The following is a 72,089-nucleotide window of genomic DNA, read 5'->3' as shown; positions in this document are numbered from 1 at the left end:
ATACCTTTGTTTTTGGACCGATTCTGTACAACAGAACAGCCGGGCCAGTGGCCTGCAAGTTCCAGGGTTTGAGAGGTTTGCCCTCCAGAAAGCCAGTGATGATTGGGTTTCTCACAGGACGTGGTACACTGTCCCTGAGCCTGCTCTAACTGTGAGTGTCACAACATTGTAAATCTTCTGGCAGTTCTGTCAGGGCCCATCGTTGGCATTTCTGTGACCAGCGAGGGCAAACATTTTTCCGTGTTCATTATCTGTCATTTCCCTGACTGTGCTGTCCCCTGCCTTGCTCACTGAGCTCTGAACCTTCCTGGTGGAACCAGGACGTTCACTCTCTATCCAGTGTGATTGCACATTCCCTCAGTGTACCCCTTGAGTACTTGCTTCAAAAATATGTTTTCTTCACATTCTTTGATTCTTTGTACATATAATCTAGATTTAACCTGGAGCTTTAAAAATGTTTTATTGTGGAAAACCTTTAACATACACAAATTAAACAGAAAAGTGTGATAGCCCCCCATGTCCCTATTATCCAGCTTCAACACATTAATATTCTGATATTCTTGTTTCCTCCATATTTCTACCCACTCCCTACCTTGCATTGATTAATTTTTAATTAATAGATTGTTTTTAGGAAAGTTTTAGTTGGACAGAGAAATTCAGCAGACAGTGCAAAGCGTTTCTCCCTCCTCCCCCACAGTTTCCCCTACTGTTAACATCTTGCATGACCACCTGTGTTAGTGCGGTTCATTCCTTACAAGTGAGGAGCTGATGCTGCTACAGTGTTCGTAACCAAGTCAGTGGTTTACATTAGGGTTCACTGTCTCACTGTCACGTACTTGGATTTTGACAAATGCATAATCTCATGTATCCACCATGACAGAGCCTACAGAAGAATTGGATTGCCCTAAATTCCCTGTGCTCTGCCTCTTCATCCCTTGCCTTCCAACTTCTGGCAACACTGATCTTTATACTGTTTCTATGGTTTTGCCTTGTCTAGAATGTCGTGTGATTGGAATATATGAAAACTATGGAACAGAGTATATAACCTTCTCCAGTTGGGTTCTTTCACTTAACAATATGTATTTAAAAGTCCACTATGTCTTTTTGTGCCTTGATAGCTAATTTCTTTTTTTTTCTTTTTGTATATTGAGTTAAAATATACATAACAAAAAGCGTGACATCTTAACCATTTTTAAGTGTATACTTCAGTGGCGTTAAATACATTTACGCTGTTGCACAGTCATCGCCACCATTCATCCCCATTACTCTTATAAATCTGAAACTCTATACCTATTAAAGAGTAAGTCTCCCTTCTCCCCTCCCCCAGCCCTTGGGAGCCATCATTCCTCTTTCCGTCTCTGTGATTTTGACTAATCTCAGTTCCTCGTGTTAGTGGAATCATACAGTATTTCTCTTTTTGTGACTGGCTTATTTCTATTAGCATAATGTCCCCAAGGTTAATACACATGTAGCATATTGCAGAATTTGCTTCCTTTGTAATGCTGAATAATATTCTGTTGTATGGATATACTACATTTTGTGTATCCATTCATGTGTCAGTGGACACTGGGGTTGTTTCCACGTTTTAGCTATTGTGAATAATACTGCTATAAACATGGGTGTACAAATCTCTCTTCAAGGCTCTGCTTTCAGATCTTTTGGGTGTATATCCAGAAGTGGAATTGCTGGATCATGTGATAATTCTATGTTCAATTTTTTGAGGAACATTCATACTGTTTTCCATAGCGGTTGCACCATTTTACATTCCTATCAACAGTGTACACGGATTCCCATTTCACTGCATCCTGTCCAACACATGTTGTTTTCTGTCTTTCCTGTAGTACTCATCTTAGTGGGTGTGAGGTGGTGTCTCATTGTGGTTTTGATTTGCATTTCCCTAATGATTAGTGGTGTTGAGCGTCTTTTCATGTGCTTATATGCCATTCATAAGTCTTTGGAGAACTGTCTCTTCAAGTCCTTTGCCTATATTTGAATTGGCTTGTTTTTTAGTTGTTCAGTTTTAAGACATCTCTGTATATTCCGGATACCAGTCTCTTGTCAGAAATATGATTTGCAAATATTTTCTCCCACTCTGTGGGTTGCCTTTTTACTCTATGCACAGTGCCTCTTGATGTACCAACTTATAAAATTTTCGTGGAGTCCAATTTGTCCGTTGTTTTTCTTTCATTACCTGTGCCTTTGGTGTCATATCCAAGAAATCATTTGCAAGTCCGGTGTCATAAAGATTTTGTCCTGTTTTCTTCTAAGAGTTTTCTTATTTTAGGTCTTACATTTATATCCTTGAGTTAATTTTTGTATATGGTGTTGGATGAAGGTCCAAGTTCATTCTTTTGCATGCAGATATCCAGTTTTCCCAGTACCATTTGTTGACAAGAAACCTTTCTCCATTGCACTATCTTGGCACCCTTGTCAAAAATCACTTGACCATATATGTGAGGGTTTGTTTCTGGGCTAGCTATTCTATGCCATTGGTCTCTATGTCTGCCTTTATGCCAATACCATACTGTTGATTACTGTGGCTTTGTAGTAAGTTTTGAAATCAGGAAGTGTGAGTCCTCCAGTTTTGTTCTTCTTTTTCAGGATTGTTTTGGCTATTCTGAGTCCCTTGAGATTCCATGTGAATTTTAGGACGGGTTTTTCTATTTCTGCAAAAAACATCATTAGGATTTGGATAGGGATTACATTGAATCGGTAGACTGCTTTGGGTAATATTGACACTTTAACAATACTAAACCTTCCAATCCATGAATATGGGATATCTGTCCATTTATGTATGTCTTCTTAAATTTCTTTCTGAAATGTTTCGTAGTTTTTATGGTGCAAGCCTTTCACCTCCTTGGTTAAGCTAATTCCTAAGCATGTTATTCTTTCTGATATAAATGAATTGTTTTTGTAATTTCCTTTTCAGAGAGCTCCCGGTTCATGTATAGAAATGCAACTAATTTTTGTGTATTGACTTTGTATCCTGCTACTTTTCTGAATTCTCTGTTAGATCAAACGCCTTTTTGTGGAGTCTTTCCGATTTTCTACATATGAGATGATATCATCGTCAAACAGAGACCGTTTTACTTCTTTCTTTCCAATTTGGATGACTTTTATTTATTTATTTTTATTGCCTCATGGTTCTGGCTTGAACTTCAGTACTGTGTTGAATAGAAGTGGTGAAAGTGGGCATCCTTGCCTTGTTCCTGATCTTAGCGCTTTCAGGAAAATCTTTCAGTCTTCCAACACTGAGTTTTGTGTTTGCTGTGTGTTTTTCCTCCTATTCCTTGTTTCTCTAGTGTTTTATCATGAAAGGGTGTTGAATTTTGTCAACAGGTTTTTGTCCATCAATCGTGATGGTCCTGTTTTTTCCCCTTCATTTTCTTGATGTTGCATATTACATTGATCGATTTTTGTGTGTTAATCTACCCTTGTATATCAGGAATAAATTTCACTTGGTGGTAGTGTATAATTCTTTTAATACGCTGTTGAATTCAATTTGTTAGTATTTTGTTGAGGATTTTTGTATCTATGTTCATCAGGGGTAATGGTCTGTAATTTTATTTTCTTTTAGTGTCCTTGTCTAGTGTCGGTATCAGGGTAATTCTGGCGTCGTAAAATGAGTTTGGAAGTATTCTCTCTTTTTCAATATTTGACAGAGTGTAAGAAGGCTTCTTTTTAAAACTTCTTTATATGTATGGTAGAATTCACCACTGCAGTCATATGGTCCTGGGTTTTAATTTGTTGAGAGATTTTTTTTTTATATTTCTTGAAATATTAGTGACATATAACACATGTAAGTTTTAGGTGTTCAAGATGATGATTTCTGAAAGAATTACCACAATACAGTGAGTTAGCACCTCCATTCCCTCACATAATTAACTTGTTTTTTCTAGCGATCACTTTTAAGATCTACTCTCTTAACAACTTTCAAGTCTATAATGTATTATTGTTAATTATGGTCACCATGTTGTACATTAGATCCCCAAAGCTTATTCATTTTACAGCTAGAAATTTGTGCACTTTGACTTACCTCTCCCCGTTTCCCCCAAGCCCAAGGTCCTGGCAAACACAATTCTAGCCTCTATTCCTTTGAGTTGGGCTTTTTTAGATTTCACATATGGGTGAGAATATATAGTATTTGTCTTTGTCTGTCTGACTTATATCACTTAGCGTAATGCCTCAAGTTCCATCTGTGTTGTTACAAAATGCAGGATTTCATTCTCTTGCATGGCTAAATAATATTCCATTATATATTTCATGTATATATACATATGTCTGACATTTTCTTTATCTATTTATCCATTGATGGACACATGGATTGTGTCCACGTCCTCAGTTTGTGATTAATGCTGAAATGAACATAGGGGTGCAGATATCTCTTCAGAATAGTGACTTCATTTCCTTTGCATATACAACCAGAAGGGGAATTGCTCATTTATATAGTATTTCTATTTTTATTTTTTGAGAAAATTCCAAATTTTTTCCATAGTGACTGTAGGAATTTACATTCATACCAACAGTGCACAGTGTTCTCTTTTCTACACAGCCTCATCAACACTTGTTGTCTGTTGTCTCTTTGAAAATAACCATTCTAGCAGATGTGAGGTGATATCTCATTGTAGTTTTGATTTTATTTCCCTGATGATGAGTGATTACGAGCATCTTCTCATGTACCTGTTAACCATTTTTATGTCTTCTTTGGAAAAGTATCTATTCAGGTCCTTTGACCATTTTCATATTGTTTTGTTGGTTTCTTTGCTGTTGAGTTGTAAGAGTTTCTTATATACTGTGGATATTAACCCCTTAATTTGCCAATTATTTTATTTGCTGTGCAGAAGATTTTTAGATTGATGTCATCCCACTTGTTAAGTTTTACATTTGTTGTTTGCACTTTTGATGTTATATCCAAGAAAATCATTGTCAAGATGAGTTTCTTGGGGCTGTTTTCTCTATATTTTCTTCTAGTTGTTTTATATTTAGTGTCTTGCATTTAGGTCTTTAATTCAATTTGGGATTACTTTTATTTATTTATTTTTTTAATTAATTAATTATTTATTTATTTATTTATTTTTCCCCCAAAGCCCCAGTAGATAGTTGTGTCATAGCTGCACAGAGAAATCCTTCTAGTTTCTGTATGTGGGACACAGCCTCAGCATGGCCAGAGAAGCGGTGCGTCAGTGCGGGCCAGGGATCCGAACCCGGGACGCCAGCAGCGGAGCTCATGCACTTAACCGCTAAGCCACGGGGCCGGCCCTGGGATTACTTTTAGAGTGTTGTAAAATAGGGGTCCAATTTCAGTTTTCTGCATGTGGTTATCCAGTTTTCCCAACACCATTTATTGTAGAAACTATCTGTTCCCCATGGAGTCTTCTTAGCTGACTCATCAACTTTTAGCAAAGTGTATGTGTGTGGTTTTATTTCTGGGCCTTTGATTCTGTTCTAATGCTCTATGTGTCTCTTTTTACACCTGTATCATTACCGTTTTTATTACTATAGATTTGTAATAAAATTTGAAATCAGGAATGTGATGCCTTCAGCTTTTTCTTTCTCAGGGTTGTTTTGGTTATTGGAGGTCTTTTGTGGATCCATATGAATATTAGGATTGTTTGTCCCATTTCTGTGAAAAATGTCATTGGAGTTTTACTAGGAATTGCAGTGAATCTTGAGATGGCATTGGATAGCATGGACATTTTAACAATATTAATTCTTCTGATCCATGAACATAAGATATCTTTTCATTTCTCTGTGTCTTTGATTTCTTTCATCAATGTCTTATAGTTGTCAGTGTCTAGATCTTTCACCTTCTTGGTTAAATTTATTTATGAGTATTTTACTGTTTTTGATGCTATTGTAAATAGGATTTTTTTCTTTATATCTTTTTTAGATAGTTCATTGTGAGTGTACAGAAAGGCAACAGATTTCTACATGTTGATTTTGTCTCCTGCAGCTTGAGTGAATTCGTTTATTAGTCCTAAAAGTTTGGGGGGGAGTCCTTACGTATTTCTCTATATAAAATCATATCATCTGCAAACAGAGACCACTTTGATTCTTCATTTCCAATTTAGATGTATTTTATTTCTTTTCGTTGCCAAATGTCTCTGGGTGAGACTTGCAGCAGTATGTTGAAGAGTGGTGTTGAGACTGGGCACCCTTGTCTTGTTCTTTGTCTTCGCAAGAAAGCTTTCAACCTTTCACTGTTCAATATGATGTTAGCTGTGGGTTTTGTCATGTAAACCTTTTATTATGTTCAGGTATGTTCTTTCTGTAACCCTTTATTAAGAATTTTTATCATGAATGGCTGTTGAATTTTGTCAAACTGCTTTTTCTGCATCGATTGAGATTATTTTGTGATTTTTATCTTTCATTCTATTAATGTGGTGTATCACATTCATTGATTTGCATCATGTTGAACTTGATCATGTTGTTTGATCCTTTTTTTGAGTTCAGATAGTTTTGTTATAATGTGTCTTGGAGAAGAAAGTTTTAGTTTGAAATTTTAGGTTGACAGATTGGCTTCAGGACCTTGGATGTGTAAATCTCTCTCCAGATTTGGGAAGGTGTCAGCTGCTATTTTGTTTAAGTAAACACTCTTTTCCTTTATCCCTGTCTTCTCCTCTGGTACTTTAATAATGCTTATCTATTTCTTTTCATGGTATCCCATAATTCACACTGCCTTTCCCCATTCCTATCCATTCCCATTTTTCTTTTTGCTTCTTTGACTGGATGATTACAAATGACACATCTCCTTGTTCACTAATTATTTCTTGTTATAGTTGACTCTGATCTAGAAGCTCTCTATTGAATTCTTCAGTTCACACATTGTGTTCTTCAACTCTAGGATTTCTGTTTGTTTTTCCTTAATGATTTCTGTTTCTATAGTGAATTTCTCACTTGTTCATGCACTGTTTCCTTATTTCATTTAGTAGTCTATCTATGTTTCCTTAGAGTTTTATGAATTTCTCAAAGAGGGTTGTTCTGAAGTCTTTGTCACATAGTTCCTATATCTCCAAAGCTTGGTCAGTCATTGAAGTTTTATTCTTTTTCTTTGGGGGTGTGATGGGTTTTTGATTATTCATGATCCTTGTGGCCTTCCATTGGTGTCTGCAAATTTGAGGAAGTAGGCACCTCTTCCACTCTTTACAGACTGGCTTTAGCAAACCAAAGCCTTCACAGTCATCCCATCTAGGGGTCCTGTGTAGGCCATCTGGTAGTGTCCAGGTGCAGGCTTGCTGCTGGAGTCCTTGGGCAGCCTGGTACTGGGGTGAGTGGAAAGCTTGGGTCTATGGTATTGTGTCTGGCCCTGGGCACAGCTGGGACCCTGAGTTCATGAGTAGCCCCACTGGAGCCTGGTTTGGCAGGTCCTCATTGAGAGCCTGTAGCCACAGGAGTCATCCAGGGCCATGAGAGTTCGCCAGTGCTGGGATGAGCTGAGAGCCTTGGTTCATGGGAGACTGCCAGGAGCCTGGCACCACGAGAGACAGCTTGTGCTGTGGTAGGCCAGATGTCTGGATTCCTGGGAGCCTGCTGGGATCCTGGGGCCACAGGAGCTGCCTGAGGCTGCAGAAGCCAGCAGGCACTGGGTCAAGATGGAAGCCTGGGTTCATGGGAACCTGCCGGTGCCTGGTGCCATGGGAGCTGCCTGGGGCCGCCTGAGTCAGCAAGCACCTGGGTAAACTGGGGGCCTGATTTTGTGGGAGCTTGCCAGCGGCCTGGTTCCATGAGAGATGTCTGTGGCTCCTGGAACTGGCAGGTGGTGTGGTGAGCCATGGGCCTGAGTTCCCCAGCAGCTCTTGTGGAGCCTGGTGCCATGGAGTCTACCTGGGGTTGCTGGAGCCAGCAAGTGCTGGAGTGACTTGGGGTCTTGGGGGTGTGGGAGCCTACTGGGTGCCCTGGTACAAAAGCTGCCTGTGGCTGAGTGTTGCCTGTGGCTGCCTGGAGTACGCAGGACCTTGGGTGAGCCAGCATCTGGATTCACCAGAGCCCACCAGGAGCCTGGTGCCAAGGACACCACTTGTGGTCACAAGAGCCACCTTGGGCTGTTGAAGATGGCAGCCCCTAGGCTGAGATGGGGCCCTGGGTTCCCAGGAGCCTGGTGGGAGCCTGGTGTCAAGGATGCTGCTTGGGGCCACCAGAGCTGGCATGCTCCAGGGTGAGCCAGGGGCCTGGATTTGCAGAAACTTACAGGGAGCTGGCTAGGTCCACGGGAGTCAGCCTGGCATTGGGGCAGGCTGGCTAAGGTCAGGCAGAGTGGAGAAGTCCCTTCTCGTTGGGAGGTATTTGATTACTGATTCAGTCTGCTTATTTGTTAGTGATCTGTTCAAGATTTCTATTTCTTCATGATTCAGCTTTCATAGGTTGTTTCTAGGAATTTATCTATTTTGTCTAGGTTACCCAATTTATGAGTGTACACTAGTTCAGAATAGTCTCTTCTGATCTTTTTCTTTCTGAAGCATCAGTTGTAATGCCTCCTTTTTCATTTCTGATTTAGTTTGAGTCATCTTTCTTTGTTTTCCTAGCTATTTTATCTAAGGGTTTCTCAATTTTATTTTTTCCAAAACTCTACTTTTACTTTTATTGATCTTCCATACTGTCTTTCAATTTTTTTCCACTCTGCTCTTGGTGACTTCCATCCTTCTGCTAACTTTGGGTTTCATTTTTTTCTTTTGTTAATGCTGCGTGTTGTAAGTCAGGTTGTTTTTTTGACATCTTTCTTCTCTTATAATGTACAAGTTTATCACTATAAACTGTCCTCTTACTACTACTTTTTCTGCTTCCTAGAAGTTTTGGTGTGTTTATTGTTTCTTTCTTTCTTTCTTTCTTTCTTTCTTTTTTTTTTTTTTGCTGAGGAAGATTGGCCCTGTGCTCACATCTGCCAATCCTCTTTTATTTTATTTTATTTTTTTTTTGCTGAGGAAGACTGGCCCTGGGCTAACATCCATGCCCCTCTTCCTCCACTTTATATGGGACGCTGCCACAGCATAGCTTGCCAAACGGTGCGTCTGTGCACACCCGGGATCTGAGCCGGCGAACCACGGGCCGCCACAGTGGAGCACACACACTTAACCACTTGCGCCACCGGACCGGCCGCTATTGTTTCTTTTTGTATGTTTTGAGCTATTTTCTAATTTCCCTTTTGATTTTTTCTTTGATCTACCTTTTTTTTGTGTGAGGAAGATCAGCCCTGAGCTAACATCCATGGCAATCCTCCTCTTTTTGCTGAGGAAGACCGGCCCAGAGCTATCATCCTTGCCCATCTTCCTCCACTTTATGTGAGATGCCACTACAACATGGCCTGACAAGCATGCATCGGTGCGTGCCCAGGATCCGAACCCGGGCCACCAGCAGCGAAGCACATGCACTTAACCACTACAGCACCTGTCAGCCCCCGATCTACTTTTAAGTTTAAGCGTTTTTGTTGAACTTCCACGTATTACGAATGTTCCAGTTTTCCTTCTGTTATTGACTTCTGGTTTCATGCCACTGTGTTTAGAAAAGTTACCTGGTATTATTTCAGTCTTCTTAATCTTGTTAAGACTTGTTTTGTGACCTAACACGTGATCTGTTCTGGAAAATAGTCTGTGTGCCCATGAGAAAAGTGTGCATTTTGTTGCTGTCCAGCAAAATGTTCTGTGTGTGTCTGATAGCTCCATTTAGTATTTAATGTTTTCATGTCTGCTATTTCCTGTTTTCTGTCTGGATATTCTATCCATTGTTAAATGTGGGTCTTTGATGTCTCCTACTATTTGCAACTTATATAAGTGAGAAGGCTCTTATTTTGAAAATATATAAAGATCTCTTAGAACTCAATTATAAAAGACAAGTCAATGAAACGGGGTAAGCAACTGGAATAGGAAATACATAGATGGCCAATAAGCACAAGATAGTTGCTCAGTATCATTAATTATTAGGAAAATGCAAATTCAAAGCACAATGTGATACTATTTCATGCTCAAAATGAAGGCTATATTCAACATAATGGAAAATAACAAGTGTTGGTAAAGATGTGGAGAAAGGGAAAACCACATACATTACTGGTGGGAAAGTAAAATGATGCAGCCACTGCAGAAAACAACTTGGCATTTTCTAAAATCTCAAACCTAGAATTACCATTGACCTGGAGAGGCCCATGGTAGATATGTCCAAAAGAGCAAACTTGCCCGTAGACATTCAAAGCAACAGTGTTCACAATGGTCCAAAAGTGAAACAAACCCAAATTTCTATCCAGTTATCACTGCATAAACCAAATGTGGCCTATTCATAATATAGGATATTATAAGCCAAAAAAAAGGAATTAAGTACTGCTACATACTAGGCCATGGGTGAACCTTGAAACATGTGTGCTCACTGAAGCCATCCACAAAGGCAATAGATAACTTGATGCCATTTGAATGAACTGTCCAGAATAGGGAAATCCATAAGGGGAGAAAACAGATGAGTTGTTTCCATGGGTTTGGGTTAGCAGAAAATAGAGTGTGAATGAGTATGGGTTTGTTTGGGGGCGTTGAAAATGTTCTGGAATTAAATAGTGGTGATAGCCACACGACATAATCATTGTGCTAAAAGCCACAGAAATGTATACTTTGAAATGCTTAAAACGGTGTATTCTACGTTAAGCAGATTTTCCACATAAAAATTTTGAATTTTTAAAGTTAATCAGGGTATTGGTTAATTTTAAGTTGGTTAATATATTTAATAAGTGTAATTAATGGAGTTATTAGGAGTATGGCAGGTTGTAGCCAAGAGAGTGAACATCCGACGAGGGCTATAGTAAGAAATCCTATGATTATACAAGCAACAATTTAAAATCCAGTCCATTTCCATTGTCCACAACATGGAGAGACCAGCCATGAAAATAGGTCAGTGATCTCGGGGGCCTTTGGTATCTATTCAAAGATTTGGGTAATATTATGCAATATTTTAACCTCTTGGGCCATTTGGTGGAGGTAGGTTTGAGCTTCTCTGTTGATGTACACTCAGCAAGTGGTTCTAGGAAAGGCACCAACCCCTCCTTCCTTGGCCAGTATAGACAGTCTAGGGCCAGGCCATTTTCTAAAACCATTTAGGCGAGAGACTCATGAGACTGTTGTTCAAGGGTTAGGATATGTTCTTATGGAGTTGTTGTCCATGTTGTTTTAAGGTTGTTGATACCTCTTAGTTGCCTCAGTTTCCTGATTTTGTGTGGGTAGGGCCACCACACCTGTGCCCAGTCCAGTCAGTCAATCCTAGTAGAACTGAACACCCAGTGCTATAGGACTGACATTGTTTCTATGGGTTGATGGTAGCTAGTCAGAGCAGGAAACTCAAAGGACCTGCGAAATGAGAGAAGCAGGCTGAGAGAGAGACAATAATGCATTACACAATATAGCCTGGAGAAAGCTGTTCACGGGGTTGGGGAAGAGAGAAGATCACTGGATGAGAGCCTTGTAATATCAGCCCACAGTAAAACCCAAAAGTGGATGCTCCTGGTGTGAAATATTCCTTAGATGTCTTGAGGTAAAACCAGTAATTTGCACCCATTCACTGGTTACCTGTGCTATATGATTTCAGAGGTTATGGTTAAAGTGTTTGTGGGCCAAGAGCTGTCTGGGCCTGGGCACAAAATCACCAAGGTGGCCTCAAAGGCTGCCCCAAAATGACCCCTCAAGGAGCAGTTGGGGCAGAAAGTGCGGGGATAATTTTGAAGGAAACCTGGGGCAAAGATGTTGTTGTTCGATGGAGTTGGCTACTAGTGAGTGTCTCCGCAGGGTAAGCCCTTCATCTGGGGTACAGTAGGTGATTGGAGGCCAAGTGACAGACCCTGCGACTCCTGATTCCCAGTGCACGGGCAGCCCTCTCAGCCCACTGGACATAAATGGTGATGGTGTTTGTGAAGCATCTTGATGGCTGTATGGAAGGTATAGGGGACGTGTGGTGGGAGATGCCATGATAGTGTCGGGAGGAGCTGTGTGTGAGATTACGGTGTTGAAGGGGAAGGATTGGAGGCAGGTGCAGTGGGTGTGTGACCAACAATGGTCAGTGAAAGGACAGCTGGGGTGTAACTGGGAAAATCAAGGACCAACAGAAGTCATGTGTTTAAAACAAGACACCAGGGCCTGCCCAGTGGCTTAGCGGTTAAGTGCGCATGCTCCGCTACTGGGGGCCCAGGGTCGGATCCTGGGTGCGCACTGACTGGCACACCCAGTCCTTGCAAATTTCCCACATGCATTTTACATGCATTTTCTCTTCTGTTGATGGTCGATGAGTTCTAAGGAAATGGTGAAGGCACAGTGAGGAGGAATTGTGGGTTTCTGCACGACTACCTCTAGGAGTGCCGCCCCCTCAACCTGAACAACCACCCGGCACTGCTAGAAATGAAAGACATCCCATCACCATGGATTGGAAGACTCCTTATTGTGACGATGTCAACATTATCCAAAGAGATCAACAAATCCAGTGCAGTCCTTACCAAAATCCCAAGGACGTTTTGTGCTGAAATAGAAAAAAACCCATCCTAAAATTCTTATGGAATCTCAAGTAAGCCCAGATACCAAAAATAATCTTGAAAGAAGGTACTAAGTTGGAGGACTGATTCTTCCTGATTGAAAACTTACTACAAATCTACAGTATCAAAACTGCATTGTCATAGCATAAAGACAGACATATTGACCAATGGAAACAGAATTGAGAGCCCAGAAATTAACCCTCACTCATGTGATCAAACGATGTTTGACAAGGGTGCCAAGATTATTCAAAGGGGAAAAGCCCTTTCAACAGGTTGTGCTGGAAAATGTGGATATCTACATGCAAAAGAATCAACTTGAACCCTTACCTAACACCATATACAAAGCTTAATTCCCAATAGATCAAAGACCTAAATATAAGAGCTAAAACTATAATACTCTTAGAAGAAAACATAAGACAAAACTTTACAAGATAGGATTTGGTAATGATTTCAAGGATATGACCCCCAAGGAGCAGCCAATAAAATAAGAAAATACACATGCTGGACTTCATGGATATTAAAAAGTTTTGTATCTCAAAAGACATTATCAACAGTAAAAGCACAACTCACAGGATGGGCGACCATATTTGCAAACCATGTGTCTGACAAGGGCTTAATATCCAGAATAGATAGAGAACTCCTAAACTCAACAACAAAAATCAAACAACCCAAATCAAATTTGAACAAAGTACATGAGTAGACGTTTCCTCAAAGAAGATCTACAAATAACCAATAAGCATATGAAAAGACGCTCATCATCAGTAATCATTAGGGAAATGCAAATCAGAAACACAGTGAGAGACCACCTCACATTCATCGATCAAAAAAAAAAAAAATGGCATCCAAAAAAAAAAGAAGAAGAAGAAGAAGAAAAAGAATAGAACCAGTGTTGGTCAAGATGTGGAGAAGTTGGAACCCTTGTGCACTGTCTTGGGAAGATAAAATATACAGTTGCTGTAGAAATCAGTATAGCAATTCCTAAAAAAAAATTAAAAATATAATTATATAGGACCCAGCAATTTCAATTCTGGGTATATACGCCCCAAAAGAGTTGAAAGCATATTCTTCAAAACATATTTCAACACCCATATTCATAGCATCAGTATTCATAATAGATAAAACATAGAAGCCACCCAAGTATCATAACCGAGGAAGGGCTCGCTGCCCAATGCACCCCTTAAGCCAACCATGAGATACCGCTCTTGTAGAAGGGAAAAAGCTTTATTACTAGGTTGGCCAGCAGGGAGACAGGAGCCAAAGGTTAAATCCTTCTCCCCAATGGGCAGTTGAAAGGGCTTTTTAAGGGCAAAGGAGTGGGTGTGGGAGGTTGGGGGCAGTCCTACGCATTTTGCGCAAGTAGATTTTCATGTTCTGTCATACATCCCACGTTCAAAAGGCAGTGTCCTTAACATGATTGACAGCTGAGTTCTTGGTCCCCTACGTCATCCTTCAGTCACTTGACTCAAACAGCAGTGATGGTTTGAGTCTTGCCAGCCGTCTTGTGGTCTCACTGGTTCAAACCAGTTGAAACTTGCTCAAGGAGGAAAAACGGGGTTTCTGAAAAAGAACTCATGGCCCAAGACTAGATCCTTAGTAAATATATGGAACGTGGCTTAAGAAAGTAGTCTCCAGGGGACCGTTGATAAAAGTCTGGTTGGGGCCCCATTTTATTTTGGGCTTGGTTTTGGGCCCGGCTAGGCTATCTGTCCAGGGATGTATGGATATGCAAAATGTGGTATATACATAAAATGGCATATTATTCATCCTTAACAAAGGAAGGAAAGTCTAAGATATGGCACACCATGGATGAACCTTCAGGATATTACTCTAAATGAAATAAGCCAGTCACAAAAATACAACCTTGTGTGATTTCCCTTCTATGAGGTTGCTGAAATCGTTAGATTCAGAGAGACAGAAAGTAGAATGGTGTTTGCCAGGGGCTGGGAGGAGGAGGAATGGGGGGTTATTCATGAATGGGTATAGAGTTTCAGTTTTGTAGGATGAAAAGACTTCTAAAGATGGATCGTGGTGATGATTGCACAGCAATATTAATGTCTTCAATACACTTAAAACATACTTAATGTATCTATGGGGCCTGATGACTTGTCCTGGCTGAGCACACGCTTGTGCTGTTGCACATCTTACCCCTCACTGTGCAGTTGGGAAACTAGCCCAGAAAGAGGCAAGTACTGGCCCAGACCACAGGAGGTAGTCCGGGTCCCAAAGACTAGACAGAGCTCCAGCTTCCTTGGCCAAGGCTCCGTCCCTTCCCTCAGGTCTCCTTTGGCAATGAGAGGCATTAAGATCTTAGAGGATTGCTGCCCACCCCTCTCCATATGAGATCATTTTCCTCTCCTCATCATAGCATGTGCATAGGCACCCCCACTCACACTGAATTCTCATGTGGGGGCCATGGAGGTGCAGTCAAGAAAGAGCTGACCCGGAGGAAGTGACAAGAGGCAGGAGGGAGAGAGATGGGAGGCAGCTCTCCCAGGGGACCATGGCATTCGTTCTCCTAGATACATGCCCAGAGATGGGCAGAGGAATCCCTAAGGTTCCTAGGTTTCTGCCTATCTGTCTGTTCCAGACCCATCCTTGGCCCAGCCTGGGGAGCACAGGACTGGGATCCTGCAGTCCACCTCTGTGGGCACCCAGAACTGTGATGAGTCCATCCTCCCCTTGTGTAGGCATTGGGAACAGGAGAGAATACCTCAGTGAGGGTCCTCCTGTATAAAATGGAGTGCATCCAGCAGGTGACTCCAAGTGTTCCATGCACTCGCAATGTGTCTGTTGGACTAGGTTCTCTGTTCATGACCTACTGTGCTCTGAAATGTTGAGAAAATGCTTTCCACCCACTTGAGATCATTTAGAACTGAGGAGACATGGGGGCATAGGTGGATGAGAACTGGGGATAAGGAAGAAGATGCCAGAGCACTAGACACCAAGTCTAGAGATGAGGGAGAAGACCAGTTCTTGTTGGATCCTCGGGGTCCTCATCTGGAGGCAGGGGGAGTCATTGTCCTGGTTGAGGTTGGATGCCTCAGGAATGAAGAAGACACCTGGTGGGGGACAGCAAGATGGGGGGAAAGGTAGGCTCCCAAGATTCACCCCACTCTCTCGAAGCCGACAGGTCCTGCTCCTTTACCTCTGGGACCCTGGAGAGCCTCTGCCTTGAGGACATCTGAAGAATGGTTCCTTTCTGTTTGGTGGAGTTTTGGTGAGGGCTGCAGTGCTCGTGCTGGCCACCAGGGGGCGGGCAGCCTCTTGTGTCAGTGGTGGCAAGTTAGATTTTGTTTTTATTTTTTTCAGTTGTATTGAGATATACTTGATATACAGCACTATGCAAGTTAACATTGCTGTGTGGTACATTTGAAAGTTGCTAAGAAAGTAGATCCTAAAACTTCTCATCACCAGGAAAAAATCTTTTTTGTTTGTTTGGTGATTGATGTTAACTAAACTTATTTTGGTAACCATTACATAATATACATATACATCAAGTCCTTTCCTTCTCCTGTAAACCCGGAATTTACACGGTGTCCACTGAACTTTTCTTGACCTCCTGGAGCAGAGAAGAGTCAAGCAGAGGTCTTTCTGGCTGTCCCTCTGCCTCAGAAACAACTTGTACCTCCTATTTCTAGTGTTCATCTCCACAATCACAGTTGGTCAGAAGCAGGGAGAGGGGTGCAAGATCTTCCCATGTACTCATTCAGCAGCTGTGCACTGAGCACTCACCCTGTGCCAGGTGCCCTGGTGGGCCAAAGTGCAGGATGAAAATGACCAAGTGGTCCCTGCCTGCCAGGAGCTCACAGCCTAGAGGGGAAATGGACAAAAGCAAAAACAGGAGCAAGAAAAGAGCAAGTGCTGTAGAGAAACACATCAGGGGGCTGTGGGGGAGGGCTGGGCATCACTGGGTAGGAGGGTCTGAAAGGCCTCACTGGGGTGACGTTTTCTGGGACCAGAATGACAAGAGGGAGCCAGCCCTTCAGGGGTCTGGGAGCAGTGTGTCAGGGAGATGGCACCGCTGGTCCTGAGTCTCACAGGCAGAAGTGAGTTTGGCCAGAGGAGGTTAGAAATGTGGCCAGTGCAGCTGGAGGGAGGCTGGGAGGAGAGAACAGGAGCTGGGGTGGAAGGTAGGGCCAGGGCCTGGTAGGCTGTGTCAGTTACCTTTCCCTCTCTGACTTCATTGCCCCTAACCTTGCATTTCAAAACTACAAATGTTGACTATCTCACAATTTGTGTGGATCAGCAATCAGGCACGTTTCAGCTTGGTGCCTCTGCCTCAGTGAGTTGAACAGGTTGGTGCTGTGGCCTCAACTGAGGCTCAACTGGGGGAGGACTAGCCCCAAAGTTCACTCTCAGACTTCAGGGTTCAGTTTGGACTGAGAGTTTAAGTTTCTTTCTGTCTGTCGGCCTGGGCACACCCGTGCTTTTCTCCTCTATAGGCCTCCACATTGGGCAGTCCCAAAACACTGGTATTTGATTCCTCAGTTACAAGGATTCGACAGAGAGAGAGAGAGAGAGATGAAACATGAAAGACGGAGTAAGAGGAAGTGAGAGACTTGTGTAGTTAAAATTTAGACAAGACATCCCATCACTTTGGCTGTTATTATGTTCAGAAGCCAGTTACTAACTACTTAGTGGTTCCACGGGGATGGCTATAACATGGGTGGGGCTTACTGGGTACCACTGTGGAGGCTGCCCACCTCATAGGCCAAGATGAGGCACTTGGGTCTCATTCTCCATAAAACAGTAAACAATTGAATGGTTTAATGCCACAGGGATGGCAGTAGCTAAATTTCCATTAGTTTCAACCCCCTCATGATGCTGACCTGAAAGTGAGGCCAAGTTGGGAGTGACTGTTCCAATATCACATTGCTAGAACCCAGGCCTGTTTTGAGTGGTGTTCTGTGCTACCTGTCACCCCTTCTTGTTATTCTTCCATCTCTAATTTTGTGCCTTATGTACATGTGACACCAGCCCACAGGGGTAATAGATATTATCTCATATACACCAGGTGAGGTCCCTAGGAAGTAGATTCTAGCCTGATCCCCCTGGTGTAGGTTTGGAGACTGGGGAGGACCTGAGAGGCACAGGGACTATCCCAGGATGAAGAACTGGTAAGTTAAAGGATGTCTGCATTCATCTCTGTCTCCTCAAAGCAAGGACCTGAGTTAGGTTTCTAGGGAGCTGGGGCTAGGGCTGTGTAGGCTCCTTGTGTACAGTTCAGGAAGTGACATGAGAGAGGAGGGTGAGCAGCCCGGGCTCAGGGGGCAGCTCTGGAGAAATCTGATTGAGGTAAGGGGTCCAGGTATAGGAATCTTGAAAAATGACCCCATCTCCTTGGCCCTAGGCCTCAACAGATCTTTGAACTCTGGTAACCAGGCACCCACAGTCCCCCATCCAGCTCACTTGACGGGAGACAGTCAAGAGGCAAAAATGTTTTGTTGTTGTAGCCCAACTTTTGCAGGATCTGGGCTCAAAAAAGCCCAGAAATAGAATCTTTTTGATTGTTGCCTACATTGGCTCAGCCCTCATCCCTGACACCTCTGGGTGTCTGACAGGAGGCAGTGAAGGGTAACATGGGCAGCCCAGGAAAGGTTAGTGCAGACCAGGACACAACGGTGATCCCACCTGATCAACCCCAAAATCCAGGCCCCTCATCGTGTGTTTGTGTGTGTTTGTGTGTCTGTGTGGTGTGGGAAAGGCAGGGTATGTGGGGCAGGCCATTCCTGGGCAGGAGCTGGTTGTTAGGTGTCGGAAGTCTGGTGGGTCTGTCATGTTCATACCCAGTCATGGCTGGCAGCATGAGAAGGTGAGCTGCTCAACTCGTATGTTATTGAGCCCTAGAGGTTTCATCTCCTTCCCTTCCTGACCAGAGTTCTTTGCCAGGATGCCCTCTGTGCCTGAACTGAGGAGCAGACTTTCTCTTGGGGGTTGACCACAGTGGCAGTGTGCAGGCAGCCCCTGATTCCCTCTGGCCCAGCTCCCAGGCAGTCTTTGCAGAACTCCACTCAGGAGGTCATCGAGTAGCTGCCCAAGGGTTTCAAGTCCACCAACTCACTAGACAAGGGGCAGGTGCATGAGGCCACCCACACCATCCAGTGCTGCTCTAAGATGAGAACAGGAGCAGAGGGCCTCCACACTCAGGACCTTGAGATGATGGGGTTGGACCAGAACTAGGGTGGGACCAGTCAGGGGCTGTCTCTTTTTCAAGCTAAAGGGGATGTACATGCAGGAAACCTTGCCTGATTCAGAGCTGAGCTGCTGTGACCCTCTTTCCTTTGACTGGTGTGAGCTTCTGGAGGCCACTGAGGCAGAGCCAGAGGGTAAGGGGGACTGCAGGCTAGGTATTCCTGGAAAGGAAGTGGGATCTTTCCTGTATTTAGAAGGACACATGGAAAGTCAGCTATGTGAGTGAACCTTTCTCTTTATCCCGCTCCAGCGCCAGGTGCAGAGCTTCAGCCAGCAGCAGAAGCAGAGCAGTGGGCAGTGGTGGAGGTAGAGCTGGCTCCAGCTCCGTTGACACCACCCTCTCTAGCACTGGAGCCAGTGTCCCCTCCATCAGCAGTGTTGGAGCTGGAGCAAGGGCCAACATCGGCTGCAGCAGGAGTGGGAGCTGCTGAGCTGGAGTCACCTGGACCATCATTTCTAGTGGGAAGTCCATCTCCACCTGTGGCTAAGAAGCATGAGAAGAAGCCTAACCTACGGCCTTCCCTCCTAAGCTGGTGGTGGAGCAGTTGACCGTGATGGATGCGGTGAGCAGCTGGGCTCTCAGGGTGGGTGGGGTAGGCCTTCACTCTGCCATCATTGCCCCAGACCTCATCCAGTCTCCTATGATCTGGGCCCGAATCCTGGCTCCACCCCTTACCAACCATACGACCTGGGCAACTTTCTGAACCCCCAAACATTTGCTGTCCACCTGCAGACCGTAGAGGTGGACACTAACAGGACCTGCTGCACAGAGTGGTTGTGCCGGCTACATGAGGTAGAAGAGACGGAAGGGTGAGCAGGGCCTGGCACATCAGTGGTGGAGGGGAACTCACTGTGTGCAGCCAGGTCCCTGGTGGCCCAACCTTCTGCTCAGGAGGCTCAACAGCCTCAGGACTTATTAGACACCTGATGTGTACTTCACTATGAGGGAGACAGACAAGGCCCGTGGTTGTAGCTGCCACAGGGGAATGTACATCAGAATGGGGAGTGGGACCAGAGGGGGGATCATGTTGTTGGAAGATGCCCCCTTGGGATGAGCCAAGCTGAGCCACCATCTGGAGCTTGGAGTTAGCCAGGACCTGATGGATGCAAATGTCCCTCTCCCTTCCCTGCCAGTATTGGGTCCTGGGTCATCTTCTGCTGGGTGCCTGCGGTGACAGAGAAGAAAAACCAGGGACTCGAACAAGGCTCAGGCCACATCATGAGCTTCCTGAGCTCCAGCTCTAAATTGTGACCCCTGTGTGGGACTTTGGGGGCTGCGGACACAGAGCTGGGGTGTGGCAATGCTGGGTGACACTCCCCCTGTTCCCCAGGAGCTCTTCCAGAAGGTGGTGCCCTCTCAGTGTCTGGGCTCCACCTGGGGCAAGAGGAACAAGCCCGGCAATGAGCACCTGGCACACACCGTCCGGGCCAATATCAACCACTTCAGAAGGGTGGCCAACCTCGTCATCACCACCTGCCTCGGGGTCCCGAGCATGATGTCCCAGGACAGGGTGAGGGTGGTGTAGCGCTGGATCCAGGTGGCCCAGGTGTGCTTTTGGAGGCCCAGTGGAGCCCCTCTCTGGAGCCTTAGGAACTGCCTCCACCTTTATCAGCTCCCAGGATTGCAGTGTGTGGTCTAAGCCCCTGCAAGTCCCTAGGTCCTTCCTGCCAGGAGCACGCTGATCTTGACTCCAGGTCCCAGTGTGGGGATGGTCACTTCCTACGTGGCTTCCTCCTTGGGTTGAGCTAAAATCCTCCTCCTTGTGAGTGTTACACTTTGGGTCCTAAATGTGCCCTTCTGGGGCTCCCTGAACATCTGTCTAATCCAGGAGGGGAGATTTAAATAGAAGGGGACTGAAGCTAGAGCAGGCAGGGCTCCTGCGCCCCACCTCACAGCTCATTCTCTTCCCTTCCCCAGGAGTTCGAGATCCTGAAGAACTTCTCCTCGCCCCGCACTGTCATCTCTGCTCTGCAGAAAACATCCATATGCCACTTGAAGAACACATGGGGGAAGTTTCCTGGTGGGTAGTACCCCTCTCCATAGGAGGACCAGGGTGGATGGGGGATCTCCTGAATATCTGCCATTGGCCCCTCAGTCAGGTGGGAACTCCTGGGAGGCAGCAAATGATGGGGACAGGGCCTGGGCCTCAGCGGTGGGTCTCTAAGTCTCCCGGGTTCCTTAGTGCGCCAGTTCTGCTTCAGGACTCGGTTTCCCTAAATGCCAGGTACTGGAGTGAGCCACATTGGAGATTTTCAAGTGTTTATAGCAACAGTACTCTATGCCCAGTTGAAACTCAAAGTGGTCAAAAGAGAGCTGCTCTGTATAGCTGGGGAATGGATACCCCAGTGACCAACAGGAGAGCCCCCTCCCAGTCCCACGAGACCTTAGCCCTCAGAGGAGCCCAGTGAGAGCACTCCTCCAGGCAGTTTGAATCTCTCAGGTTGTCAAAGAAAAGGATATGCACTTAGACCCCTCACATTATCCCTAAATTTATCCTTCCCTCTTCCCCTTCCCCTCAGGGAGAGCTCTGAAAAATTTAAGGAGAGCTATAGCCAAGACGTGTCCTTGAACAGAGAACTGCTGACCAAGGTAGAGTGGAGGCTGTGGGTCTGGAAAGAGAGGAGGGGCCAGGGGGGGAGGGGGACTGAGCAAGCTGTGGTTTTGATAATTTCTCACTTGCACTTTCTCTGAAACGTTCCCATCTATCTTGTCCAGATTAACAAGCAGAGGGATCTGTTCTGCCCATGGGCAGGTGGGGTGCCATCTTTGGGCAGGAGGCCTTGGTCATGGGACACAGTGGTGTTCGCTGGGCTGTTCCAGGACGAGTTGCCGAGCTGGCGCCGTCAGCAGGTCTCTGGCTTCCACTCACGTCCATCCTGCTGGATATAGCTTCTTCCAGGCTGTTGGGTGGTTGGGTGGGTTTATCCCTCAGCCTAAACCTGTCCTCAAGAAGCCAGGCCCCTGCTGCTCCTTCTATCTTCACCATGTCTCCAAGGGGAGGGCACACTGCCTGCCCCAGGGACGGGCACAGCAGGGGATTCCCCTGGCCCAGGTGGACAAACAGGCTGCTCATCCTTGGATCTGAACAGCTGGACCAGAGACAGATGTGTGTGCATTGTGGGACTCCCCACTGGACCCCTAGAGCAGTCACTCGAGTCAACCACAGGAGTCTCACCTGAGTGCCTGGTTGGCAATGATATAGGCCCCAGGTGGCTTATGAGTAGCGTCTAGGCAACTGGTGGATTCTTAGTGGATCCTGCTGAAAGGACATTAGGAGCTTCATGTAAATGGGGAAGCAAAGCATCCTGTCACCCCCTTCCCTGTTGATCAGAGGTGGCACCTTGTGGGTCCAGTTCCTGAGTGGATAAAGAAAGAGTTCAGTGCAGGTGAATATCCTGAGTGGTTCTTTGGAGAGGAGAAGGGTTTGGCATTGCCTCTGTCCGGCATGGGGGCCAGACACTCCATGGGACTGGGACAGGCAGGAGCCACTCAACAACCAGACTCCCAAGACACCCCATCCTCTCCATCCACGGCTCGGCCCAGGGCCAAGCTTTGAGAGCTCAGGGGACAGCACTGTTGTAAGTGGTGGGGCTGGGGGTTAGGGAAGGATGTTGGAACAGGGCCTCTGGCTGAGAGGGGCAAGCGGCCTCTCCTCTGTTGGCCCCTCAGCAACTCACTGCCCCTGTTTGGGCCTCTGTCTCCCCATCAGGGACATGGAGGTATGGTGATTGTGTGGTGATTGTGTGGTGCAGGCCTCACATGGGGGTGATGATGTAAGAGGGAGGAAAAGAATGTGGGAGCTTTCTGCCTGCTCCACCCGGAGGGGTGAGTGCCAGAACAATGATGACAGTCATGCGACAGTGAGTCCTCAGGAGAACCTGTGGGGTAGCTGGAGTTCTCACGCTTCCTAGATGAGGAAACAGGCTCGGGGAGGCCAGGCCAAAAGCCCGAGCTCACACCCAGAGTGAGAGTTGGAGCTGAGCTTGTTCTGGAATCACAAGACCTTGCAGGGTGGAGTGGCATTGGTTCCAGTTCACTCGAGTCAGGTGTTCAGGGTCAAAGGCCAGTGGTGCTGGAGAGAAATGGGGTGAGGGGAGTATGGTCTCGCTGACACTGTCCTCGACTCTGGCAGGACTGGCCCTCCACGTTTACCCCCCGGAGAGCAACCCCCAGAGAGTGCAGGAGAAGCAGCAGCAGCAGCAGGTGAGTGTGCCTGTGGGGGAGGGGCTCTGCCTTCCCAGCCGGAGGCCTCAAATCAAGAGAGGAGGTCCCTTCCTCCTGGTGCCACAGTGTCTGAATCCCCCAGTAGAAGTGACCAGGAGAGGGGCCTGGAAGAGCTGGTGCAGGATGGATTATTGTGGGGAGGGCCAGGGACCGCATACCCTGTGATTTGCCAGAAGCCGGCCCTGGGAGGTGAGGAGGAGGAGTGTGGTGTTCTTGGGGTGTGAAGGGAGGAAGAATTGAGGGGAGGCTGCTAAGGGTCCTAGGCTGCTCCCTGTGGGAACCCTGGGGTGGGCCAGGAGGCTGAGGGTGAGGACTTTTCAGGGGAGGGTCTGCAGGGGGCCGACAAGAGAGCAAGGGCTCATCCCACCCGCACTCCGATGTCACAGGGTGTTGTCCCCTATCTTGACACTTTCCTCAGTGACCTGCAGATGCTGCACCTGGAGATGGGTGATTATCTCGAAGTGGATGAATCTGAGGACCAGGCAGGAAGGACCAGGATCCTGAGCCTGGGGATGCGTGAGCCCCCGAACTGAGCTCTGAGCTCTCAGCACTTGGCACATCTCTCATGAGAGCCTCACAGCCGCCCCTGGGAGCTGGGGCATCAGGCCCATCTTAGGGATGAGTGAACAGAGGCTCCGCCTGAAACATCCATTCTCGTTCCTCAGGCTGGGGAAGCTCAGAGCTGCCTGATGGCACAGCTGCGTGAGGTTTTATCTGAGCTGGACTCTGCCTGTCCCTCCCATGCTGCCCGTGGAGGGAGAGAGAAGTTGGAACCCCCAAGTCAGGCAGCACATAAGTGGCTGAGCAGTCCCCTCTGCCTGAGGCCTCAGCCTCCAAGTCTGTCATCAGAGAGGGTTGTGCTGCCAGGTCCCTCAGCCTCCCCCCATGTCCTACTAGTCTGGAGCCCAGAGCCCATCCTAGGTCCAAGTCCTGTTTTCTCTGCATGCCCCGCCCCCTCTGGGGACCTGGCAGTAGTGCCACATGAGAAGGGCAGGGCATAGGGGGCTAGTCAGGCTAGGGGGCTCTGTCTGATGGACTCTGGCTGTCTGCCTTCCAGGGGAATGAGATCAACCTTGAGAAGAGGACTGAGGAGCAGCTGTGGCACTCCCTGCAGGGGAGGGGAAGGAGGTGGAAATCAGAAACCCTCTGGGGAGAACAGTTTCTGGCTCCACCCCTTGTATCTTACATTGAGTGGAAGATTTTGGTAGAAGTCGAGACCCATCCAGTTGGCGCGTGGGTTGAGGGGAGGATGGCATCAAGGATATCTTCCTGGAGGAGGGGCTGATTATTCCCATTCTGAGAACAGGTAGATCCTGGATGGAACTGGAGGGAAGGAGCGTTCCCAGGACTGGTCCCCTGCCCCAGTCCTCACCCCCCACAAGGCCCCTGCAGCATCCCCCACCCAGGCCCTGTCTGCATCCTCTCCTTCCCTCTGGTCCCAGGAATACCGAGTCATGAGGGAGATCCTGCTGCTCCAGGTCGCTGCAAAGAATTATAACAAGACCCCAAGGAGTGATTTGGGGCCTGGTTCCAGGACATGGAGCTGCTCAACGAGAATGAGTGAGGCCGGGCAGGAGTTGGGTGAGGGCAGGGGTGGATTCTCCCTGTTGGCCAGTCCAGAGAGCCTGTCTCAGTGGCCCCCTGGTCAGCCCCAGGCCTTATGGCATGACGACCTCTGGGACACCCAGACCCCAACTGCTGAGGTTTCTTTTGACCAAATTTTAGGAACTTTTAGTTTTCTAGTTGAATCTCTGGAATTGCATCAGCTCTAAGTGGGGAAACCGATGTAAAAAGATCAAAACATGCATGTGGAGAGGACAAGGCCCGAGGAAGATCATTTGAAAATGGACTAAAGGCAGGCAGGACTTTCCCTCCTGAGACCCCTCTAGGGGCTCCATGTTCACCCCTGACCTAGATTTGAATTCTGCTGGGATCCCTGTACAGGACTCTGAATTCCTTTTCCTGCTTGATTTGTATCCAGGAGGAACGATTTCTGATGCAGCTTTTAAGGCTACTGTTGGGCCTTGTTACACAAACATGACTGCTCCCTGTGAACTAGGATTTTCAGCACCCCTGCCTTCCTTATGCAATTCCCTTTAGGGCAGAAATTCCCTAGAAGGCCCCCAGTCTCCTCCCTGGCTTGGCCTGATGGATCCCGAGTGAGCTCTGCTTTGCCAGGATGAGGGACCATAATCCTGGCCAGTCAGTGACCCTACATTGTCCCTTGCTGTCCAAGGTGAATTCTGAGCTCGTGTCCTTCTGAGGTCCAAGGTCTTGGGCACTCCTCCAGTTTACACACTCAGTGTTGGTGTTCTGAACTCGTCCAAATGGGGTAATTGGGCCCAAGTCATTAAAGTGTGTCACCCCTGAGTGGTTGTGTTTTTTTCCCTAGTCTTGTGCTGTGGTTACATTACAACCAGCTGCTGGGGTGTGAACCCTGTTTGGAGCTTTGAAATATGAGGCGTGACAGGGGTGTTGGGAGGTCCAGCGGGGAATGCCACGGAACTGATGATCCATGGTCGTGCATGAACACAGCCTTACCAATTAAAATACTGAAATGTTCCCCATCTGGTGGTGAATAGACACTGCTCTGATCTCACACCAAGAACCCGACCCATGACTAGCAGCTTTCAAAGGGTTACCAAGTGGCATTTTGAACCTCTTCCCTTGTGAACACCCTGTAAGACAAGGGCCAGATGAATCGCTTGGCACTTGTGTGTTATTGCCTCCTTTCTGATGGCTGCAAGTGTCACCGAGACAAACAGGCTGGACTCTGCCAGGGAAGCCTTCTCAGGACAGCCAGAAGCTGAGGATGAATTCTGGTTCCCGGCATCCCAGGCCCTTCCTGACATGGCACAGCCACCCAGGAAAGTGATTTGGTAATGGAAAGACTGGGAAGGTCGTACTTTCCCTCCAAAGAGAAAGAAAAGTGCCAACAGTGAAAGCTTGATCCCTCAAATAGACAAAGAAATCCCAACAAGCAGTGGATTCTTGTCAGATTACTGATGCTGAAAAGGCCTCTTTTGATAATAGCACAATCCCCCAGCTGCCATGTCCATCTTCATGAATCAAATTTCCAACACATATGGATCTAAAAAACTGAGGGAAATCTGGTATTTCCTTAGATGCAACACTGCATTAGCATGCAACAAAGAACATAAAAATGGAGACCTAGAAGTAAGTACCTAATTTGAGTACATAGGCATCAAAGTGCTTTTGAAACAATATTTTGGAATCTATTGGAATATTACACAAAAAGAATAATCCACTTTTAGTACGTTTTACTGTGACTGTGAGGGGAAAAACTGAATCATCCCGTGACGTTGGTAACTCGCTGCTGACTTGAAAGTAAAAATAAATGATGTACATAGTAAAAGAAAATGAGAGAACAGCATGAAAAAAGAAGATCTTTCTCTCTTCACCTGAAACTCAACCTCTCACCTCAGAAAGAAACCGCTGTCTATATTTTCTATGTCACACAGCAGAGTTTAATAAAAGAAACGTATTGGTATGTTTTAAAGTTTCAAGAGCTCAAAGCAAGGAAGCATTAGGGACGCACCCATGAGACCTCACTGAGGTGCCTGCTCCATTTCATCTGCTGTCAGGACGTCCTTCTTGGCCCTTCGTTTTCTCTGCCTCGCTAGCAAGTCTGTCCGCCATCAGTGCTGCCACCAGTCTCTCTCTTGTGCTCCTCACTGCCCTTTCCTCCTTCCTGATACCTTCCACAGTCACCAGAAATTGTTGGCAGTGAAGCTGTGGAATGCCCAGATCAGCTCCTGGAATCATCTCTGTCAAATCTGAAGACCGGCAGGAGTGGGCATGGGACCTGGAGTGCAGACCACCTGCGAGCACACCTGGCAGGGATTCACCTGTGTGACTAGGTGCAAGTTTTTGCAACGCTTTGGCAAGATTGAAAGGACTTACCAGTTGTCCTGCACTGCTGCAGGCCTGGAGTCCTTGCGGTCTCTCGGGCCAGCAGACCTTGTGGGGCTGGTCCAAAGTGTCCTCCCAGAGACCCGTCACTGCTAGGATGGGATGGGATTCTAGTAACCCATCCCTTGACTATGTCACTGGACATCCTAAAAGGGATGGAGGTGCTTAAACCAGGCTTTGGTTTGGACTGGTTCCCACAGTCACGCTGCTTCCTCTGTGAAGACATGACTATCATCCTTCTTTTCCTCTTACCCTACAAAAATAAATCATGAAATTGGGTCAAATGACAAAGGAAGCCTGCCATTTTAGGACAATTATCATGGCTGTTTTGTACTTCCACCCTCCCTCTATCCTCTGGGGATCTGACCTGTGTCCTGGGATGTCATCAGGCAGATTTGCATCAAGAAAAGAGAGCTCCAGGTCAAAACTCAAGGCTACTCCAGATCATTTCTCTCCCTCCATCCTGTTAACACCCCCTCCTTGTTTGAGTGTGTTTCTATTCCTTTCTTGTCCTTGTCACTCTCAACTGTACAAGTCCTGGCACTCACTCTCAGGACAGTCGGTCCCCAATCTTTTACTAAATCCCAAATCCCACCATTTCTGTGTTTTCTGACTACTCATTTGCTTAATCCATTGACCACTCGGTGTTCATAGAAGTCAAATCAATAGTGACATTGTCAACCAGCCCTTGTTAGCGACTTACTCCCACATCCCAGATGTTCACATAATCCAAATGGTTATGTTCAAAGTAAATAATTCAGAAAACATATTCACTCACCACAAATTCCTGATATCTAATACTTTTATTCAAACACTCATACAGTGGATACCTGTCCCTCAAGATCAGAAGTAATGCCAGGTCACCGATCCTCACCTTAATTTCCTCCTACACCTATCAATCCTGGATTCCATGGACTATGAACTCAATAATTTCCTTGGAATAATAAAAAATTCCTTACCACTTAGTTATGTTGTAAACCTCCAAACCCAGAAGACCCCGATTATCTGCCATGCCGCAGCTACTGCTGGTCTTATAACAAGCTGAAGAAAAAGCAGGAAACATGATCTTTTGGTACCACTGTAATTACAAAACCATCTGCATCAACTGGGAAGCACTCATAATGCCTGAAAATTTTGTTCTCTTTTTTTGTGTTGGGTCAATAACAAAAAGAAAACTCAATTAAAAAATGGACAAGGGACCAGAATAGACTTTTTCCAAAGAAGACATACAAGTGGCCAATAGGTGTATGAAAAGGTGTTTGGCATCACTAATCAGGGAATGCAAATCAAAACCACAATGAGCTATCACTTCACACCTGTTAAGATGGCGATTATCAAAAAAACTAAAGGTGGCAAATGTTGGTGAGGATGTGGAGAAAAGAAACCCTTGTGGGAATGTAAACTAGTACAGCCATTATGGAAAACAGTATGGAGCTTCCTCCAAAAATGAAAACTAACATATGATCCAGCAATCCCACTTCTAGTATATACCCACAGCAATTGAAATCAGGGTCTCAGCGAGATACCTGCTCTCTAATGTTCATTGCAGCTAATTTACAATAGCCAAGACACTGAAGTAACCTAAATGTCACTGACGGATGAAAGGATAAAGAAATGGAATATTAGTCAACCTTGAAAAAAAGCAATTCCTGCCATTTTTGACAACATGGATGGACCTGGTAGACATTATGCTAAGTGAAATAAGGCAGACAGAGAAAGGCAAATACTTATATGTGGAATCTAAAATAGTTAAACGCATACAAGCAGAGATTAGAATGGTGGTTTCCAGGGGATGGGAGGATGGAGAATTTGGGATCTGACGGTCAAAGGATACAAAGTTTCAGTTATCAAGATAAATAAGTTCTGGAGGTGTAGGCTACGGCATAGTGCCTACAGGTAACAAGACTGTACTGCATACATCACATTTGCTAATACAGTAGATATTAAGAGTTCTTACCACAGAATAATAGTAATAAAGGAGGTGAGAGAAAACTTTGGGAATTGATGGATATGTTTGTGGCCTTGATGGTGGTGACAGTCTCAAGGGTGTATACTTATGTCCAAATTCATCAAGCTGTATATGAAAAAGTATGACATCATCGTTGATTCTTCTGCATCTTGAAATATGCCAAGTTCTCATCACATGAGAAAATTTTGTAACTATATATGGGGACAGATGTTAACTGGACTTATTGTGCTGATCATTTCAACATATATTCAAACATTGAATCATTAAGTTGTACCTCTGAAACTAATATAATGTTGTATGTCAACTTTACCTCAATTAAAAAAACACAACAGACAAAATGATTTGAATATTGTAAATGAGTTCAGTGAATCCCTGAAACTGCCCCATTCCCATATGGGAGTTACAGGAAGCAGAGAGGATGAAGTAAGATGGAAGAAAGTTGTACAAAACACTATTCAAATTAAAATCATTTGAGTTGCTATCAGCTCCTTGTGGCAGAGTTCTGTGAGCCCTGATCTTCTTTCACATTTATCTTGGAAAAGTATACTTTCAGACACAACACATGAAAGTTCATCATTTGCTCTATTACGAAAATCTCAACTTAATAAATAAAACCAAAAGCATCCCTTATGTATGAATAAAGTTAATGAACTTTACAGAGAAAAGAGCATATTTGCACAATCTCAATAAAGGAAACAGAAGAACTGAATGATGATCGAGTCTCAGTCAAGCTTATCTTTGAAAGCCAGTGAAACCAGGATATCTTTTCAAGGATGTGTGTAGAGCTGTCAGCCTTGGAAGATAGAAATAGTGGCCTCCTCTGGAACAAAGGGCAAGCTTGCTTACTGCCCATTATAATAGAAATAACACCCCTCCCTGGCGCAAAGGTCAGCAGACTTCCTGTCCATTATCAAAGATTTGAGTTCCTTAAGCTCTGAGCTCTTGCAACCCTCTGCATGTCAGCTGGCTCACTGTGTATCACCCTGTAGGAAGTGGGATTTAGTGAACCAGTGCAAATGCTGATACTCGGGCCACTGTTATTGCTGTGTCGTTAAGTCCTTTGTCTCTGACCCATGGGTCTAGTTTCTTTTGCCAGTATCTATAAGACCATGGTAGGCTGACTTATTAGCTTGCAGGTAAGGTAAAATATCATACCTTTCACGGTTCCTGACAAGCCCTTAATGTAACCAGTACTCTTAGGAACAGAGAGCTATCCAGAACAATATGTATGGATATTCTTCATCGAAGACTTCATGCAACCAAAACTTTAATAAGTCTCTCTGATCTCTTTTATTTCTACCCCAAGTAGAAGGAGAGGCACCAAACTATTACAGACCTAGGGCTTGTGCAAGCCACCTGGAGACCTAGTGACCAGAAACTTCCCATGGGGAGCAAAGACAGATGGGCATATTTCCAAAATGGACCCATATGCCTCCTTATCATCCAAAAGACAGTACATTATCTTAATTTACGATGATTTCATTCATTAAAATCTTGTGATGGGCCAAAGATACATATCTAAGAGGAGTGAGACACATGGCAGTTGTAAGCAGATTAACACATTTGGTGAATATCAAACTCTGAACTAAACTTAGTGTTCTAATCAATTATAAGGTACGACAAATTTAATTGGTCAATTAAATGATATTTAATGGTATGCCTGATTATTACTCTGCAATAATGAACAAGAAACTCATGTAAATAACTATAATTGGTCTTACTTTAAAATATAATAGTCAAGACTGTTTGAGATAAGCTGGAGAGAAGGAAGGGGGGAAATAGATAAAAGTTAACTGCTCTGAAACCACTCTCAAGACCCCTGGATCTACATGTAACCCAGGAGATCGAGGCAGATGGCTGTGTGCCTAGATCCTCCTGCACTGTGGTTCTCAGGGATGTCACGGGGGTGAAGCAGCTTCCTGAATCGTGTTTACACATCCATGTGTACAATACCCCTGACCATGGGGATGAAACACCATTCAATCATCCCTTACACCCCTCTAATTAACAATTAGATTTCAGAATCGTTGTATCATTACATGATAATTTATTCTTCAAACCTGTAGGATGCCGAGCTAAAAGAAAATCAAATTTCAATGGCTTCTTTTCTTTGAAGGACCAAGATGTTCTTTCACACTTGGAATCCGGATTAGAGGATAAATCCATCAAATCAATGGAAACAAGTTAAGAAATGGACAGAGGGATATTTCATTCATATATACACAGTTTGCACTGTGGCAAAAATAGAGTTATATTTTAAAAAATTAGAATTTTTTGAAATTTTAGAGATTTTAAAGACTTTGTTCTGCTTATACTCCCTTTGGTTTACCAAATCAAACTCACTCTTTAATGGGCATCTAGCATTGAGTGCTAATAACAGCAGCTTTTTTAAATTCTTATTTTTCCCAGGTCAAACACCAAGGGTAGAGGTCTTCAAGAGATCAAGTCTAATCTACCTACGGGTGTGGCAGGCTTACCTATGGATGTTCAAGCCAGACATTGCCAGAAGAACTACATCTCTTCACCCATAGGTGAGTTTTTACTAGTAATCACAGAAACTTAAGGATATCAAAGGAAATTTTTTATTAAGAACCCAAGTTATAGATTCCTCTCTTAGGTTCATTACTTTGAATTTTTGACTCAAATCATATCTATCAATTGGACCATGTTCAATTCTATGATCTTTAGAAGATGCAGCCTACAGCTGAAGAGAAACAGATACAACACCAATATCTTATCCTCTCTAGCCAAACTGAGAGCCCCTGGAGTCTGCAGTTTTCAAAAAAAGAAGAAGTCATCCGTCTTTGGAAGAGAGACAGTAGAGGCTACTCAAACATTCAACTTTAAATTGTTAACATGACTTGTTAGAATGTGATGGAGCACACCTTCTAAGTTTCATGATTTTTCTCCACAATATTGAGATGGATGACCTTGAAGTCCAGTTTCCCCATAAATGTATTTATTCAATGATAAAATTAATTTCCCTATAATTACCATGAAAATCTTATGTCATAGTGTCTGACTAAAAGGAAACAAAGCAAATTGAGCAGTTGAATAGCAGTGTAATTAATTCCACACAAGGATCTTACGGCAGCATTATGTATAATAGTGAAACTGGATGTAATCCCATTTCTATCAAAGAAGAAGTAAACAGATTATGGTATTCCTGTTCTTTGGAATACCTCTAAAACATCTAACATGGTAAGTTAGAATGATGTGCACTGATAAGGGGAGACGTCTTTGATATATGATTTGGGAAACAGCAAATAGCAAAACGATGTAGTTATGTAATTTATGTTAAAAAACTTTATGTGTATTTATAAATTCATAGGAAATTTCCAGAAGAATAAACCCCACCCTGTTAACAGTAGTGGCTTCTGAATAGGGGAGTGAGCTTTCAGGGAAGGGGATGAAAGGGGTGGGTTTCACTTTATACAGATCTGTGTACTGTGACTTTTTTTACAATATGTATTTCTTTCATAATTAGAAAAATGAATGATGTGACCATTTGGTGCAGGACAACAGCATTATGTTCACCAGTCTCTGTACTGTATGTTACTGCACAGCACGGACTGTAGGAAAAAGCCCAGAGGAGCAATGAAGACAAAGAAGACACGACACCTGCAAAAAGTCAGTGAAGTATTTCTACACAACAAACCTTCCAGGTGAGTGACGGTCAGTATCTTCCACTGCTCCAGCTCTCGCAAGAAACCTAGTACCTTCCCAGGGTAAGCTGGAGGACCACGGCCCACTAGTCCACTCCCCGCCCAGGGCCTGTTTGTGCAGGGTGACTGCCATCAAGCAGACAATGGACTCAAGTTGGGGCCTGTGTCTTTGGGGAGGCTGGTAGAGAGGCACAAAGTTTAACACCAGCTAAGGGCACACACCTGAGTGGTGGAGTTCCAGGTGGAGACTCAAAATGTACCAAGACACTGCATGAAGGAAGCTACTCCACCTCCCTGAGCCTCAGTGTCCCCCCCTGTAAAATGGGAATCACAGGCCTACTTCACAGAGCTGTTGGGGAAGATACATAAAAGTGCCTGTGACAGTCAGTGTCCACATTATTAACAAAGTCGTCTCCAACTTCAGAATAATCGATGAAAAGAGTAATGTTGATGAGACCAAAGACGAGATACCCAGCTTCATAACAGCCCCAGCAGCATGAGAATGAGAGGAGCTCCGAGTAAGCAGGGTTCTTCACAGCTCCACTGGAGAGGATGAACATGGGCTACACCAGGATAAGCGGCTGTTGTACAGTGACTCGTGTAGTGAGGGTGGGTCCCTAAAGACACTGTGAAATACAGTTACACACAGTGGCTCCTAGGAAACAACTAAAAGCAATCAACGCAGCAGATAGGAATAGGAAGGGGGCGAGCAGAGGAGGGTCAGTGGCACAAAATCTGAAGGAAGACACTGAACCACAAGAGCCCAGCTCTGTCAACAGCTGCTGTGGTTGCACCAGGAGATCAAACGTCTGAGACAGCCATTGTGGGGACTGCTGGGAGCACAGTGGTCACTGCGGTCACACCCCAACAGCAGTGCATCGGAGCACACACACCCTGAGATTTTCCTCTCCATTAATCCTTGTTTTAAGATGATGAGGGCCGGCCCCGTGGCTTAGCAGTTAAGTGCTCGCGCTCCTCTGCTGGTGGCCCAGGTTCGGATCCTGGGCGCGCACCAACACACTGCTTCTCCAGCCATCCTGAGGCCGCGTCCCACATACAGCAACTAGAAGGATGTGCAGCTATGACATACAACTATCCACTGGGGCTTTGGGGGGAAAATAAATAAATAAATAAAATCTTTTAAAAAAAAAAGGGCCAGCCCCGTGGCTTAGCGGTTGGGTGCGCGCACTCTGCTGCTGGCAGCCCAGGTTCGGATCCCGGGCACGCACCACTTCTCCAGCCATGCTGAGGCCGCGTCCCACATACAGCAGCTAGAAGGATGTGCAGCTATGACAGACAACTATCTACTGGGGCTTTGGGGGGCAAAAAATAAATAAATAAAATCTAAAAAAATAAAATAAAATAGGATGATGAATATCCTCATGTTACAATGTCTCTTTCCAACCCTTGTGGACGAGTGTAATCAGAACCCCCTGAAGAAGGCACAGGCCAGAATAGGATGGAACACTGGGGGCTGAGGGAGTGGCGCTGCACCTGACCACACAGACTATCACCCGGGCCTATTGAACACGAGAGAAGAACCCAAGGATGTAGTCTAATGAGAATTCCCCGTCTTGCCACATTCAGAGACACTACAGAGTTTCTCTTCCGTTCTTTACAAAAATGTCAAGGAATTCATGCGTCATTAATTCATAAAGAGGCAAATTCTTGACAAAGTGACAGAGTCCAGATTCCATGACCAGGTTTTTCAGTTGTTTTGATAATATCCCACATTCAGGAATCAGAAATGTAACCTATTGGGATGTGTAATATAAACAAGGACTTTTTTTGATGTAGATCAACGCCCAGATTTTTAGAGATGACATAAATCATGAAAGCTGCTAACCATTCCTCCACAGGTTTCAATAAGACTTTTAAGTTAATTTACCAATCTCAGGAAAAAAGAATTTGGCAATTCAAGTTTTTGTTTCTGCATTCAAGCGTACAGTACAGGCAAGAGAATGAGCAGAAAAAAATTAACAAGAAGGTCTTGTGCCTGCCCGGTGGCTTAGCGGTTAAGTGTGCACGCTCTGCTATTGGTGGCCCGGGTTCGGATCCCGGCACACACCGATGCACCGCTTGTCTGGCCATGCTGAGGCCACGTCCCACATACAGCAACTAGAAGGATGTGCAACTATGACATACAACTATCTACTGGGGCTTTGGGGGAAAAAAAGGAGGAGGATTGGCAATAGATGTTAGCTCAGAGCCGGTCTTCCTCAGCAAAAAGAGGAAGATTAGCATGGATGTTAACTCAGGGCTGGTCTTCCTCAAAACACAAAAGAAAAAAACAAGGTCTTGGTTGCATTTCATCTTTTGCAAATAAGCAGGATATTTTATGCTCTGTTCCTTTCACTACTCTAAACAATTTTTAAAGAATATGGTACATCTGACTATCCCTGGGTGTGTTTACCCTGGAACCTTGCCAGAATCCAAAGCAGAGATGTTAAAGCTGATGGGTTTCAAATGCTGCCCAAGTGCTGTCTACCTTGAACATCCCTCTCCCAAAGCTGGACCACCAGTCTCTTCCTGAGGGATCAGAGTCGTCACCTGTGTCCCTGAGAGACTGGCCACTCAGGCCTGAGCTGAGATTAGGCTATCAATCTAAATGGCAAAATGCTTAAGCTATTTTCATCTTAAGGATGCTGTTTCAGAGGCCCCTGCACTGGAAGGTGTTGGTGAAAATGTTCTATTAGATACTTGCCTGGGAATTGGGTTGTTCTCCGATGCTCTTGGCGGATCCTGGGGAAACCAATGATTAACCTCATGGGTGCCTCAACTTCCAAATCTGCGAAAAAGTCAAGCAACAGCCACTGTTACCACCCTGCAAAGCTCTTAAGTTGTGCTTGCAAGAGGGGCCACAAGGGCGAATTTCTCCCAAAAGCTGATGAAATGATGGCACTTTGGCTGCAGAAGGCAGAGGGCAGCAGGCAGAGGAAAGTTTCTGGGATGTCAAACTAGTTCCCATAAGCACTTTAGAGAAGCACCTGGCCCTGGACTAGGTAGGAGGCTGTGGAAAGACCCACAGACATGCAGGTGGGAGGAGGAATCAAGCAACGGAGGGAGGCGGTGTGGAATAGACGTGAGTCCGGCTTCAATTTTGGACAAAAGCAGTTGCACGATGCAGGCCCGCGGCTGCCCATGCAGCCGCCACACCCTCCTAACTCCTTGGTCCTTCTCGTCCCATCACATCCCTCTGAGACTCAGTCCACGTGGAGCAGGTGCAGGACCACAGTGCAGAGCACACCTCCTTGCTCCTCCCCTCAGGACTAGGCACTGCCCCGTGCCCAGAGCATCCCGGGAGTTGTAGTCCTGTAGTCCTGCAAGCTCCCAGCCGGGAGCGGTTGAGAAAAGCTCCCAGCATGCACTGCTAGGGGCCCCAACTCCCTCCTTGTCCCTCCACCCCTGGGCCCCACTCCTCTCCTTGTCCACCCCACCCTCTATCATGCCTCTTCTCTCTACAATGCCCACCCTCCATGCCCTGCCCACCGCCTGGAGTATGCGCAACGTGGTTGGCCTGCATCCCTTGAGGCCGGTACTCAGGTAGGGGTGGGGCTCACCAGCCTGGCTGTTGCTGAGGATGCTTGCAGCCCTCCTTGAAGCTCCCTGGCCAGTATTTGAAATGTAAATTCAATATCTAAAATGGAAATACCAGGTGACTGGGATCCTGGAATTTGCCTTTTCAAGGCCACTTGTCCTACTATCCCCTCCATCCCTCCAGGCTGCCATGATCCTCCCTCTGGACCCTGTGGTCAGGGTCGCTGCAGAGATCCTCCCTTTGGACCCCGCCTGCCTGAAGGGCCCATACCTTGGTCAGGCATCTTAGAAGGACTGCCGTGAGCCATGTCATAAAAAGGAGAAAACATCACATTGGACAGCCCCAATTCCTGCATATACAGACGGGAAACTTAGGTGCACTGGTAAGTGACTCCTAAGCCACTTCAGGGGACCACACGCACGCCCCTTCTCCAACGCTGCACACAGGCTTGTTCACTGGACTTCCTTATCCCAGTGTGGACCTCGTGGCCTCATTAACACAGGCAACAGCACTGAAACTTCCCGTTGGTCCTTCCCACAATGTCAGGGAAGTTTTTGTAGGAAGGTAATATTCAATTTCTGCTCTACTATAGGGCTGGCTCCTTGGCAACCAGTTTTAATATCCCTTTTTAAATATAACCTCAGAATCACAAAATAATTAAGCAAAATAATTTGTTGCTGTTGGGGGTTATGGTGATAACTCTCTGAAGTTATTTTTCCATTTAGCTACTCTGACTCCAAATACTACAGCACCACATGCTTCTCAGACTGGTGGATGCACAGCTCCACTCCTTTGCAGAGAGGATGCATAACAGCAGAATATCCGTGGCCCGACTTTCTGGAGCATCAGTATTACTACAAGATTTAGAAAAAGCAAAGTTAGGTCATTTCCAAGGTAAGGAATTAAAAACTTAAAACTAAGATGAGGTGGGAAAGTCATATACCATTAATAGTTGTCAGTAATCTGTGCCTGAAATGTCAGACTGTCTCTGAGACCCTATTTCCCATTGTTTTAAATAGAAAAAATTAGAAGGCATAGCAAATCTATCGAAAAATCCTACCAATTTCCTAAGTCACGATATGACACTTAGACATAAGTTATGAACATCATTGCTCCTTGTTTTCTTCCTCATTCAACCCAGTCCCACAGGTCTTGAGTGATTGCTGTGAACACTGCACTGTGCTAGATGTCAAGGCCTTGGTGAGCATCATTATGGGGGTGGACGTTGATGGAAAAAGATTGCATCATAAAAACTCAAAGCCATGCCACTTGCCAAATTGAGGCAAAAATGGAAAGACCTAGAGCGCCAAGGAAGGGTGAGGGCATTAATAGATACTTGGGAGTATTAAAATCCATCTAATGGTGTCATGAGTGAATGTGTTCCACTTTAAAACAAAACTCAGCTGTTGTTCTCAGATATTGAGTTTATCTTTGTGCAAATATGCAGGATTTAAAGTGTTTATTGATGTATAACGTTCATACAGAAATATATGCAGAGGTCATCCGTGTAAACCTCAAAAAATTATTACAAAGTCAACACACTTGTGTGACCAAGAACTAGCACCAGCTTCATTCAGGCCCCGACAATCCCTTTCTCCCTCCTTCCTCCCCAAAGGTAACCAATATCTTACCAGCAAACACTGTATATCGAGTTTGTCTTCTTATACAAGTGTTTTATTACGGGAAAATTTAAACAATATACAAAATAAACAAAATAGCATAGTAGGCCCATCACCCAACTTCAACAACTATTAATCATCTGCCATTTTTGTTTTATCCAGACTCCATCCCATTCTCACCTCAGTTTATTATTCTTTTAGTCCTTTTTGTGTGTGTGGGGAGGTAAGATGTACACACACTGAAAGGCACAAATCTCAATCGTACAGTTTTAGCAAATAAACATGCCCATATAACCTTCACCCCTTTAAGAATAATGTATTTCCTTCACCCCCAGAAAACTCCTTCCTGTTCCTTCCCAGGCAATTTTTTCCTTCCCCCGAGGCAACCACTGTTCTGTTTTTTTCACCATAGGTTCATCTTGGCAGAAATCAGCCCACATGTATTGTTTTCTGTCTAGCTTGCATCCCTCGGCACGAGGTAGATGAGATTCACCCAGCACGTGTGTGTCAGCGTTTGCTCCTCAGCACGGCTGAGGGCGTTCTGCTCTGTGGATGCCCCGAAGTGGGCTCGTCTTCCTCCTGGGGACGTGCAGATCATCTCCTGTGAACATTCTTGTACAAACCCTTTTTGTATGCTGTTTAATTCCTTTATTAGCATTTAAGTGACACACCTTTGCAGTTTTTAGTGGTTGATACAGATTACAATATGCATCTTTAACATATCACAGCCTACCTAGACTCAATAGTGCACCAGTTTAATCAATGTAAAATATGGGAGCCTTGCTACAGAACAGTTCCATTTACCTCTGTCTGTCCTTTGTGCTATGTTGTCATAAATTTTACATCTACCCATGTTATAAATCCCACAATACAGTGTTATGATTTTTCTTTTAATAGTCATAGGTCTTTTAAAGAAATTAAGAGAAAAATGTTAAGTATTGGGAGGGAAATGCTTCGAGGATCTGCAAATGTACTGTTTCTTCTCTAAGTTTCACTCACAGTTTTTGCATTCATCAGTCAGTCTTGCCCACAGTAATTATTACTGTGGTGTTCTAGTGGCGATTTTCTATTTCATGCTATCCAGCCGCGTTTATGATTTGGAATTCTGTGAGGAAGATTCCCCCCTCCCTCTCCCTGCCTTCTTCCTGTCTTTCTCTCTTTCTTCTCCCCCCCTTTTTTCTTTCTTCCTTTCTTATTTAATCTTCTTTATATCAGTATAGACTCATGGATATTTATTTTATTCTCTGGGTAATAATCCAATGCTACCATTATTTATTTTGTTGCTCCCAGTTTTCCAGCTTGAGCCGTTGAGAAGTCTTTAAGATTGATTCCTTTTGGTTTTTTTTTTAAAGATTTTATTTATTTAGTTTTTCCCCACAAATCCCCAGTAGATAGTTGTATGTCATAGCTGCACATCTTTCTAGTTGCTGTATGTGGGACGTGGCCTCAGCATGGCCAGAGAAGTGGTGCGCGCCCGGGACCAAACCCAGGCTGCCAGCAGCGGAGCACGCTCACTTAACCACTAAGCCACAGGGCCAGCCCAGATTGATTCCTTTTGACACATCTCATCATTTTCTGTGTTTTTTTTTGAAAGCACTTTCCTACTTTCTGGCACTACAAGAAGCTCCAGGCTCATATTGTATTTCCCATCCCCAGATTTGAATTAGCCATTTCTCCAAGAAAACCTGGTTCTTTTTGTTGAAGAATGATATTTAGAAACCAAAATGTGGGAGCCAGGTGTGACCATTGATACGAGGGTGTCACTGCTTCTAGACCCTCTCAGCAGAGCTTGGAAATGTATGTATGAATGTAAACTCAGGTATACACATCTACCTATCGATATATCAATCTATCAATCTATCTATCTATCTGGATAGATATATTAAAAGAGACATGTATTCATACTGATACTTCCAACTCCAATCCAGCACCACAGAGTTTATTCCAGCATTCTCCTTTTGTTTATTTGTAACTTCTTTCACCAACAGTGAGAAACTTAACTCCAGTTATCTACAACATATTTACTAATGTGTCAACTAGTTTCAGAATCGCTAATCCATACCCTTATGAAAAACAAATTTACCACCTAGAGTACAGTGTTTTTGTACAGTACTTTAGTTTTACAGTATCCCATCAAAACACTGTCTTCCAAAGTTACTTCAGTCAGGACCTTTCATCCCCACCCCTTCTGTGTGGTTATGTCACATGCTTGTAATACAGTGAGGTACATTTGTCACTGCATTCCATCTGAGTTCCCCAGCATCCTGATTGATTTTTAAAATTTGCAGAGTAAAATTCACTCTATGCAGTGTACAGTTGTATGGGTTTTGACAACTTTACGGTCATGTATCCACGTCCACGGTACCACACAGAGCTGTTTCTTTCACTCCCAAAATTCTCTCATACTGTCTCTTTGTAGTCAACCCCTTCCCCCACTCCATTCCTTGGCAACCACTGATCATTTTCCATCCCTGTAATGCTGTCTTTTCTAGAAAGTCATGTAAATGGAATCATATACTATATAGCCTTTTGAATCTGGCTTCCTTCACTTAGAGATATGCATCCAAGATTAATCCTTGTTGTTGTGTGAATCAAGAGTTTATCCTTTTTATTGCCAGTTAGTATTCTAATGTACTGATGCACCACAGTTTCTTTCTCCATTCACCTGATGAAGGACATTTAGTTTGTTGCCGGCTTTTCACAATTATGAATAAAATGGCTATGAAGATTCATGCAAAGAGTTTTGTTTAAACATTAGTTTTCAATTTGCTTCAGTAAATCTCTAGGAGTGGGATATCTGAGTCATATAATAAGTGTATGTTTAACTTTATAAGAACCTGTTAAGTGTTTTCCGAATGCAACTATCATGTAGCATTCCCAGTTCTAGTTGCTCCTAGTCCTCACCAGCACTCTGTAGTTGCAAATTTATTTTTTATTTTAGCCACCTAATAGGTGTGTGGTATCTTATTGTGGCTTCTGCTTCCTTTTTGAAAGTGAGTTCTGCTAAATATAAAATCCTGTGTTGACTTTTGGGTTTTCTTTCTGCACTTGAGAGATGTCATTTTGTTGTTGATTTGTCTCTTTTGTTTTTGATAATATATCATCCATCATTCACATTATTTCTCCCTGTATGTAATGTCTTCCCCTGTACATATGTATTTCCCTGACTGCTTTCAAGATTTTCTTTTTATCTTTGGATTTTAGCAGCTTGACTATCATGTGCCCAGGTATGGTTTTATTTTGTATTTTATTTTGTGTGTTTCCTGACTTTCTTGGATCTAAAATTTTAGATTTTTCACCAAATTTTGGAAGTTTTATGCTATTACTCATTGATTTGCCTTTCTGCTTCATTTAATTTTTTGTCTCTCCCCTCTCTGATGAGGACTCACTCATCTCACAGGTCTTAAGGCTGTCTTCATTTTTCTCAAAACTTTTATGTTCTTTTCTTCAGACTGGATAATTTCTATTGCTCTATATTCGTGTTTCTTCTACTGTTTCTAATCTACTAGTAAACTCAAAAATATTTTCTGTATTTCATCTTCCTATTTGGTTCTTTTTTGTAATTTCCATTTCTCTGCTGAATTTCTACATCTGTTCATTCATTATGAGAATATTTTTCTTTACCACCATGATCATCTTTATAAAAGCTGTTTTCTCATCCTTGTCTGCTAATTGCAACACCTTGGGAATAGTTTCTACTGCCCACTTTGGTCGTATATGGATTATATTTTCCTATTTCTTCAAATCTCATGATTTTTAAAATTATGTACTAGAAGCCATGGATGATAGTTATAGAGACTCTGGATTCTATTGTATCCCTGTGAAGAGTGTTGTTATTTTTCTAGCAGAGAGTTAACTTGGCTGGACTGAAACTCCAATCCTATCTCCTTTACAATGGGCATAGCTGAAATCCTCATTCAGTTCTTTCATCTTCCAACTGCTGTTTTTACACTACGCCCTCTGGGGCCTACCCTGCAGGTGTGTTGTTCAAAGATCTGCCAATTTGCTGTGTGTGGGGGGGGCAGACTTTCATACATATTTTAAGATTTTCCTCTTTGTGGTTCCCTCCCTTCCAGAATTTCTCCCCTAACTTTCCGGCTACTCTGTCAGCCCCAAAATACATCCTCTAACATTACAAGTAATACTATAGTTTTTCCCGTCTGGGCCATGTACAGATTTTGGAATGCTTTGAGGCAAAAAACTCAAGCTTGCAAATATCTCCTGGTAAAATTCCCATGATTCAAGGGAAGACTCCCCTTCAGTTCTGCTTGCCTTTGGAAGAGATTTATGCATACATACATATACACATTTATTATATGTGTATTACATATAGATACATGATTCTATATAAATATATATAATATTTCATGCAGATTTTATCATTGTTATCTGTGAGAGTGTTAGTTCAACAAGCTACTCCACTAGTACTGGAAGCTAGACCTCGGTTTTGTTTCTTTTTTGCATTTTATATAAATGGAATTATAAAATATATAGCCTTTTGAATATAATTTCTTTTATTCAGCATTATGGTTGTGATATTCATCCATGCTATTGCATGTAGCTAGTGTTAGTTCATTTGTTGAAAATAATTAATGTTGTTAGATGGTCATAAAATATGCATAACATGAAATTGACCACTTTATCCATTTTTAAGTGTACAGTTCAGTGACATTCAGTACATTCACATAACTGTGTAGTGATAACCTCTAACCATCCACAGATCTATTTCCACCTTGCACTGAAACTCTGTGCCCATTAAGCAACAACTCCCTGTTGTCCCTCCCTCTTGACCCTGGGAACCACCATTCTCCTTTCTATTCCTATGAATTTGACTACTCTAAGTACCTTATATGAGTGGAATCATGCAATATTTTTCCTTTTGTGTCTGGCTTTATTTCACTTAGCATAAAGTCCTCAAGGTTCATCCATGTCATAACATGTGTCAGAATTCCATCCTTTTTAAGGGTGAATGGTATTCCACTGTGTTTTACACAACAATTTTTGTCAACTCATCCATTTATGGACACCTGGCCTGCTTCCAGCTTCTGCTTATTTTGAATAATGCTGTTAAGACCACGGGTGTACGTATATGTCTTTATATATGCGTTCAGTTCTTTTGGGTTTATACCCATATATGGTGTTCTGAGATTCATTTTTTCACATGTGGGAGGGTTCCCCACACCTCCAACAAGCAATTCTGGGAATGCCAGATGGTTGTAAGATAATTCAACTCAATTTGATGCTGTCAACCCAGAGATACATCAGATTCCACAGTTTAAGGGCTCAGTCCTATAAGACTGCACACCCACCCAACCTCACCTCTACTTCAGATGCCAGTTACAAGCCCAGGCTGTTACCTGTACTTCTGACTGAGTGACTGTAAACCAGAGATTCCCACAACATCCTCCTTGGGTTTGATTAATTTGCTAGAGTGGCTCACAAAACTCAGAGAAACATTTACTAGATCACCAGTTTATTATAAAAGGATATAACTCAAGAACAGCCTGATGGAAGTGGTACATAGGAAAAGGTATGGAGAAGGGGCACAGAGCTTTCATGCCATCTCCAGGTGCACCACTCTCCAAGCACTCCTTGTCATTGCCAATCTGGAAGCTCTCTGAAACTCATTCTATTGGGATTTTTATGGAGGCTCCCTCACGTAGGCATGATCAATTATTAACTCAGTTTCTAGCCTCTCTCCCCTCTCTGGAGGATAAGGGATAGGACTAAAAATTCCAAGCTTCTAATCGGGACTTGGTCTTTCTGGTGACCAGCCCCCATCCAGGAGCCATCCAGGAGCCCACCCAGAGTTGCCTCAATAGAACAAATGATTCTCCTAGTGTTCTTATCACTTAGGAAATTACAAGGGTTTTAGGAGCTCTGTGTCAGGGATGGGGTCAAAGACAAATATTAGAACAAGAGATGCTCCTAGTGTTCTTATCATTTAGGAAATTACAAGGATTTTAGGAGCTCTGTGCCAGGAACTGGAGACAGAGATCCATAAATATATTTTCTGTTATTTCAGAACCCATAGGTAGAATTTCTAGATCATATGGTAATTCTATTTTTCATTTTTGAAGGAATTGCCATACTGTTTTCCACAGTTTTATATTCTCACCATCCAAGCACAAGGGTTCCAATTTTTCAAAATCCTTGCCAACACTTGTTATTTTCTGATTTTGTGATAATAAAACTATTCTAATGTGTGTGAAGAGGTATCTCAATGTGGTTTTATTTTGCATTTTCTTGATACTTAGTGATGTTGAGCATCTTTTCACGTGTTTACTGGCCATTTTATGTCTTTGGAGAAATGTCTATTCAAGTCCTTTGTGCATTTTTAAATTGGATTGTTTTTTTATTGTTGAGTTGTGGGAGTTCTTTATATATTTTAGATATTAATCCCTTATCAGATATGTGATTTGCAAATATTTTCAACCATTCTGTGGGTTGCCTTTTTACTTTGTTAATAGTATCTTGTGATACAGGAAACTTTTGCATTTTGATGAAGTCCAATTTGTTGTTTTTTTTTTGTTGCTTATGTCTTTGGTGTCAGATGAAAGAAATCATTGTTGGCAATGGCATTTGGACCCAATGACATGCAGCTTTTACCCTGTGTTTTCTTCTAAGGATTTTATAGCTTCAGCTCTAATATTAGATCTTTGATCCATTTTGAGTTAATTTTTGTATACGGTGTAAGGTAAGGGTCCAATCTCATTCTTTTGCATGTGGTCATCTAGTTTTCCCATCACTATTTGTTGAAAAACTTATCCTTTCTCCAATGAATGGTCTTTGCACCCTTGTCAAAAATCATTTGACCATATATGCAAAGGTTTATTTCTGGGCTCTCTATACTATTTCATTAGTATATTGTGTGTATTTATGCCAGTACCACACTGTTTTGATTACTTTGTAGTAAGTTTTGAAATCAGGAAGTGTGACTTCTCTAAATTGTTCTTCTTTTTCTACATTCTTTTTGCTATTTAGGGTCCCTTGAGAGTCCATATGAATTTTAGGATAGATTTTTCTATTTGTGCAAAAAACATCATTGGAATTTTTACCTCCTTGAGTAAGTTGATTCTTAAGTATTTTTCTCTTTTTGATGATATTGTAAATAAAAATGTAAAGTTTTTAAATTTCTTTTTCAGATTACTTATTATTAATGTATAGAAGAACAACTAATTTTTTCATGTTGATTTTGTGTTCCACTACTCTGCAGAATTTATCAGTTCTAAAATTTTTTTCGTGGAATTTTTAGGGGTTTCAACATATAAGATATTATTTGTAAACAAATATAATATTACTTCTTCCTTTCCAATTTGGATGCTATTGCTTTCTTTTTCTTGCCTAATTGCTTTGGCTAGAACATCTAATACCATGTTGAATAGAAATGGTGACAGTGGGCATTCTTGCCTTTTTCCTGATCTTAGAAGAAAAGCTTTCAGTCTTTCTCCCTTGAATACGATGTTCTCTGTGTATTTCTATATGTGGCTTTTATTATGTTGAAGTAGCTTCCTTTTACTCTAAGAGTTTTCTAGTGTTTTTAACATGAAAACATGTTTAGTTTTGTCAAGTCTTTTTCTGCATCCATTGAGATGATCCTGTGTTTTTTTCCCTCATTCTGTTAATGTGCTTTATTACATTGATTCATTTTCATATATTGAAACATCCTTGTATTCCAGAAATAAATCCCACTTAAAATGATGTATAATCCTTTTAATATGCTGCTGAATCTGGTTAGTTATTATTTTATTGAGGATTTTTGTATCAATATTCCTCAAAGATACTGACTTGTAGTTTTCTTTTCTCTTAGTGTCTTTGGCTTTCATATCAGGGTAGTGCTAACTCCATAGGATGACTTTAGAAGTATTCTCTCCTCTTCAACTTTTTGAAAGAGTTTGAAAAGAATTGGTGGTAGTTAATTAAAAAAAGGCTTTGGGCACACAAATAAATTCAGCATAAAATAAATACAAATAAATATTTTTTTTAAATGTGAAAAAGACTTTTTCTTAAAAAAAAAATAAAAATTAAGCAAGTACATCCCTTATCACTTTATTTCTAAAAGGGTTTTTTAACCTAATAATAAGCAGAAACAAACTTCTCAAAGAAATTTGCTCTCTTCCTATAAGGAGGAAGATACTAAACTTATTAGGCTTATTCAGTATGTTAAATTACATAGAAAACATTGTCAGACAAGTGAAGATAAAACCTTCTTAGGTGGTATTATGTGGGCAAATGTTATTGATATAGGTGTTTTAAAATTGTGTAACATTACTGAAATTCTGATCTGTCCTGATTATCAGTCATAATTCTGGTTATTATTATTTTAAAGTGTTGTATGTCACAAAATTAACCAAATTTCTTTGTCAGTTGCCATTTTGAGGTCTTGTTGTTTACAGACTCATTTCTTTGCTCTAATGTTTTTGCAAAATATGTTTCAACTTCAGAAAAATTCTTGGAAAGGACTCTGACATTTACACTGAAGTACAGGCTTCTGATAAACTTTCTGATCATAAAACTAAACTTGGTAAGAAATTACAGAAATCTGATGGAGAGACTGATAACTTCATGAAGCTGCTAACAAAAAGATTGAGATCAAGAATGGATTACACGGGACTGAATAAACTGATAAGGATGCTTATAATTTTTATGATTTTTCATTTGAAGTATTGCTGAATTTTTAATGTTTTGTTTTTTCAGATTTAAGGAAAACTTTTTCTTGTTTCTCCTGAGCTAGCTATGACTTATAACAATTTGGTAAATGATATTTTTGTAAGTAAAATGGAAATATTTATCTTTTTCTCTCTACCTGATCCCTCCAGGATTTGGAAACTCTTAGTAAGTGAGTATTGTTGTTTTCATGGCAATATGGTTATTTGCATAAGTTCAATGAGAATCTGTTCTCCTTATAACAGGACACAATTGGAAACTCTTGTTATATTACCAAGGTTGTGACTGGAACATCATATTTGCGATATAACCATATAGCTTTTGAGGAATGAAGATTGGACTTTATGGAATAAAGACACGTGGAAATATTGGCCTGGTACCTTATGTTCCAAGCAGCACTTACCAGGATAAGTAAAGAATGTTACTTGTCTGGCAGGTACAAGGAACCTTGAAATATTTGGAGGGAACTTCGGAAGAGAGGAATTCACCCAAATCTGTAGGTATTGCAGGCAAAGTCTGATGACAAAATCCTTGGCTTGGCTTTCCTGGCCTCGAGAGGCTTTTGAAGTTCAATGTGAGATTCCTTACAAAAAGTTCCAGCAAAGCAGATTTAAAAGAGCCTATGTGATCAATTGCTATTCTTGCTGTACTTATGTAAATAATTGGTCCAACTCTATTGAAACTAGACTTATTTTGCAAACTAGTTAGTTTTAATTTGGCTATCTTTGATAAAAATGAGGGTGATTTTTGAGAAAAAAATTATATTTCAGTAAAAACTATAGTATACATTTCCGGATATTAGATCCTAGTTTTGTTAATTGTCTTTTGAGGTTTTTGTTTTATATCTGTTGACTGGACTGGATCCTGATTTCTTCTAGTTTCCTAAAATATCTGGCTACAGATGTCCAAACTAACGTTTTTGATTTTTTCCATCATTTTCATTTGAAATCACTAAAAACTGAACCTGCCCTTTTTCCTGAAGCCTTACAAACTAAAGCTGATGGACTTGATACAAACTTAAGAGATTACTTGATGACATCATCAGAGACATTTTAAACTGCAAAAGATGCTTTGACGCTGACTCTGAAATTCTTCTTCACTGGCTGTCCTCTGAACTCAGAAACTGCTTTACGACTTGCTCTAACCATTAACCTTGTTTTTCTTTTGTTTCCATAGAAATGCTTCTATTAAATACTTGATTGCTTGCTTCCACAATATAGGTGTAACCTTGAGAGCCCACCTGCATCACCACCTTCCAAAATGAACTTAATTGAACTGATCTATTATCAGGACTAAGAAATGTGTTCAGTGAGATGAAACAATCTACCAACTCAGCTTCTGGACTATGAAACTTCTTTAAGTTTCAAAAGGACTGTGAAACTTTTAATTTCAAAGGCGGGACTGTGGGAGATCAAGATTTGGCCACCTTGAAATCTATCTCTTTACCTTGGTTGTTTTCTCTAGGGACATTTGACCTCCCCCACTAACTGCCTAAAGAATTTGACATGGTGGCTCCTTCCTAGAACAGATCTATCATAACTGCTATAAAGATAATGTAGGATAGAGGTTACAATAGAAAAGGCACCAACAAGCCCATCTTATCGGGAGTTCTGTCTCTCTGGCCACATTCTCTGGATGGCCCTGCGAGGAGTTGCCAGACAATCATTTACAAGGGAAGTCTCCATTTGTAAAGGTATCTCCCTCTCTGTATTGGGAAGAGAGGGGGATGAGCTCATTTCTAGTGACTTATCAATGTGGAAGGTGAGGCCTTGAGCTACATAATAAACCTTACTCTTGTTTATTGTGCTTTAGTGGTAATCTCCTGTAACTGACTCCCCCCACCCCCAAAATCCTCCTTTGTCATTGGCTGAAAATGGTATTTAAGACGAGAATTTCTGCTATTGTGTTGAGAAACGCAGTGTCCCTGCTTTCTCCCATGTATACATGTTATTAAACTTGGTATTATTTTCTCCTGCTAACCTGTCTTGTTGATTATTTGGCCAGCCAGAAGAACCTTAAGGGAAAGGGCAGAGAGAGATTCTCCCTCTTCCCCCGACATCTCCAAGCGTCTGCCAGGCATTCTGTGGTCAGTGGGAAGCTCTCAAGTTGGCAGCCTGTCCTCTTGTGTCCTTTGCTGGTGCTTAATCTTCCATCTCTTCAAGGTACAACTAGACAGAGGCTCAAAGAACTTGACATTGGAGAAATGTACTTTACATTCTCTTTCGACTTCTACACTTTTCCAAAAGACTCTCAGCATTTCCAGTAATTGTGCAGCAGTTTACCCAACACTAAGATTCTCACTATAAAAATTAAAATAAATAAATTTTGAAAAGGAAAAAAGTGATCTTTGCAATTTGTACAGAATCTGTATAATGGGTGCATCCTTATAAATGGAGGAAAAATAACAAATTTAACTATTTTGATTAGTTAACACAGTAAGTAATATACTTTATATATTACTGATTTTGAGATTATTTGTATTTAAGAATACTGCTTCAAATCCCTAAATTATTGTAAGTGGTAGAGTCTGCCATTATATACAACAAGTCAGCCAAAACTCCTCCATTCCTGTATAATCCTATATGTGGGTAGTAATGGTTAGTTCTTATAGATTGTTTGAACACCTGCATATCACGGAATACAAGTGGCCATTAAAAATTAAAATGTTCACCAAATACAAGATTATCTGATTCCCAGAAAAAGAAAACAATATTGTAACATTAAGGCTAAAACTATCAAAAAGGAAGCCAAGATACACTCAAGTAAAGCTTTTGCTGAAAAGTTAATTGGCTCATCTTTGAAACTTGATCATGTTTATTATGTAAGCAAGATACTTTCAGAGCCTAAAATATAGAGAGTGCTTATTGGTAAGTTAACATTGTGATCATTTATTTTGTAAATGTTAATATGAGAGACGTAATTCATTTTCTACTATATTCAGATTTTCAAGTTCTGCTAAATCTAAGGCCACATTACTGGCAAGTTGGGATACCTCTAGACATTTGAAAAATATGAGTCCTACACAGAAGCTTATACATTCTCTATTCATCAGGTTCTAAATTCTAAAACATTCTAAGGTTTTGGATCAAACCAATGGCATTCCACATTTACAGTAAGTTTGCACGTGCAATACATGATCCTATAGGAAGAGACATCCAGATTTTAAATAAAGGAGATTGTGCACAAAAATAAAATATATTTTCACGTCTGAAACGGGATTACAAGAAAGAAGGGACTCTCAGAATATGTGCTAAGTGGTAAATAAGTTACCAAAGGGTCTCTAAAAGAGAACATATTGTGGAAAAAAGAGCTTAAACGCAGAGAGCTAAAATGGCATCTCTGGAATCCTTACGGTGAAACAGACACTGAACTACTTTTGCCTGAAATTTAAAATGCATCTTATCCTCTAAACAAATACCACGTCCCTGCCATGCAGCTTACCGGGGCACGGTGACGTGTTTGAATCATTTTCTAATTCATTGGCTCTTAAACTTGATGGGCACCAGAAGCACCTGGAGGCCTTGTTGAAACCCAGATTGCCAGGCCCCACCCCAGAGTTTCCAGTTCTGCGGATCTGCAGCAGTACCTGAGAATTTGCATTTAAACCCAGTTCCCAGGTGATGCTGATGCTGCTGGTCCACGGACCCCACTTTGAGAACCACAGCCTAACTTACACCCTATATATTGTTACCAAATCCATTATTTCATCCTTTGGCTGCTACTTTTCCTTTATCACATCAGCACCTTACCTCCGAATCTCCTCACCTAACAATGGGAATACTTGGAGACTTTAACAGCTGGTCCTCCTTTCCGGCTCAGTTCTCCCTCTTCCTCTCAAAACTACATTCTCTTGCCAGGTAACTGTTCCTTAAACATCAGTTCATCATAGATCTTCCTTGCTCAAAATCTCATGGCTCTTAGGCTGAGCACAAGACATTTTAAATTCTCTACTTTGCTCATAAGGTCTGTAATAGCCTGTAGAATGTGGACACTCTGATCCTTACCCTGCCTACTATAAAGGAGTATGTGAAGATTACATAAGATACAGTCAGTTCTTGTTATGCACAGTGTGACATTCTATAAAGTCACCGTGAACACTGAATTGATGAATATGAACCACTACTACTACAGGAAATGCAGGGTTAGGTTGCTGCAAGCCTTAGTTACATTTTCTTCGACTGATCAATACATAACCTTATTTTCTGTGTGTTTCTCTTTAAAGTCACCTTATTTAAGATAATTGGTGATATATTAACACTGAACTCACACCAACAGCCCTGTACCTCGTGTCTGAAAGAAGCTTGTTGAATACACATACTTTCTCTGTAAAGGCTAAGCCTCTTGCCCTGAGGAACACCAGGCAACATTGCAGCACTACACATGGGGGACACATTAAATAGCAAAGTCACCAACACAAAGCACAAAAGATAAGAAATGAGGCACTAAATAGACTGCAAGAAGGACACTTGTTTACAGTATGAGCTGAAACGAGGGCAGAGCGTCACCTGGTTCCCCTCCGCTGGGAACGTGCTCATCCAGTGAATAAATTTTTCACCACTTTGTGCATATCTGCAAATGGACATGAAAGCCCTGTGAGTGTTTATTCGGAGGCTGTCAGTACATTTTAGCTAGTGGACAAGTGTGCAAACACGGAATCCACAAATAATGAGGATCAACTATATTATGAAAGCATCTTTTCAAAACCAGAGTATTGCTCAGATATAAGAGCAATAATGATAACATAACAGCTAACATTTTAGTGCCTACTATGTGCCAGCAGCTCTTCTAAGCACTTTACATAAGTTAATGCATTTAAATCTCACTAAAACCCTATGAGACAGGAGTAATCATTAGCTGCATTTTATAGATGAGGAAACTAAGGCTCAGAGAGTAAATACTTTGCACAGGTTCCCCAGTTAAAAGTGGAATAACTGGGATTGGTACCCAGACAAACTGGTCCAAAGCCCACAGCCTCAACCACTATGGTAGGAATGTGAGCGTATTTTCTACCACTCCCTGAAAAGCCCCTTCTGCTCCAGCCAGTGTTGTCTCCCACATATTCACTCATCAAACATTTTCTGAGTGACCCAAAGGTGTCAGGTACTGTGTTTAGATACTGGAGGGACAAATAGAATGTCAATGCATATAATCCATAACCAATCTATAAATCAAAATTGGGTTGAGTTTATGATGAGCCAAACTTTGAGGGTCATATAGCCCAGGAGAGTCCTTTCACAAAGAAATGGAGCACTCCAAAGAAGTGGGGTGTGCAGAGTGGTTATATACCATCAAAGAGCACGTATCACATGTGATTGCAATGTCCCTTTTACAGTAGTCATGACGTTGACCTCTCGGCATGTCGATTGATGGACACAGTGGGTATCAAGTCTGCTGTCTCTATGGGCGTGGCTGTTGTCTCGAGTTGGGTCATCACAGGATGAGCACAGCAATCAAATCCTAGCCTAGGGAGAAATGCTTATCCTTAAGGAAATACCAATGTGGGGAAAGTTGCATTTACATCTTAAGGGCTTTGCTTTTGTCTTTGGGACATGTTAATTGTTTAAAGCAGATATACAATGGATGAACAGAGGCTACAGGCCCCATTTGGGGAAAAAAAAAAAAAACAAGGTCAGACCCAATTAGTTTTACACTAAGTGGCTTCCTCGTGTGCTCCAATATATCCTATTGCTCGCCATTTATTCATCAAGAAGTAGGATAGTCTCCGCTTGAAGAAGCTCACTGTCTATGAGACATGAATAAAACAACCGTTATGGAAAAGTAGATAAGTACAGGGGCCCAGAGTGGGGACATCAAAAGGGGTCTCCAGATGGAGACCTCTCAGGAAAAGTGTCCAAGAGGAAGGAACATTTGACATGAGTTTAGGTTAAGAAATAGGAATTAAGTTGATCAAAAAAGTGGGTAGGAGGACAGAAGAAACACATATAAAAATACAGATATAAAGGATGCTAAAGCTTTCACAAAATTGGGGTATTTTTAAGGCTGGAACAAAGCAAACATGTAGGAAACAGTGTGTGATGAGGCTAAAGATGAGGACAGCAATAGAAAGCCTGCGTGTCCAGCTCAGGAATCGGAATGATCTCTCAGATGATCTGAGCAGTCATTGAAAGAGTATAAGCAGATGTCACATTTAAACAAATTTGGATTCTTGAAGGTAACTCTGGAGGCATTGTGGAGGAAAGATTAGAAGAAATTAAGACTGGAAGTAAAGGGTCCTGTTGGGAGATTAGGCAGCGATCCAGATAAGATAGGCCTTGGCTTAGGCGGGGGCTCTGCAGGTGGAGGAGGCCAGGAGGTGTGAAGCAGTGCTGGGCTCCTGGAGGAGGAAACTGAGCTGCCTCTCAGTCACAGGAAGACTGTGCCTGTCATGGCCTCCCCACCCCCATGCCCAAATGTCATGTTCCTTTCTATGCCTGTACCTTTCCCCTCTTCCCCCATCTGAAATCCTCACTCTTTCTTCCCTCCACCTGCCCAACAGTGGTCCCTTTGAGGACTTGATCTAGTTCACCTCTCCTAAGAAGCTGTCCTTAATTACAATTTCTGGATAACATTCCCATTTTTTTAAGTTCTATAATACAACATACACTAACACCTTGGTAGAATCTAATTACATCTTGCAAACCATTTCATGTACGTGGAGGAGCTTAGAACCTTATAATTTTTTGTATTTCCCTCAATACCTACCACAAATACTTTGCATATATAGGTCAATAGATGTCCAGTAAAGTTCAATAAAGAAGCACCCTTTATTAGCTAAAAACTTTTATGAGCTCAGTTATTCCTTTAGATCAGCTGCTTGAACCATCTGTCTTTCTCCACAGGTCAACAGTGTTGCCCAGAACAAATGAATTTTACACCTTCTCAAACTCAATAGAGCAAAGATGGAACTTCATTCCCCCTGCAAGCCTTACTGCCCTAGAGAAAAGCAAAAACAACGTGTGACATCTAATTTTTTCTCCACATTCTCATCTCAAATTGCAACTGTTTTCCAGATGCTAACTGGTTTTCATTCTTAAAACTGACAGAAAAGTTTCTCATTATTTCCGTTTCTTTTTTTTTTTTTTTTGTGAGGAAGATCAGCCCTGAGCTAACTTCCGATGCCAATCTTCCTCTTTTTGCTGAGGAAGATTGGCCCTGGGTTAACATCTGTGCCCATCTCCCTCTACTTTATATTGGATGTTACCACAGCATGGCTTGACAAGCAGTGCATCAACGCGCGCCAGGATCTGATCATGTGAACCTGGGATCGCTGCAGCGGAGCGCGTGCACTTACCCGCTGTGCCACAGGGCTGGCGCCTCTCTTTATTTCTAAAGCTGAAATGTTTAAATCATTCTCTGGGCTAGTTGGAGTTTCCATAAAATGAAAATATACATTCCAGAAAAATCCTTAACTTTCCAGAATAATCCTTAATATATTATGGTAAACATCTTGGCAAAATGTCACTGATTTTCAATGTCAGTGCCTCCACAGGGTATCCTCGCATTGTCTCCCTTCCCAACCACCTCTCACTTTGCCCCTCCCCAGGCTCATGGGCTCAAAGTGTTTACTGAGCACTAAGAATGATCAGAGTCTGAGGGAGACTTCAAGGATGACTCAGCCATGTTTTCTGACCCCAAGAATCTCTCTCCATCTCTCCTTTAACCTCTATTTTTCTTATTCTGGTTTCTACTTTAGTTGTTTACTTGTCTTGTGAATTGATGTTTTGTGGTTTATAATTACCATGTAAATTCATATTACTTTTTGCCTTAGAGTTTAGAAAGAACTTACATTAAACAATGTTTTTTCCCAGCCCTTTGATGTGTCTAATACCTTCCAATGCAATTCAAGTGGCTTCTTGTTTTTATGTCTCCATCATTATTCCTTCAGAATTATGTTCACCCCACACTTTTGATCTGACCAATGCTGCTTTACTCTTTAAACTTTTCTATGCCGAGACTCACGTGAGGAATCCCTCAAGCACCATCAACTAGGCGACCCCACATTCCCACATCTGTTTCCTTGATTTGTTCCTAAAGAGTTTCTTTTTTGTGTGTGTGAGCAAGATCAGCTCTCAGCTAACATCCATGCTAATCCTCCTCTTTTTCTTTTGCTGAGGAAGACCGTCTCTGAGCTAACATCTATTGCCAATCCTCCTCCTTTTTTTCTCCCCAAAGCTCCAGTAGATACTTGTATGTCATAGTTGCACATCCTTCTAGGTGCTGTATGTGGGACTTGGCCTCAGCATGGCCAGAGAAGCGGTACGTCAGTGCGCGCCCGGGATCCGAACCCGGGCTGCCAGTAGCTCAACTTGCGCACTTGAGCGCTAAGCCACGAGGCTGGCCCAAGATGTTTCTGAAAATAATAATAAATTGTATAAAAAGCACTATCACAGATACCTTCAAGAGAACAAATGGAAAAGAATATTCAATTCCTCCGATAGGTTTGCAATCAAATGAGACATTGAGGGGACCAGGGGGCACTGATCAGAGCAGGATCCTAAGAGAAGAGTTTTTTAAATCAATTTCAAATGAAGTTAAAACTGGAATGAGATAGTATTTTACCAGTTAGCTGAAATCATACGCATTTTTCTGACCTTTGAGAGTTTATTTGCATATAAACTGTACATGTGGGGTAAGAGAAGGCTGATATTGTTTAATTTCTTTTTATTATTCAGCACTTTGTAATAGATGTGGCTATTCACAATTAATAAATATCATAAAGTGGAGAGACCGAACTTTCAACTGCCTGATATTATCAATTCTTACACAAAGCTAGAGTTTTAAAGATCAAATTTCATTCTAGTTACCTGTCAACTAGTCCATTTATATCAGAAAGATGCTGAGTTTTAGGAAAATACTTCAAAACACAAATTTTATATGTAATTTCAAAAGCAAAAACTTAGTTAAAAACTGGGTGGTAACCCGTTTTGCTACCATATATTAATCTTTAGCATGGGAGCAAACATTTTTTGAGAATATAATTCATATTTGCCTTTTGTATATTGTAGAATGTTAAAGGATTTACAGTTTTAATCGTATTTCAAATACCAGAGAATAAAAAACAGAATTGTTTCAGTTTTATGAAAAAGTTTTTTAGACATAGCAGATTTTCACAGCATATTACTTGAAAATAAAATAATCAGTTAGTGAGGTTTAAGCAATGTGGTTTTATTTTAAACTTGTTCTTTCCATAGGAGCATCAAGAAAAGCCCTCCAGGAGTAGTTGTCGCTCTTTCCCTCCACATGAGCACCAGGTACGTTTGCTTTAAGCATCAGACTCTCGGGCAACACCATAGCCCTCAACTCCGTTTAGTTGAGAAAAGGGTTTATGAGTCGTGTGTTTTTTCTAGGGGTATGGAGCTCCCAGACTTATTAACTACAGAGAGAGTGTAAGAGTCAGAACACATTCAATAAACTCCAGTGTGCTCAGGTGAGAGGATAGGTGCCTGAACTCACATCTGAAGAAGAACTTAGAGGATGCTTTCTCACTCTGCTTCATGCCTCTGAGTAAGCAGTCCTGGACATCCCCGTTACGGCCACGGAATAACACAGGCAGCCTTGATGGACCAGAAATCCTCCTATGTCCATCATTTGTACAGAGCAAACTGGCTTAAGACCTCTCGTTTCCTGCTGCAGTGGTAATTTACAGACATACAGAACTGCCATCTAGTGACTAAGAAGAAAACAGCAAGGTGCTTTACATGGAAAATGAAATTGTGAGTTTTTTAAAAAAGAACAGTGAAGCACTAAAGTTGGTAAAGTTGACACGAAGTTGACACAATGTGACACACGAAAGTTATAGTAAAACTGAAAAATGTGTAGGTGAAGTAATCAGTTGTTCTCTCTGCCTCTAAAACATGTCTTGACATCTGACTCATAAATAGCATAGTTTAAATATAATAGAATAACTTTGGAAATAAACTTCTCATCTCATCTCATCCAGTGATGCTGGCAAGAACTGGTATTAAATAGCCAGATGGGGAGTACCCATGTTGAAGCACCATTTTTATCACAGTGGAGAGAATAGAGGCATAAAACCCAACAGACTGATGTTCAGATCTTCCCTCTCACCCTTGATCAATTTTGTGAACATGGTCTTATTTTGTTTGTGAGGAAGATCAACCCTGTGCTAACATCTGCCAATCCTCATCTTTTTTTGCTGAGGAAGACTGGCCCTGGGCTAACATCCATGCCCATCTTCCTCCACTTTATACAGGATGCCACCACAGCATGCCTTGCCAAGTGGTGCGTTGGCGCGCGCCCAGGATCCGAACCGGCGAACTCCAGGCCGGTGCATCGGAGCGAGCACACTTAACCGCTTGCGCCACCGGGCAGGCCGCTAAACATGGTTTTCTTTATCAGTTAAATATGAATTATAATAGTTACTTTAAAGGATTACTGTAAGAATTGCATGAAGTAATACAGTAAAGGGACGAGTGTAGAGTAATAGTTAATTCTCCTGCCCTGTCTCTCTTCTATGAAACATGCACAAATCATCTAAGAAGAGAACTTGTCTATACAATAAACTTATGACAAAGATTCAATGGTTCTAGAAGTAAGGGCCACCATTGTTGAGGGCTTAACCTCAACTGCTTCCAAATACTGTTAATTCTCAATTAATTTTATGTATTTTGTGTCTTCCAGACACTTCACTGGCTAGAAGGAAATGAGAAGGTGTGAAATTTAAATTGATGTATTTCACCCTTGAATGTCCAAGCTGTAAAATCAGGTGTTTTAAATCACCTAGTTCATCAGGTTTTCTGTTTATTATTATATATTTTACCATGGTTCACAGCCCGAGAAAAATAGAAAATCATTATAATTTTACACACCTGAATATATATCTTGACTATTACAGCTGGAATCTTAATATATAGAACAATGTTGTACATGTTTTGTCCTTGTTGATAGTACAGAATACTTTTGTCCAGGTTTTCTTTGGCATTATCATATACAATGAAGAACTCAGTAATATATGCCCTGGAGATAAGGATTTAGAAAAATCTAACACACTATCCTAGTCATGCCACAAAATATGCTATAAAAATAATGAGAGGATATTTTGAAGGCATTATTTTTCTTAATTATTTCCAACTTTATGTCCCTTTACCTGTTTTTAATCATTCTACATCTTATTCACTATTGGCTAATCATCTCACAGTAATTAAGTAACCCTCAGTTGAGTCCACCATGCCTCTTCAAGTGCCCCAGGCTGATGTCGGTCTCAGCTCTGACAAAAGAAGCTGGGAAAACCTGTTTTGTGGCACTCTTCTTAAGGATATCTTTACTCTTACAATAATAGCTATATTTTTGAAAGGCACCCGTGGATTATAAAATCAAGTACTCGACCCATGTTGTATCCTCATTTTCCCTCCAGGGGGAGCACAACTTTCATGTGTAATGCAGGGCTGCTGCTTTATTGTTTCCTTTCAAGATATTTTATTACTTGTAAAACATGTCGATGTAAATAATCCATAATCAATCTATAAATCAAAATTAGGGTGAGTTTATTATGAACTAACTTTTGAGGACCATGGCCCTGGGCCTTCCTTCCCTAAAGAAGGAAGGGCACCAAAGAAGTGGAGAGTACAGAGTGGTTATATACCATCAAAGAGCATGTATCACATAGGATTGTAATGTACCTTTTACAATAACCACAAGATCGCCCTGCCAGGTTGCCCTGCTAGAATAGCTATTGATGGACACAGCAGGGAGCAGGTCTGCTGTCTCGATGGATGTGGCTGGTGTCAGGTCTGTTGTCTGGAGCTGGGCGGTCACAGGATGACTGCAGCAGTAAAATCCCAGCCTAGGGAGAAATGCTTATCCTTAAGTCAATGCCAATGAGGGGGAAGCTGCATTCTTATCTTAAGGGCATTTACTCTTCTCTTGGAGACATGGCAAAGCAGATACAGAATGCAGGTGACAAGACTTTTTGGAAAAACAAACTCAGGCCGAGTTAGATTTACTCCAAATCGCTTCCTCATATGCTCGAATATATCTTATTGCTTGCCATTTATTTATCAAGCTCAGGGCGTGTCTTTCAAACAAAAATCATCGAGAATAGCATGAAGTAGTCACTTACCTACAGATGTCACTGTGGTAACAGAATATTAACAAGTAGCTTTCAAATATAACCATTTTCCCAAATATTGTATTTCACTGAGTTAATCAAAAAAGCATTCTTCTGTCTTATACTCAGAAATCTCAACTCTGAACTTAACACTAGATGTAGCCAATTTTGAATAAAGACCTTTAACATCAAAGCCGGCCAATAGGTCTTGTTAAAGCAAATCCAAACTTGGGAACACTTTTGTTTTCAGTCACATGTAAATCCTCTCAAACTCAAAATAGGGTCCCGGCTTTGTGCAGATGGAGAAAAGCTTCTGTTCCTCTTTTTCTATTCAGATAGTGCAGGGAAGAGCCCAAAAGATCTCCTGGTGGAACACGAACAGTTCTTTACATTAGAAACGCAGGCAGTGTTTCCTAGCTTCTTTTCTATAGGCCGAGACATGCTGACCTGCCCAGAGGAGCAAACTTCTGGGCTCCAACAGTAAATAAGACCATGTGCAGTTTACCACAACAATGAACTACAAAGATGTATCAGGAAATATTTTGAACATCAACACCTAAGCTTTCAGTTTCCCTCTGTCTAATTCCATGGCTACCTCAACTGAATTCATTCTCCATCCCCATCCCTTCCATGATAGTTTTTATCTCCTTGAATCAGCATGTTATAACATCTAAGAGAAATTTATCAAAACACTTTCTTTAAAATAGCTAACTGAAATATAAGAGTTGTAGAGGGTCAAGATTTTAAGATGAACGTGATGTACAGAGTAACTGTGCTACAAAATAAAAAGAAAATAAATGAGAACAATAAGAAAAGGAAGACAAAAATGATAAGGAGAAGGAATATAACAGAGAGTAAAAGTAAGAAAGAGAGAAAAAAGAAGAAAGAAGGTGTAGGAAAGAGAAAGAGTCAGGAGAAGCATGAGAAATGGCAAAAAGGGGCACGAGCAGAGGGAAGACACCATGTTCAGAGGGAATTACAAGTGAACTGGCTTCTGACCAGGGCGCATGTCTAGAGTCACTGGCCTGCATTTGAGAACTCCACTCGGTTCTAACACCCACAGAATGACCACTCCTCATGCAAACTCTGGTGACACTGATTACCAGCGCTGTCTTCTCCCGGGACCTGCTGGAGCTTTGGGAACTGCCTCTGTCAGCAGCTCTGGGACTGACAGGATCCCCATTAAATACTCATAAACTAGGATGGTGGTGTTTTTTTTAATTACTTTTTTTTTAAATTTTATTTATTTATTTTTTCCCCCAAAGCCCCAGTAGATAGTTGTATGTGATAGCTGCACATCCTTCTAGTTGCTGTATGTGGGACGTGGCCTCAGCATGGCTGGAGAAGCGGTGCATCGGTTCGCGCCTGGGATCCGAACCAGGGCCGCCAGCAGCAGAGCACGTGCACTTAACTGTTAAGCCACGGGGTTGGCCCACAATGGTTGTTTTGAAAGAGTAACCCAGTAAGAGCTCTCTCAAGGGTACATTTAATCCTGCCAACTCCTGCACTCACCCATCTGAAGAATTAAGAAACTAAACTTTTTTTTTTTTAATTACTGTGAAGAAAAGTAAGAGAAAACTTTTCTGGCAAAATTTTAAATGTTCCATCTGCTTTGAAGTTACCTCACAAAATTCTGAGCATAATCTAAAATTCTGGGCTCCCTACAGTTCCAAACATGTTTCAGAAATGATCTCTTTATCATCACAATGTAAGCCTATGCCTTAAAAAACAAAATAAACTTGGATGAGTTTTATCTTGTAGAGAGAAAGCAGCAAGAAAAAGAGTAGGATGTGCCTTTCTACTATGAAGGAAAATAAATAAAATCATCAAAATATACAAAATATGCCTCTAAAACTGAATGAAACGGTCTCTAAAGAGTTTTACGTTTTAAGTAAAAATGCACCTATATGAAATTATACATCAGTTTGTCTAAAATCTATTCCACTTAATAGAAGAAGAATTCATTCAGTTTCATTTAAATAGCATGACTAATGATTAGCTGCATAATAAGTGGTAGATATTTTAATTCTGATATACCATGTACTTCCACCAATGAAGGTGGACTTAAACTTGTAATTTTCCTAAAAGGGGCCAACCAGATGTTTTGCTTATTTGATTATTTAATAGTATGGATCTGCTCCTCATTGCCAACGAAGGATGTCTACACACAGGCTTTAGCTTGCGTATGTAATGGGAAATGCAGACTGAGTTTACAAAAAGAAAAATTGAAAATGCAGCATTGTCTTTAGGAGATGTGGTCGATCTGTTCAAGAACATTTTCTCCCTTGGTCAAGTGAGAAGATGAGAGAGAATGCTGTCGGCCTCTTCCTTGGCCCCTTATAGAATTCTGCGTTACCTCAATTGAACGTGTCCTAAAGTGTTTGAACTAAACTCGGAAATGAGTCGATGATACTGTATTTGCATTACGTCACACAGAATCTCTTTCATTAGGCACCATTCAAAACACTTTTTGGGACATTAGAGGCCAGAAAAGTATTGCTTCTCTGAGAGACTGTTGCTTTTAATCTCATGGACATGAGATGATACAGAATTGTTCCCATTTCCCTTTCTACTTGAAACCTGAGGGATACATTTCCAACTACCTTTAAAAACTGCAGGTCCTTCTGAAACACATTTCAGTGCACTGGCTTACTTCAGCTTCATTTCATTGTTCCATCCTAAATTCCTTTCAGTTTGATCTATTTTCCTTTCTAATCCTTTTGTATACCTAGATATTTAAAAGCTGCTCAAATCTATATTGGAGAAAAGTTGGGTTACAGTTCTTTCAGACAGCATGTAAACCCAATTTTTAGGGTTTCTACACAAAAAGTTTCTGCCATGTTTCTACCAGCTCTCCTTCTATATTTTTTCCTCCAGGATTTCCTCTGACAAAATTGCCTTTCTAAAAGCCAGTCCTCTGTTCATTCTCTTGGCCAGTCACATTTTCATAGAAAGATAAAGGACTGGATTTTCCAAAGATGCAACAAGAATGATCAAGTCCTGATCCACACCTAGATATGCTGTTCCTGTTCTCCAAGAATTTTAAAACTAAAGTTAATTATCTCTTTCATTTTATCTAAATCTATTAAGTAACCTTGGCACTGAGCCCCTAAACTGGTCCACAGGCTGCGTCAGGAGACACAAAACTCTCTCTCAAATGCTTGCATTCATGTGCTTAGTAGGTATTTTATTTATTTAGATCTTATGCCACAAAAGAGCTTCATTTATTCACTCAAATACTTAAGTATACACTATGTGCCCAAAGGTCTTGAAATGTTGGCAGTCTGCAAGGAAAACCGATATATATGACCAGATAAATTACACTACAGAAATAATTTGAATGAAAGAGATATGAATAAACTGCTGTGGGACTCCAGGAAAAGAACCACGATGGGGAGTGGACAGGGTTTGTACTATCTAAGTAAAGCAAAATGAAGATAGAGAACATAAAAAGAAAACAAGATAAACGAAAAGATTTTCTTCTTCTTAATGTTTCTGCCACCAACTTTTGGGGCACACTGCTTGCTGATGTCCTTTCTAGCCAATCTTATCCTTCAGCAGGCTTCTATAGACTTCAAAAATTTGATTGTACCAAGCTGGGCTTCTCCGTGGAGTCAATGCCAACTATGTAGGGAGTCAGGAGGGGAGCAAAAGATTCACAGGACTCTGCAGGCCTTCTGCAGCTCACTGGTGGGGAGGGGCACCGAGGCTTCACCTTGGCGTCTTTCTCCAAGTTCACAGAAAGGAGGGTCCGTTCCTTCCTTGATATATGAAGGTGGAGATAAGCATCTTTCTCAGACGGGATTATAGAAAAATTAAAGTGAGAACCATGAAAAAGGCAGAAGAGGTAGCACCATGAATCTGAAGAAACTGGACATGTGAATTAGTAACCAGTAGGAAGAAGAGCTGAAGACAAAAAAAAGGCAAAAAGCAAGTTCTCAATTTTCAAAGATGGAAATGCAAATCTTTCTTCTTCAATAAGAAAAAAGTCATTGAACTCTTTCCTTTAAAATAAAATTGAAAGGGGTCACATGTTGCAAATAATGGTTTTAACCATGATGTCACTACACAATAATGTGTAGCCATCAGTTGTTAAGTGCACTGCAAATAGTTCATTACTTAATAATTATGTTATCAAAGTTTGCAATTGATATATATATTTTAGTAAATAGTAGACTGTGTGCAAAGTTGTCACTATATTACTGATAGTGTCACTCTTACAAATGAAAACATGACTAGGAGAGAGAAGGTGGTGTGACCTCAGATTGCTAGAGTCACAGCAAGAAAAGTCAAGAAAGTGCCATCAGGTCATTTGGACAAAATGATGCTATACGGCTGTTGGGTTTATAACAGATCTACTGGAGAAAAACAAGTCACTACATTAAATTATTTTCTAGTTACCTCCATCACCCTCTCCAAGAACACATATTTTAAAATGAGACAATATATTACATGAAAAATTACTTGCTCTGTCATTTTGAAAACTACATTAAATAATGAAGAAAAAACTAGGTTACAAACATCCTGTTATCAATTACAAATACCATCCTTTACCAAACTAAAACTCTAATTATCACTAATTAACTCTCAATCTAGATCTCCTCCAGTATACAAAATCAATAACTTAAAATGTTTGATAACTTTTTTTAAATTGCCCTAAAATTTTAGAGGATAATATAAATATATCTCTTGGAAAAGTTGAGAAAGATAAAGACACTAGGAAAGGAAATGATGAAAATATTACCCAAATCAATGATGTAAAACACAAGATATGAACAACTGTTAAAAAGAATTCTCTATGAAATTGATCAATTCTACTATCTCTACATCTGGCTATTTCCTATCAGTAATTTGATGCATAAACAAATAGAATAGTGTATTTAATGGCATCAATTCTTCTAGTTGTGTGCTTTTCCTCTTAAAACTTCATATGCTTTTATGTGCTTGCTTTATTTTCAGGTGGTGTCACATTAGAACACCCTCATCTCTGAATATCTTTGCATTAAGGGACTCTACCTTTGCCCTTGATCAACTGTACTCAGAGTTATGATAAACTCAGAGACCTACATGGAACAATGTTTCCTACGTCTTATCTCCCATGAGTTGTTCATGTCAGGGAGTATAGTCCACCAAGTAAACACTAAGCAGTGTCTGAAAAGCATCGGATACTAAAAGGAGGACATGCAGGGCTGGGTGTGGGCCCCCATTCAGTGCCTCAGTGCAAAGAAGAAAGAGATAAATGCATCCCTCCAGAGACTGGGATAAAAACAGGAGATTATGAGCACGAGGCTCCCTCTGAAGGCCTTTAAGCAGGGACCTGGAATAAAACTGTTTACACTGTGGAATATTGTTGGTTTTACAGGGAACTCATGAGGAAGATAGGACATGAAATAATGATAATTAAAATAACAGCAGCAAACACTTCTACTGAAGCAGGCACTGCACTCTGAATGTTAATTCTGTGCTTGAACATACGTGAACTCCCATAACCCTCAAAATATCCCGACGTAGTAGATGTTGTGCTTCTCATCATTTCATAGATGAAGAGACTGGGTACAGTGGCTGGAAAACTCAGCCAGGTTACAAAGCGGAGAAATGGCCGAGCCCAAGCTCAGTGCTCTTCTGTGATGCTCTTGGACTACAACTCCAAGTGAAGTCTCTAACGACTATCTTTCTCTCTATAATCCAATGGGGGAAACATCAAAATTCTTAACTCTAACACCCATGCTATCATTTAGGAAATGTTAGTGAGGAAGAGATTTATGAATAGTAATAATGCCCTTCTATTTACTCTTCACTTATAGATCAGACATCAATATTCCTGATCAGTCCACCAAGAAGAAACTGGGACATTATTATGCCAAAAAGAAGAAAAAACAAGGAATAAAACAACCAAATTCCTTTATACATCATTACACAAATGTGATTCTTAATTCCGTGTGACAAATATAAAGTGCTTTCCTGGTTTATGGCTCCATATAAAGCTGATGTTAATCTCATGCTATCTTCCCAGCCAATAACACAAAATACTTTAAAACAACAAAAGGCACAAAGACAAAAAACAACCCAAAAGAAAAATAAATATTACATCTGAACGCTGTACAATTTTTTAAAGATTACCTAAAAGTTAGATTTAGTAAAAGTTGTATCTCTATCTTGCCTCTCCCAGTTATCTCTGAAGGTAAAGAAAAGGACTAAGAAAGGCACAAGGAAGCCAGTTAGGGAAGCGAGTCAGCGGGAAGAGGTGAGGTGGCCGCCCCTCTGCAGACGACAGACAGAAATCTCCCCTGCGAGCCGTCTCAGGCCTCACAAGGTGTGGAGCTTTGACCTCGGGCAGTGGCTACAGCTGGACGCCAGCAGCAGTGCTTCTCAGACTTCAGTCTACAAGATAATAACTGGACAAGTCCAGTGTCCCTTCCCCGGAATTCTAACTCAGCAGCTTTGAAGTTGGGACACAAGAGTTTTCCATTTAACAAGCCTAAGAGTGATTTTCCTTGAGTTATCTGCAGATTATGACCAAAGGCACACCTTGAAGAGAAGCACAAACTCACTACCCAGTATGCACTGCACAGATACTTTGTGTCACACACTCTCAGAACATTCCCTGCTCCAGGGCTACCACCTGCTTCAGCATCCTTGGTCCTGTGTTCTTCATCAGGAGGTTCCGAGGGTGGCAAAGCAGACAGGACTCACCTGGGAAACTGCTCTTCTGTGTAATTCAGTGATTGTGTGGGCTGCCTGCAGCCCAGGTGTAAAGTGGGTCTTGCTATATTTAAAAATAAATTTCTTTTAAATTTTATTGAGGTCATATGGCTTATAACTGTGTAAATATCAGGTGTACATTACTATATTTCAGTTCTGTATAGACTGGATCATGTTCACCACCAATAGTCTTGTTTTCATCTGTCACCATACATACGTGCCCCTTTACACCTTTCCCTCTTTCCCTCTGGTAACCACAATCTGTACTCCTTATCTATGTGTTTGTTTATTTTCCACATATGAGTGAAATCAATCAATATTTTTCTTTCTTTGACTTGTTTCGCTTAGTATAATACCGTCAATGTCCATCCATACTTTCACAAATGACATGATGTTGTCTTCTTTATGGCTGAGTAGTATTGCATGGTATATATGTATATATATCACATCTTTATTCATTCATCCATTGATAAGTACTTGAGTTGCTACTCAGTGTCGGCTATTGTGAATAATGCTGTGAAGAACATAGGGGTGCATACATTTTTTTGAATTACTGACTTCATATTCTTTGGATAATTATGCAGAGGTAGAATACCTGTATCTTATGGTGTTTTTATTTTTAATTTTTTGAGAAATCTCCATCCTTTTTTCCATAGTGGCTGCACCAGTTTGCATTCCCACCAGCATTGTATGAGGGTTCCCTTTTCTCCACATCCTCTCCAACACTTATTATTTCTTGCCTTTTTAATAATAGCCATTCTGATGGGTATGAGGTGATATCTCATTGTAGTTTTGATTTGCATTTCCCTAATAATTAGTGATGTTGAACATCTTTCATGCCTGTTGGCCATCTGTATAACTTCTTTGGAAAAATGTCTTTTCATATCCTCTGCCCATGTTTTGATCAGATCGTTCACTTTTTTGTTGTGGAGTGGTATGAGTTCTTTATATATTTTGGAAATTAGCCCCTTGTCAGACATATGATTTGCAAATATTTTCTCCCAGTTGGTAGGCTGTCTTTTCATTTTGTTGACAGTTTCCTTTGCTGTGCAGAAACTAGTTTATCTGTAATAGTGACAATAGCACTAGTGTACATTAAAGTCCAATCCAGTTCATGTCTCTTAACTAATTTTGCTAATTCCTCATCTAATCCTTCCAAGGAAATTGAATTGAAAATTGAATCATTTTAATGATCCTCAAAACATTCGAGAGCCAGCCCAGAGTGCTGTTTGAAGGCTCTCTCAAGCCTTTCGAAATAATCAAAGATAGAGTCCTCGGGTCTGTGCTTACATTGATGGACTTTAGCCCAATCTATCCTCCTGGGAAAAACTACTGGAATGGCTTTGTGTAAATTTTGAGCAATATCCCTACACTCCTTAAGGTGGTGAGGCTCATGCTTATGGAAATCCTCCAGGGGGTCTCTCCAATCTGCCTCTTTTATCTATTCATTTGCTTTGTTCTCAGACACCAGCAAATGCACAGGCTGATATAAATCTGAATATCCTGTGCATATGTTCCAGCAATAAAATCCAGTTCTTGAGCAAACCCTAAAGGATCGTGTAAAGGGTCTGGGAAGTCCTTTGTCAAACTCTTAAATTCAGTTCTAGTCCAAGGAGTATACACAAGAGCAGGCTCACCTCACCCAGTAACAGGTTTCTTCTTAAAGGCAGCCACTATAATTTTAGGACTTTCAGTATCTGCTCCCTGAGAGTTACTCCTTCTTTTCTCATGGGGTGGAGGAGGAGGGGAATGTGAAGGAGGAGTAGGTGAGGGAGGAGGAGGAGGTGAAGGAGGAGGACGAGGAGTTGAGGCAGGAGGAGGTGAAGGAGGAGGAGTAGAGGGAGGAGGAGGAGGAGAGGGAGGAGGAGAAGGAGGTGAAAAAGGAGGAGGAGGTGAATTAGGAGGAGTAGGTGAGGGAGGAGGAGTAGAGGATGGAGGAGGAGGTGAGGGAGGAGGAGGAGGTGAGGGAGGAGAAGGAGGTGTGGGAGGAGAGAGAGGAGGAGGTGAGGGAGGAGGAGGTGAAGGAGGAGGAGGACAGAGAGGAGGAGGAGGCGAGGGAGGAGGAGGAGGTGAGGGAGGAGGAGGTGAAGTGGATAGGTCAGGGTACGGAAGCTCAGAAAGGAAAGGATACACGGGTGCTGAGGGAGAAGGAGATGAGCTCTGAGGTGTTGAAAGCGGCGGTGGTGGAGGAGGTAGAGGAGGTGAAGGGGGTGGACAGCTTCTGACTTCTTATCTCTCTTTAATTCAGAAATGGTCTCAGTCAATTTACGGTTAGTCTCCTGTAAAGAGGTCATTTTATCATTATTACACTTTGAAGCCTCTAAATGCCAATCGTAATAATCTTCCCCTTCTTTTGTTTTGGTTTTATCGCCGGCTTTTTCAACATGGGCGTGCAAATACAGTAGTTTTCAGAGGTCAAACCTTCACCATTTTGGCCATTTACGACCTAAGTCGTCCTTAGTTAACCTTTCCCATTTAGTTAAATACTTGCAAGCATTGTTTCCTTATGCAGTATACGTGAAACCAGCGGGAGTCCCCGTCGGGGGTTGTCCATCTGGAAGCCGGCAGGCTTTTGAAGCACGGTTTCCCATTTTTAGTTCTGTTTGTTCGTTTGTTTTTTCTAAAGTCTGAACAACTTCTCGAACTGTGTAGTGGGTCACAAGTGTGCTGCTTTGAGTGTTATTCCCTAAAGGAATGTCGTAATCACTGTCTTATTTGTCTAGGTTTCTCCCGCTGGCAGTCTAGGACCACTGTGGCGGTTCGGAGCTCGGGTGACCAACCCTCATGTGCGCATCCCTGGACGAAGCTATAATTAATTAACGTGAATGATAATGGAATGCCTTATAGGACGGCTACACATCATGAGGTTCACCTCTGACACGCCTACTGAGGTTTTTCAGTCATGTGTAAAACGCCTTTTCAGCCAGGAGGAGCCATGTCTCTTTTCTTCATAGCTGAACAAGTTCAGACTCTCATTTCTCTATCAAGCAGTTTTGTAGAGAACTTATAAACATAATTCTTTCCAATTTTAAAGCCAAATTAAAAGGACAACCAACTCAGTTTACTCCAAGCTTTCCCTAAGTTCGCTTGGCCTAGGAAATTCCCACTAGGTTTTTCTCCACCTAGGAAATGTACCAGTACCCTTCAAAGTCTCTAGTCTCAAGACCTTAAAACAGCTCAAATAAACTCTTGGACCATCAACTTAAAATAAAGAGGTCTGGGATTCAGGAGAACTCATCAGGGTCACCTGAAGAATGCAGTGATCCGGGTGAGGCTCAAAGTGCCCCTGTAGTACCAAGTGTCGGTTCAGTGTAGATTCCAGGTGGTCTCTGGTGGATTTCTCTGAAATCCTGCCACAACTACGCCAAGAAATGTCGATGCAAATAACCCATAACCAATCTATAAATCAAAAATGGGGTGAGTTTATCATGAGCCAACCTTTGAAGGCCGTATAGCCCAGGAGAGTCCTTCCATGAAGAAATGGAGCACTCCGAAGAAGTCGGGTGTACACAGTGGTTATATACTATCAAAGAGCATGTATCACATGTGATTGCAGTGTCCCTTTTACAATAGCCGCAACATTGACCTGTCAGCACCTCGATTGATGGACACAGTGGGTATCAGGTCTGCTGTCTCCATGGGCGTGGCTGTTGTCTTGAGTTGGGTGGTCAAAAGATGAGTACAGCAATCAAATCCTAGCCTAGGGAGAAATGCTTATCCTTAAGGAAATGCCAAAGTGGGGGAAGTTGCATTTACATCTTAAGGGCATTGTTCTTGTCTTTGGGACATGTTAATTGCTTAAAGTGGATGTACAATGGATGAACAGAGGCTACAGGCCCCTTTCGGACAAAAAAAAAAAAAAACTAGGTCAGGCCCAAATAATTTTACACCAAATGGCTTCTGCATATGCTCCAATGTATCCTACTCCTTGCCATTTATTTATCAAGATGAAGTATAATCTCAGCTTTAAGGAGCTCACTGTGTATGAGACATGAATAAAACAACAGTTATGTAAAAGTAGATAAGTACAGGGTCCCAACATGGGGACATCAAAAGGGGTCTCTAGATGGAGACCTCTCATGAAAAGTGTCCAAGAGGGAGGAACATTTGACATGAGTTTAGATTAAGGAATAGGAATTAAGTTGATTAAACAAGGGGATAGGAGTGCAGAAGAAACACATATAAAAAGACAGATATAAAGGATGCTAAAGCTTTCAGAATATTGGGGTATAGTTAAGGCTGGAACAAAGCGAACATGTAGGAGACAGTGTGTGATGAGGCTAAAGATGAGGACAGCAAGAGAAAGCCTGCGTGTCCAGCTCAGGAATCTGAATGATCTCTCAGATGCTCTAAGCAGTCATTGAAAGAGTATAAGCAGATGTAAAATGAAAGTTTTTAACAGAGAACAGTGAAGCACTAAAGTTGGTAAAGTTGACACAAAGTTGACACAATGTGGCACAACAAAGTTATAATAAAACTGAAAAACGTGTAGGTGAAGTAATCAGTTGTTCTCTATGCCTCTAAAATATGACGACATTTGACTCATAAATAGTATAATTTAAATATAATAGAATAACTTTGGAAATAAACTTCTCATCTCATGTCATCCAATGATGTTGGCAAGAGCTGGTATTAAATAGCCAGATGGTGAGTGCCCAGGTTGAAGTGCCATTTTTATCACAGTGGAGAGAATAGGAGGCATAAAACCCAACAGACTGATGTTCAGATCTTCCCTCTCACCCTTGATCAATTTTGTAAACATGGTCTTTTTTATTTTTGTTTTTGTGAGGAAGATCAGCCCTGTGCTAACATCTGCCAATCCTCATCTTTTTTTGCTGAGGAAGACTGGCCCTGGGCTAACATCCATACCCATCTGGTTCCACTTTATACGGGATGCCACCACAGCATGCCTTGCCACCGGTGCGTTGGCACGTGCCCAGGATCCGAACCGGCGAACTCCAGGCCGGTGCATCGGAGCGAGCACACTTAACCGCTTGCGCCATCGGGCAGGCCGCTAAACATGGTTTTATTTATCAGTTAAATATAAATTATAATAGTTACTTTAAAGGATTACTGTAAGAATTGCATGAGGTAATACAGTAAAGGGACGGGTGTAGAGTAATAGTTAATTCTCCTGCCCTGTCTCTCTTCTATGAAAAATGCACAAATCATCTAAGAAGAGAACTTGTCTATACAATAAACTTATGACAAAGATTCAATGGTTCTAGAAGTAAGGGCCACCATTGTTGAGGGCTTAACCTCAACTGCTTCCAAATACCGTTAACTCTCAATTAATTTTATGTATTTTGTGTCTTCCAGACACTTCACTGGCTAGAAAGAAATGAGAAGGTGTGAAATTTAAATTGATGTATTTCACCCTTGAATGTCCAAGCTGTAAAATCAGGTGTTTTAAATCACCTAGTTCATCAGGTTTTCTGCTTATTATTATATATTTTACCATGGTTCACAGCCCGAGAAAAATAGAAAATCATTATAATTTTACACACCTGAATATATATCTTGACTATTACAGCTGGAATCTTAATATATAGAACAATGTTGTACATGTTTTGTCCTTGTTGATAGTACAGAGTACTTTTGTCCAGGTTTTCTTTGGCATTATCATATACAATGAAGAACTCAGTAATATATGCCCTGGAGATAAGGATTTAGAAAAATCTAACATACTATCCTAGTCATGCCACAAAATATGCTATAAAAATAATGAGAGGATATTTTGAAGGCATTATTTTTCTTAATTATTTCCAACTTTATGTCCCTTTACCTGTTTTTAATCATTCTGCATCTTATTCACTATTGGCTAATCATCTCACAGTAATTAAGTAACCCTCAGTTGAGTCCACTATGCCTCTTCAAGTGCCCCAGCCTGATGTCGGTCTCAGCTCTGACAAAAGAAGCTGGGAAAACCTGTTTTGTGGCACTCTTCTTAAGAGTATCTTTACTCTTACAATAATAGCTATATTTTTGAAAGGCACCCGTGGATTATAAAATCAAGTACTCGACCCATGTTGTATCCTCATTTTCCCTCCAGGGGGAGCACAACTTTCATGTGTAATGCAGGGCTGCTGCTTTATTGTTTCCTTTCAAGATATTTTATTACTTGTAAAACATGTCGATGTAAATAATCCATAATCAATCTATAAATCAAAATTAGGGTGAGTTTATTATGAACTAACTTTTGAGGACCATGGCCCTGGGCCTTCCTTCCCCAAAGAAGGAAGGGCACCAAAGAAGTGGAGAGTACAGAGTGGTTATATACCATCAAAGAGCATGTATCACATAGGATTGTAATGTACCTTTTACAATAACCACAAGATCGCCCTGCCAGGTTGCCCTGCTAGAATAGCTATTGATGGACACAGCAGGGAGCAGGTCTGCTGTCTCGATGGATGTGGCTGGTGTCAGGTCTGTTGTCTGGAGCTGGGCGGTCACAGGATGAATGCAGCAGTAAAATCACAGCCTAGGGAGAAATGCTTATCCTTAAGGTAATGCCAATGAGGGGGAAGCTGCATTCTTATCTTAAGGGCATTTATTCTTCTCTTGGAGACATGGCAAAGCAGATACAGAATGCAGGCGACAAGACCTTTTGGAAAAACAAACTCAGGCCGAGTTAGATTTACTCCAAATCGCTTCCTCATATGTTCCAATATATCTTATTGCTTGCCATTTATTTATCAAGCTCAGGGCGTGTCTTTCAAACAGAAATCATCGAGAATAGCATGAAGTAGTCACTTACCTTCAGATGTCACTGTGGTAACAGAGTATTAACAAGTAGCTTTCAAATATAACCATTTTCCCAAATATTGTATTTCACTGAGTTAATCAAAAAGACATTCTTCTGTCTTATACTCAGAAATCTCAACTCTGAACTTAACACTAGATGTAGCCAATTTTGAATAAAGACCTTTAACATCAAAGCCGGCCAATAGATCTTGTTAAAGCAAATCCAAACTTGGGAACACTTTTGTTTTCAGTCACATGTAAATCCTCTCAAACTCAAAATA

The 72,089-nt window shown here is 42.0% G+C and overlaps 1 long non-coding RNA gene across 3 annotated transcripts; it reads left to right on the top strand.

Moving 5' to 3' along the window:
* The first annotated feature begins 23,313 nt into the window (after window positions 1-23,313).
* Window positions 23,314-44,856, top strand: LOC131396460 (uncharacterized). Of its 3 annotated transcripts, none has more exons than XR_009216560.1 (5): window positions 23,314-24,464; window positions 31,216-31,337; window positions 32,294-32,471; window positions 36,193-36,391; window positions 44,613-44,856. It is a non-coding gene; the product is annotated as an uncharacterized LOC131396460 (long non-coding RNA). The 3 variants fall into 3 exon arrangements; XR_009216561.1 differs by lacking the exon at window positions 44,613-44,856 and adding an exon at window positions 36,735-36,815; XR_009216562.1 differs by lacking the exons at window positions 36,193-36,391; window positions 44,613-44,856 and adding an exon at window positions 36,735-36,805.
* Window positions 44,857-72,089: the final 27,233 nt, after the last annotated feature.

Source organism: Diceros bicornis, chromosome 33, assembly GCF_020826845.1.
Source record: "Diceros bicornis minor isolate mBicDic1 chromosome 33, mDicBic1.mat.cur, whole genome shotgun sequence".
Classification (NCBI taxonomy): Eukaryota; Metazoa; Chordata; class Mammalia; order Perissodactyla; family Rhinocerotidae; genus Diceros; species Diceros bicornis.
Note: the sequence above shows the minus strand (reverse complement) of the source record. Positions and strands in the feature narration are given on the sequence as shown.